Source organism: Rhipicephalus microplus, chromosome 6, assembly GCF_043290135.1.
Source record: "Rhipicephalus microplus isolate Deutch F79 chromosome 6, USDA_Rmic, whole genome shotgun sequence".
Lineage (NCBI taxonomy): Eukaryota > Metazoa > Arthropoda > Arachnida > Ixodida > Ixodidae > Rhipicephalus > Rhipicephalus microplus.
In genome coordinates, this window is record NC_134705.1 from 192522740 (window position 1) to 192594828 (window position 72089).

Sequence of the window (72089 nt, forward strand, 5' to 3'; positions counted from 1 at the left end):
AAACGAATTGAATTGTGAGGTTATGTAAGTGAAACTTGTTCAACGAAATTACGCTTTTTTCGTAAATTAAGCTAATTAGTTATTTAGAAAATGATCTATTGCTAAAGACGTTGAGAGCTCTAATTAAAATCATTTATATAACAAGGCACCACCCATTTCACGGCCGACCTCCCATGATGCCTTGTGCCACATTAATAAGGACCAACCAACCAACTTATGAACTAGCTTGATCCTATCGAGTGCGCATACGCTGCTTGGTGGCTACTTGTGTTTACGATAAAATGCTACGTAGCTAAGTTCGCCCCTTCACTGATGGACAAATCAACTCAGTAAGGCACTAATTGACCTCGCATTGCATTCCTCAAAACTGCAAACGGTACGCGGCAAGGCAGTAATTATTAAGGTCCATTAAAACGCCCCATCAGCTTTGATCTGAAATAAAATTTCTTGCATGCGTTTCTTTTCTCACCAGCTTTATGGCAGCAAGAACATCACGCAAGATCATCGCACCTGCAGAAGGTTTCTAAGACCAATTCAAGCACGCATTGGCAGAATGCGAGACGGCAGACAAAATAGGAACTAAACACTTTTTGCAGCCCACAGTCGTGATCCACTTATTCCGCTGCCCAATAAAGCAGAGACAAGTCGAGAAACTCTGAAACTTCGTTCCCGCTGGACACGGCGTGTACCTGTTGGTACAATCAACTACGCAGCAGTTCATGATTCAGATAAACTACGTGCTAGCAAACGTTGGGGGAGTGTTTGGTTCTGCTCGGGCTCTCAACGTTTGTCTTCTCTGACGGCCGCGTGGCAACGCACCAGTCTCAGTGCACGGTGTCTCTCCCGCCTTGAACAAGGTCAAAATGCTGTACTGGTGGAGCTAACTCTTAATTGTGCTCATAACTAAAACATAAAAAGTATGATTAGCAAGCTCACCACTCGATATGATGCACTGCAAAGAGTGGCTCAGACCAGTGAGCCTTTATCTAATCATTGAACTTGCCTTTAAAATAAGGGAACTAGCCGTAGAGTGTGGCAACTAGGAACATCGCCAGTGTCGTTGTAACCTAATTTTATTTGGAATACCAGATTGAGAAGGTGAAACATGGGCCGAGTATGAATTGCGAGTAGTAGCTTTTTGCTCAGAAAGGTTACGTGTAACGCTTGACAGTAACACAATCGAAAGGGCTCACCGACTGGGCCATTTTCAAAACACTAAAAACCGTCCGGTCATCGTACAACTTGGGCATTTTGAAGATAAAACTAGTATACTTACAGCTAGATCCAAACTTAAAGGTTCCAATTTTTAAATTTGTAAAGACTATTATTCTTGTGCTCGTCAACCCCGAAAGCATCTTTACTTGTTTGCTCTAGAAAAAAAAAAACACCCATTCAAAATTAGGGTTGAGAAGCTTTACATTGAAAATAAACCGTTCCCGTAGAATGCTGATACAGCATTCATTGTCGAAGTAAAGTCGTAACAATAGCCGCATGCTTCCACGAATTCAGTATATAATAAAGCTGTACATGTGCCTTTTCCGTGGCTAAACGAAAACATACAATGCGACAAATTTCTACGCGATTTTGGGTCCAAAATTTTTACAGATGAGATAGTGTTGAGAGAATGGGGGAGGGGGGGGGGAAATCCTGGTTCTAATTAAATCCCGCTTGCACTCCTATAATAGATATTACCAGCAGCTACGAAATTCTCTGCATTAATCTGCCTGTTGCCTCGAGTAATCGCATACTGTTCACCTGTTATCGACCTTCCGACTGTGACAATGGTTTCATGAATGACCTGCACTTGGTGCTGGCCGATTTGAAGCCTCAATTTTCTCGCACAAAATTCTTTTTGTTTGGGAACTTTAATCTTCCCGATATAGACTAAGCCAACCTTACGGCCCGTTCCCAGCTATCAAATGAGTTTATTCAGCTTTCTCTCTTATTCAACTTCACGCAGAGAATTAATACCCCGACTCGTGGCGACAACATACTCGATCCTGTCTTCATTTACTCGCTTACATGTATAGAAGGTCTCAGTGATCACCCTACCATATTATTCAACCTTTCTATACCGGTACCTAGGGAAAACCCTCGGAAGAAGCTCATACGCGACTACAACAAAGCCAACGTCCATGCAATCATTACCTGATCGGAAGGCTTATAGAGTTTCTTCTTTCAAACGGCCATCTCCGGAAATGTAGAACAGAACTGGCTTATGTATAAGCAAAAGGTGTTGACACTAATCGAAGAATATGTTTCGCTTGTGTCTGTTAGCTCCGACAATGATAGTCCTTCGTATAAAAAACTCACGAAATAAGAAATGCCTTTTTCATAATGCAGAACGTAGCGTTTCTCCATTGAAATGGGACAAATATTTCACTTGCCTTTGAGAATACACTAGTGCACCAAAAAAAAAAAAGCTAAAAAGAAGTATTCCTATGAAGATCTCAAAATCAATCGCAACAAACCTAAACAAATTTAGAACAGTATCAACCACAACAATTTATCGCACATCATTTCAATGTCCAATCCTCATGGCTAATGGGTACCAGCTCAGCAGCGCTTCGACTTCATGAATTTCTAATTTTCCTCAGTCTTTACTAATGAGCCGCCAAGCAATATTCCGTCTGCCTCCGGGTATAAATTTCCCCAGATGCCACCTGTCCGTCACCATAAATGCTGAAAGTATCCTAAAAATTATAAACCAACTGAAAACATTGAGTGCACCTGGTGCTGAAAACATACCAGCAAAGATACTAAAATCCACTGTAGCTATTACAAGCCACATTCTGCTAATCATATTCTTTAAGTCCCTTTTCAAAGGTGCTATACCTATTGACTGGAAGGTAGCTAAAGTAACCCCAGCGTTCAAATCAGGTGACCGTTTTAACCCATTCAATCATTGTCCTATTTCACTGACATGTATTCCCTGCGAAATTCTCGAGCACATTACTATTCGCATGTTTACTACCGCCTCGATAATAATGGATTCTTCTTCAAAAATCAGAATGGTTTCCAACCTGGCTTGTCCTGCGAAACTCAGCTCTTGAATTCACTACTCACCACCAACATAACCTAGATTTTCTATTTCAAACTGAGGTTGTATACATTGAGTTTTCTAAAGCCTTTGATCGTGTTGCTCATCAACGACTATTAAAAAAAAATGCTGTCTGAACTTGGACCCTTTAACCCTGCCGTGGATACGATGCTTCCTATCCCACCGATCTCAGCTCACTAAAATTGCCGGTTTTCACTCCGCTGATGCTCTTGTCAAATCCGGTGTCCCTCAGGGCTCAGTGCTCGGCCCCTTACTGTTCCCTACAATAGTGAACGATCTACCGTCAGGAATATCATCATCCATTCAATTATTTTCGAATGACTGCGTTCTTTACCACTGGATAGCCACTCCTGACGATTACAAAATTCTAAAAAATGACCTATCTTAGGTCGAAAACTGTTGGTCAATGTGGTTGATGTAAACCAATGTTTCCAAATGTGAACTCGGAACACGTCTCCAGTTTAAACACGACCTTGGCTTATGTCGACAATTACAGATACCTTGGCGTGCTGATTTCTAGCACTCTCACATGGCTGAATCACATTACACACTTAGTACCCAATGCATCAAAAAAGCTTCGTTACATCCGAAGAACTTTATGCCTACCACCTCCTACACTCCGTAAAATTGTGTACAAAACCTTCGTTCGTACGATGCTCGAATACACATCTCCCATTTGGAGCTCTCACCAAACCTATCTAATTTATCAGCTGGAATTCTTTCAGAATAGGGCTGCCTGGTCTATCCCGTCCAATTACAATCCCTCATCAAGCATCACTTTTATTAAGGGGTCTTTAGACTTGCAGAATCTAGCTGACAGATGCACCTTTTAGACTTTCTTCATTTCATAAGTTATACCACTCTTTTCTTCACTTGCATGGCTCTCTTTTACTTTCTACCACCGGCTACTCTCGGCAGCTGAATGCAACAGTCCTTTCGGTAGGACCATTACACTCAACAATTCATTTCTTCCTGTCGCCATCAAGGAATGGAAGAACTTACCAGAAGCCATCGTCTCGGAGCATGACTCGTGCACATTCACACCGCTACTAACTGCTCACTTAAGCTTCAAAGCCAATTCAAACTCTAACACAGTCACTGTATTTTCTGCTCCTGTATGTGTAAATTTTGTGCATACAAGTTTTTATATTTGCATAAGCACATTTCTTACGTCTGTTCTCAGATCCTGCAAAAGTATTGCTAGTGTATTTGTACTACTTTCTTATTTTCTTTGTTTTTCCTGTATTTAGTAAAATGTTCTACCCCTTATGTAATGTTATTATTGTTATACTTGTTCTTATACATGACGTTATACCATCATCACTTGATGGTAATGTGATGTCCCTAAGGGACCCTTAAGGACATTACATCATAATAATTTCAAGTATAACTGGCAACTGGAATTGCTAAAGGTAAACATGTTACTATAAATGAGGTGATTAAAGATCATGCTGGATCTGGTGTTAGTATACGATGCAAGGTTACGCTGATGTGACAAAAACTGAACATAATAGAAGACAAACCATGTCGACTAGGACGCCATTAAAGGGCCATGAGCAAGTGCGCTGCATTTATGATGTTGATCTACATGTAAAATTTTTCATAACTGTGCATTTGCATGCCGTGAACATGCCACTTCACGATGCTTTTAAATAAGTAATGCAATAATAAAGTTACGGAGGATAAACAAGCCACACTGGCGGGTTTCAGTCTCTCCCTCCTCTGACACACAAATGGGTTAGCATAGCCTGTCGTCGTGACTACAGCCACATTGGCAACGTATGACGACGTCGGCGATTTCGTCATAGGCATGGAGCCAATGAATGAGCAGAAATTAGTGGCTGCTATGAATTAGAGTCATTGATAAAGGATGACTTCTTGCAACAGTCGCAAGCACATCCGTAGCACCTAATTTCTCTTCGTGACAGTGTTTTACAGGATAATTCAATTTGTCAAATGGTGATTATGGACCTCTGAGTGCCACATAGTCCTATGGGCGATGAAGTCAAGTAACAATACAAATTGCATTAGTGTTCAAAATGATTTTGGCTTGAAAGCTGTCATGCTTGCAGCTTGTGTGCCATAGAAAAAAATTGTCGAAAGCTAACTTGCCGTGGGCAGGAACCGAACCCGCGACCTTCGAATAAAGCAGGTTTGGGTGCTTGTTAGTTTTCACCCACTTTTCTTTCTTCGCACTTACATTACGATTACGTCCAATAACTTCCCCTATACTTTTCTTGGCATTATTGTCTCTTAAATCTCATTAATAAATAAATAAATAAATATATATATAAATAAATATATATATATATATATATATATATATATATATATATATATATATATATATATATATATATATATATATATATATATATATATATATATATATATAGTTATAAACTTCGAGAATAGTGCAGTATAGGAAACAAAACAATAAAATATTTATTTAATCCTAACAGTTTCGGCTGGTGGACCAGCCTTCTTCGGAGGATGTAAGTGAAATGATACAAGTTCCCGTAGCAGAGGGTCACCCTCACAGTTTAAAGACCCTCCAAAAAAAAAGAGAGAGAGAAAAAGACAAGCGGGGGAACGAGGTAGCAACAGACAACAAGAAGCAGAAGAAGGAGAGGAACTAGAAAGGAGCGACGGAGAGCCGCCGGAAACGAGCGGGTAATTCTGGCATTGTTACTGCGTATAGGTAAGACGCGCCGCCAGCAGAGGCGACCAAGAAAAACGGAAAAATGTGGAACATGTTGCCGCTTACTCGCATCCCACACATGGATCGAGTTTAAGTTCACGTGGTTCGGCGGCTGGCCCGTGGCATCGGGCCCCACACACACACACAAGAAGCATACGACCCGCTCCAGCTTTCGGAATATAATGGCCACGTTGGAAAGCTAATGTGCCCTCTCCCCCTCCCCCCACCTGCCCTCTCTTGCAGAAAAATGTACAACAAGTCATACTGAAAATAAATAAATGAGTATTCTTGTAAAGGATGAAAATATATAAAAATAAAATAAATAATACTAAAAAAGTACTCAGAAATGAAAATAAAGTCTAATAATACTAACACAATCCGTTTGGTTCACGTAGCATCGAATTCGTTTAGTTTCGCTATATTGACCAACTTGCGTGTGCGACTTCACGTATGTATAAATAAATTAATTGAGTAATTCAATTTCTGTGTTTCACGAAACGTCGCGGAGACACGTCAGTCGCCCGGGGCTCTCGTTGATTCCGTGGGTAAGTGATCTGAATTTTTTTATAAAGTATGACTCCCGCTGTTCGCGCTCCCGTGTGTTCTGGAAGCCGGATTGTAGGAGTATGACACTTACGCGTTCGAAAGAGTGACCAGGAAGATTGATATGTTTGGAGAACGGCAAATTGGGGAGGCCCTTTACGTGTGCCCTGTGGTTGTTGAAACGCAAACGGAACGCGGTTTCCGTGTGTCCAATATATTCCTGTTTGCACACCTCACAGCGAATTTTGTATACCACATTGGCTGAGTCACAGTTAAGGTCGTCTTTAATTTTGTACACATAGTCTGAACAGGAGGCTTCGGCCATATCTGTGGTCACCATGTGTGTGCACACCCTGCAGCGAGGTTTCCCGCACGGTCTACAGCCCTGATGGTGGTCGGATTTGTGTGTTTTCGCCCTGACCAGTAAGTCTCTCAGGTTTTTATTTCTTCGGTAAACCACCTTGGGCGGAGTCTGAAAAATGGCAGAGAGGCGACTACTCTGTTTAAGTATGTTGAAGTGGCGGTTTAGTATAGAATTCACCCGAGGGGCGGCGGCGCAGTATGTGAGGAATAAATTTGCCCCTGAAGTTATATCATCTTTATTCCCACCTTTTTCTCCCATTGTTGATTCTCGGTCCAAAGAGCGAGCGCGCTCAATTGCATTGTCAATTATTTTTTCGGGGTACTTTTGACGCAAGAAGGCTGTTCTCAATTCCTGTGCGTGGGTGTCAAATTGCGTGATTTCAGAGCAAATTCTTCTGTATCTGTGGGCTTGAGAGTAAGGAACACCTGTTTTGCAGTGATGGGGGTGACTGCTATGAAAATTCAGATACTGTTGGCGGTCTGTTGGTTTTTTATACAGGGAAGTAGATATGGTGGTGCCACTGAGTGATACAGTGACATCCAGAAAGTGAACACTCTTCTGCGAATACGTGTGCGTGAATGTTATCGAAGGATGCACGGAGTTGAAACCGGAAATGAATTTGGAAAGATTATGTTCACTATCGGCCCACACGAAGAATATATCATCGAGGAAGCGTCGGTAAAATATAGGTTTGAATGGAGAATTTTCGAGGAAAGGAATCTCTAAAGAGGCCATGAAAATATTTGCGTAATTTGGGGCCATTTTGGTTCCCATGGCAGTTCCGTTTACTTGCAGATAATGATTTTGGTCGAATTCAAAGTTATTATGTTTAAGTACCAGATTTAGGAGCACCTCTAAAGCGCTTTCGTCGAATTCACTCGTCGATTTACTTTTTCCATAGGCGGCGACTGTGGCGGCACACGTATTCGCAGAAGAGTGTTCACTTTCTGGATGTCACTGTATCACTCAGTGGCACCACCATATCTACTTCCCTGTATAAAAAACCAACAGACCGCCAACAGTATCTGAATTTCCATAGCAGTCACCCCCATCACTGCAAAACAGGTGTTCCTTACTCTCAAGCCCACAGATACAGAAGAATTTGCTCTGAAATCACGCAATTTGACACCCACGCACAGGAATTGAGAACAGCCTTCTTGCGTCAAAAGTACCCCGAAAAAATAATTGACAATGCAATTGAGCGCGCTCGCTCTTTGGACCGAGAATCAACAATGGGAGAAAAAGGTGGGAATAAAGATGATATAACTTCAGGGGCAAATTTAATCCTCACATACTGCGCCGCCGCCCCTCGGGTGAATTCTATACTAAACCGCCACTTCAACATACTTAAACAGAGTAGTCGCCTCTCTGCCATTTTTCAGACTCCGCCCAAGGTGGTTTACCGAAGAAATAAAAACCTGAGAGACTTACTGGTCAGGGCGAAAACACACAAATCCGACCACCATCAGGGCTGTAGACCGTGCGGGAAACCTCGCTGCAGGGTGTGCACACACATGGTGACCACAGATATGGCCGAAGCCTCCTGTTCAGACTATGTGTACAAAATTAAAGACGACCTTAACTGTGACTCAGCCAATGTGGTATACAAAATTCGCTGTGAGGTGTGCAAACAGGAATATATTGGACACACGGAAACCGCGTTCCGTTTGCGTTTCAACAACCACAGGGCACACGTAAAGGGCCTCCCCAATTTGCCGTTCTCCAAACATATCAATCTTCCTGGTCACTCTTTCGAACGCGTAAGTGTCATACTCCTACAATCCGGCTTCCAGAACACACGGGAGCGCGAACAGCGGGAGTCATACTTTATAAAAAAATTCAGATCACTTACCCACGGAATCAACGAGAGCCCCGGGCGACTGACGTGTCTCCGCGACGTTTCGTGAAACACAGAAATTGAATTACTCAATTAATTTATTTATACATACGTGAAGTCGCACACGCAAGTTGGTCAATATAGAGAAACTAAACGAATTCGATGCTACGTGAACCAAACGGATTGTGTTAGTATTATTAGACTTTATTTTCATTTCTGAGTACTTTTTTAGTATTATTTATTTTATTTTTATATATTTTCATCCTTTACAAGAATACTCATTTATTTATTTTCAGTATGACTTGTTGTACATTTTTCTGCAAGAGAGGGCAGGTGGGGGGAGGGGGAGAGGGCACATTAGCTTTCCAACGTGGCCATTATATTCCGAAAGCTGGAGCGGGTCGTATGCTTCTTGTGTGTGTGTGTGGGGCCCGATGCCACGGGCCAGCCGCCGAACCACGTGAACTTAAACTCGATCCATGTGTGGGATGCGAGTAAGCGGCAACATGTTCCACATTTTTCCGTTTTTCTTGGTCGCCTCCGCTGGCGGCGCGTCTTACCTATACGCAGTAACAATGCCAGAATTACCCGCTCGTTTCCGGCGGCTCTCCGTCGCTCCTTTCTAGTTCCTCTCCTTCTTCTGCTTCTTGTCTGTTGCTACCTCGTTCGCCCGCTTGTATTTTTCTCTCTCTCTTTTTTTTGGAGGGTCTTTAAACTGTGAGGGTGACCCTCTGCTACGGGAACTTGTATCATTTCACTTACATCCTCCGAAGAAGGCTGGTCCACCAGCCGAAACTGTTAGGATTAAATAAATATTTTATTGTTTTGTTTCCTATACTGCACTATTCTCGAAGTTTATAACTTTTATTACGGTAGCCGGAAGAAACTCTGATCATCTATTTCATCTATATATATATATATATATATATATATATATGAGATTTTTTTACAGGTTTAGGGGGTTAAGGAAAAGGTTGCCAGTCTCAAAAAACCAACAACCAGGAGGCAGTGATAGCACTTGCTTCAAGCAGGAACTCCAAGAGAAAAAAATATCCATTGAAATTTTGTGAAAAGAAAAAAAGAAGGAATGGCAACCGGAGCTGTTAGTATTAATACAAGTGGACCTCAGTATGCCAACATAAAAGGGGCTCTGTCAGCAATGAAGTTTGTTTCATCAGAACAGCGGTCTTGAATATCGGAGGCTACTCTTAATAACAAGCTACATCTAAAACCATGCTCACTCCTTAGACAAAAAAGCATTCAGCCTGCACAGAGAACTTGTGGGCCAATAACGAAAAAAACTTGCATTCTTATCTGCTCTATTTTGTCGTTAGCCGAATTTCATTTTTTACCCAGATAAAAACTGTTACAAACTGCTCTGGAACATTTTCTTTTTCTGTTAAAGAGCACAAACTGAATTTCTATACGTGGAAGGAAGCTAAAACAAAAACAAAATAATTCATTTTGAATTCACGCTGCCATTCATGGACAGGCATGCTAGGCAACAACGCCCCTCCAGACACCATCACCATTCCGGAGTTCTCATTGTCATTTCTGAATAAGGACCTCTATAGCGTGCTTCAGTGGCAACATCGACTTCTCATCACAACATGCAAGAGAACATCCCGTACCAACCCTAGTGGCAGCTTCTAACAGTACAGCTAGTCTGCATCATTGAAATCAGCCAGCTCACGATTGTGGTAAAACTTGTAGCTGAATGCACTGCACTGAAGACATATATCAGCCACCACTGTCGCCTTAAGGCACCCTTGCGTGACCTTAGTGATTGCCCGTTGGTGCTCTCAACCTGCATGCCTAAACCGAAGCTGGGAGCATATTTCTTGCTCGCTTTCCAGTCTTCGAGGTCCTACCCATTGATATGACCCCTAGGAACTGACTACCTTCTCTTTGGTGGAGTTCACGGTAAATCACAAAGGAGTCGACCTTCACTTCTCGACTATGAGCAACACATCTGCCCAGAGATCCAAAGTCGACTAAAGCACAATCCACTGATACAAAAAGGACCTTTCGCGACTAGTCTGGTACACATCTACTGGCTGCATGGTAGTCACTAGCCATGCCAACGCCGACTACATTTTTCGCCATGACACCCTGGTTTTTGAGGACCTCCAATAATGTGGTAGCAAAGTTATACCCTCAAGTTCCTTGCGTTTTTCGTGCCTGGGCCGTGCTCGTAGTATTTGATCGCGTAAATTCAAGCAGTGACTTATCTTCTTTGGCCTTGGCCATTACGGCAGCCTCTTGTGCGAGGCTGCTGACGATGGCAAGCACAACGCAAAGCAGATCACCACAAGCTGCTCTGGATGCATTGGGATCCGCCACCAGACAGTGTGACCGAAGCAACAATGTGCCATCGGAAAACTACCCGATTCCAGCATAGGGAGCACCTACGATGGCATATCAACGCGGCACAACTCTGTGATGTGGGAGGACTGACTCAACCCACTGTGGTCTTGCAGAGCAATATGGGCGAAGTTCGCTGTCGTCGTAACAAAGGTAAGCTTTACATAATTCACCGTACGTTCTTTTCCAGCTATTTGTAAAGTTAGCAATAGGGCAAGTAATCAATCGACTAGTCCGCAATTTTTCGCAGTTACATGTTGAGCAGATAGGTAGCAAAGTTATACCGACAAACAAGTTCCTTGTGTTTTTCATGCCTGGGGTTGTGCTCGTAGTATTTGATCGCGTAATTTTCAAGCAGTGAATTATTTCCCCATCGATGTGCAGGTTTGCCACTCACAAGCATTCGCAGAAAAGTCACTGCTGCATCTTCCGATGAAGGCTGACGGAGAAGTTGTGTGTGCGCACTGCACGTCATAGCTGACCTGGGCGAGACGTGCCTGCAGGTTGGAGCCGTGGGTCCCTCAAACTCGGTAAAGGCTGACTCACACCTGCGACACACACCGGTCACGCGACCAAGTTAGTCTCTTTGCGACTGGTTTCAAATGGTTGCAAAGGGACTACTTCGGCTAATCGCTTCCTTACCGATCTAGTAGACGCGCGACTGAAGTCGCAAATCAGCGAAACCAATCAGCAAAGCCAATCAGCAAAGCCCAGAAGTAACAACGGATTTTTTTTTTTTTTACATCCACTCATTTTCTTTTCCATTACACTAGCCCACTATAGCCATATATAAATTTTCTCTGTGCCTTCTCTGTTTCTCTGTGCCTTCATGGTCACCACAGAATACTCGGTTTAGAGATGGCGGGGTGCAACAGCTTGATGAAAGTGTCGAATTTCGTGGCAGCATTCACAAGAAAGTAAACACCATCAAAAGAAAAAGAAAATGAATTATGCACTATCTTCCCCATATTCAGAATCGTTCCTTGTCTTGAATTTGACTTGCCACCACATTCAATGCAGTGCGTCCAGAACAAGTTTGTGCTGCCTTCATAGGCACCGCTTACAAACCGCCTAAAGACAGCACATTCGAGACGTGTTTGTGCTGCATTGGAGGCGGTGACAAGTCAAGTTACTTTCAAGGGGCGTTTTTGAATATGTTACTCTCGGAAATACTCCTTATTATGTGAGTGCAGCCGGAGAGGCAGGCTGCTTGCGTGGATGGCCAACTCTTGCGAAGGAAGAAACGGTCATACCCACCACCGGCTTTTTTTTTTTTTTCTTTGCAGGCTGTCATGGGCACGTTACCAGTAAAAAGTAACAGTGTTACAGTTACCCAAGTGAAAAAAGCAGCTCTGTTACAGTTACTCAGAAAAACTGACGGCGCTACTTTCTCGTTACCGTACAAAATATGTAATAGAACACAAACCAAATGATGGGATTTATTAAATGAAAAGATACGAAGGCATGCACGGGTAGTCAAAATTGCACGTGGTTAAATCCTAGACGAAGGAAACCTAGAAGATGACTCAACACCAGCCTTCTTTGTGTATGCCTCATTTTGTTGCAACAATTTATTTGTTCATGCACAGTTGGTGAAAATGGACTTGATTTGCAAATAGTAATAATAAACGTCCTTCGACACTAGAAGTGAAAAGCGTAGTTGATGCACTGGAACGACAGCATTATCCTAGGACGTTTAATAGGGATACCCAGAAGCGCATGAAGAGGAATGGGGAATGTGTCACGAGTGAAGACAATGTATGATGTGTCTATTTCCGATGTTCAAGGTGTATCAGACCCTGTTTGGAGGGCTTTACGTCCGCGGGGCGCAAAGCTCTCCTTGAAACGTGTTCGTGAAAATCTACAAGCACGATGTGGAGATCGCGACGTGACTTAACATCGGCGGAATAGGCAGGAAAGAATTGGATATTGTTAAAGCAACGCAAAGTGTTCTGGGGCGGAGTTCGCAAAGTGCAAAGTGTTCTGGGACGGAGTTCGTTGAACACTGCTGGACAACTGGACATAGCTTTGACCTAAGCGATGCGATGACGAAGTTGGGGGGGGGGGGGGGAGAAAAAACTGCGAGTTGAGAGTTAAACTTTTACAATCAGTTCCAAAGAGGTTTCAAAGAATGATTCGAGAGTTCACAATATTCATTGTTCTCAACCGTATTGCACTCTACTACTTTTTAGCTGCCTGTCAAACAAGATTAGCTCTGACGAAGGAGACTAAACTTGGTGTTCTAATGATTCACCGGTACACCAAGAGCAGAGCTAGCAGCTCAAGTGACTAAAACGATATAAGAGGAAAAAAAATGGACGTGAACTTAGTCTTAGCGATCTTCACTCCCAAGCTGCGAGGGGAGCGGTGTTGTGGGCAGGTGGAGAGGAAATGGGAAAGTAACTGTAACGCTATTTCTCGTTATAGTTACTGTGTAAAAAAGTAACAGTTACAGTTAGTAGTTCCTCTAACTTAAAGGTACCTAGTTACAGTTACAAGTTACTGAAATAAAGTAACTAGTTACCAGCAATGCATTACTACTGCCCAAGACTGTTTGGAGGCTTCTGTTCTGCAAGCGCTGACACTATGGCATACCGTATCAGCGCCATGACAATCTCTTCTCCTTCGCTCGAATCACACTACATGACGCTTCTGGGAATGCTGCGCGAGAGCGGACAAAAACAATTGATGCAACGCGCTCAGTTCGCTCCGCTCACTCGGCTGGCGGCGATACCTGATAAGCTGATCGGCGCCAGTCTCCAGAGTCCTTGTTGAAAAACAAGATCCAGACGTAACTTTCCGGCATTGCGACTTACGGTTGCTCGCATGCAGCCTCTGCCGGTGTGAACAACAGCCGCTTTTCTGTCGCCAGTCGCAAACGGTCACGCGACCGGTGCTAGTCGCCGTTGTGAACCAACCGCAATGTGACCCTTATTCGTCTATCTGCTTTAAATATGAACTACTGTCAACACGAACAAGCAAGTGTTCAGAAGCACACGACCTTATTCATTAGAAACTTAAAACGTGGATCGCGTACGAAAATAAAGGAGCACTCTTATCAAAATTGAAACTACGACTTGCCTTATCTCAAGATTCACTGGCCCAAGAATATCTCCTTCCTGTAATCATGTGAAAAGCATGCACATTCAGCTATTGACGGTACAACGGAACTCAATGGGATACATGCAATAGACAGCACGAGCAGCCGCGTAGTTACCTCAAAAACTGCCTGTAGCTGGAACACAGCGCAAAAGTGCTAGCACCTTTCGGAGAGGCCCGCTACACATGAGCAGTTGCCTTTTTCAACCTCCGGTTCGCTAGACAGGTGCTTCAACTTGAAGTACATCTGACGCGGTTCAGGAAAGAGACTCGATGTTTGCGCACACAGCGCCACTATTTTCGCTGTTTGAAAGTAAAATCCGTTATGCCAATGCAAATGAGGCACTCCGCAGCCAGGTAACTTTCGCGATGGGTGGATGGATGGATTGATATGGCTGTACCCTTTAGATCGGGCGGCGTCTAATGCCACCTAGCCATAATACTTAGTGAACAAAACCTAGATTCATCTTTTTTTTCTTTTAAATGGTGAAGTTAAACACTGGCACTTTGCAGTGAAGAATTTAATTTTCACTGATGGCTTGATTGTAGCCCCCAATCAGATAATCTCCTTCTAGTTATTGCTACCCGCTTAAAGTCTATTTTGCCCTCCTTGTCTTTAAACCCCAGTGCTTTGAAAAGCTATGCACCATCATCCTGAACTATAGGGTGAAGCCCTTTAAAGAACATTATCAAGTGTTCGGCAGTTTCCTATCCTCACGCACTGCATACCGTGTCCACCTCTTCGTATTTAATCCGATAAGTCTTGGTTCGCAATACTCCCGTCCTGGCCTCAAACAGTAGGGAACTACCCCGAGAATTATCATAGATCCTCTCCTTGGCAATTTCTTGCTTGAAAGCTCGACAGATATCTAGTGCCATCTTCTTAAACATGCCTATTCTCTACATTTCTCCAATTCTTTCACCTTCTTCCTAACTGATAGTTCTCTTTAGTTTGGCCCCCTGCCGTTTTCTAAATGTTTACCCGTCAATTTTCTGGTTCGCTTCCATTTTGTACCTATATTCCTTATGTAAAAATAGCTGACAACCTTCCTAGCACAAAGCTCCTCCCCCATCTTTCTCAATCGCTCCTAAAATTTCATCTTGCTGCTAGCTTCCCCGCCCTCGAATGATGTACATCCCATATCACCTTGTACTCCCTGATTTGGTGTATTCCCATGAGCACCTAAAGCAAGCCTACCTATTCCATGTTGATTCATTTCTAATCTTGCATAGATAGATATGTGGGGTTTAACGTCCCAAAACCACCATATGATTATGAGAGACACCGTAGTGGAGGGCTCCGGAAATTTCTACCACCTGGGGTTCTTTAACGTGCACCCAAATCTGAGCACACGAGCCTACAACATTTCCGCCTCCATCGGAAATGCAGCCGCCGCAGCCGGGATTTGAACCCGCGACCTGCGGGTCAGCAGCCGAGTACCTTAGCCACTAGACCACCGCGGCGGGGCTTCTAATCTTGCATGAACCTCTCTCAAGCACAGGACCGCATTGCCGGAAGTCGGACCAGGAACCATGACACCATTCCTAATTCCTCTCACAACATCGGTATCGAATGTAATTCCACAATGGGCAAGGTTCTATTTGGCGTTGCATAAGTGGTTGCCAGACTGGAAGAGTGGTTGTTGCCAAACTGCCGCTAAATTTGGCTGAAAAATTTTCTCCTGTAGTTGTGGCTTCTCCGTAAGAGTTTGGTGCTATCCGCGGTGAATTTCGCGAGTGCATGAGCGACGCTGGCCGTTTTAATTAACGACCACAACTACAGGAAAAAAATTTTCTGCCAAATTTAGCGGCAGTTTGGCAACAACCACCTTTCCAGTCTGGCAACCAATTATGCAACGCCAAATGGAACATTGCCCCACAGGGTCATATTTGTCATCGCCACTGCATTCCCTAGCGCGATGCGAAGCCACAATGAAGAAACTTCCGCACGGCGCCAAGCCACGGCGGAAGGAAAGGTGGCGCTAAGCGAAAATGCCGCGTTAACTCCGTTAGGCGCCGCCATCTTTGTTTTTATCCATCAGTGTCGCCAGCACACGGAGCATTTTCTGTAGCAGCAGGTTTTCGTACATTCATAATCGCATTTCGGTTCTGCTAACTTTGCTGGGCGAATAATTTCTTACAGTCGATGTTTGTGACTGCATGTCTATGGGAATAGTTTTTATGTTAAGCTGTATATGTCAAGCAGCCCTGGCGCAGTGATAGCTGTTAGTCAACATTTTTATATCTTACTGCGCGCACACAAGCATGCTTACGATACGCAATAAGTAATCTTCTTTTGTAAATTATGCTTAACGTTGCCAAAACGACTTTGCACGCGTTATTTTTCAGGCAAACTTTCTCGCAACCTTCATTGACATTACACTTGCACTGTGACCCTTAATAATCGCAGAAGTTTTATCGTGCAATCTGTGAGGGCAAGGTGATCATTGATGAGAAACGTTCACTCTGTCTCGATCGAAAATGCAGAAATAGCTTGTTCGCCGCGTATATGCGCTAAAAAACTCGAATACGCGCAAGACGCGTAATGTTCTCATCTTCGTTCTGTTTTCGTAGATTCCGCTGCTCTGCTTCCTGAGAGAATGGCGTTGCGGCAAGGTGTCTTCCGTTGTTTGCAAACGTGCAGCCGTCATTTCTCTTTACGTCAACAGATCCAGAACTGTACAGAATATTTCACCGTGCTGTCAGAGAACACCTATGGCGCAGCATAGATATGCCATGTATGCACTGTTATAACTAGTACGTGCATTCGTGCTTGCAGCACTTGCGCCGGCGCGAACAGGTGCAGCCTCGTACCACACAAAATCACGAGTGATCGGTTCACTGGTGATGAAGGAATGAACACCGGTCTTGTTCAGAGTATAGTGAGCCACATACAATTTCTCTGAACACGTGCATTCCGACGACAACTGCCAGCGCAGGCAACACGAGCTTACTTACGTTGTACTGTGCACCATCCGTGCCTGTCGGTTGTCTGTTGGGGGCATTTTGATGCGAGTCACTGGAATTTCACTGCTGGCGTCAACTCCTTTTTCATAAGCTTTCGGGTTACGGCATCGCAACACAACAGACACTACTCGCCTTCCGAGTTCCTTCCTTCTTCCATGCAGCCTTCCGCAGGGGCACAATTACAAACTATGGTGACGAGTTGGCGCCAAATACTGTGGCGCCATCTGCCGAAATCCTTCAGTGACGTATAAAACAGCATCACGTGGTACCGGCTGTTCGTTCGAAACACAGAACACCTACCAGTGTTCGAACCTCAAACTACGCAATAATGATCTAAAAATTTAGAGCCAGCCCTCCCCGGGCCATCTGCACGCTTGATGCTGACTGTATCCGCGGTGGCGTCTGCTATGCCGTCTGCTCCCTCCATAGCTGAAACACAGGCAACAACGCTGACTCATTTGCAACCTAAACAGCAGTTAGGTAGTGAATTGTACCTATTTGTGTTGTGATGCAACTTACTGTAAGTGAACTACTCGAGCGCGTGCGCATCGTAGACCGGCGCGGTCGTTCCACCGCTGTTTCTCCTAGCGAGCATAACGCGCGTTTGCCCGACCTTCGGTAATACGCACATGCTCGACGTGGCTCACGAACTGAGTGCACTAGAACTGAGTGCGCTAACAATTCGAAATCCAGAAACATGCGAGAAGTGGACAGAAAAGCAAGAAGAGAACAAGAGCGCATCGAAAATCTCCCGTGTCTAACTTAAGATGGCCGCACAGCATGCGCACCGCGCTGTCGTCTGCTAGCGGCCCGAAATAAATATTTCGGGCGGTCCCGGGCCGCCCGCAGGCCGCCAGGCACGCGAAAAACGAACATGCGTCCGAGTGATCCCGGACCAGTGGGCAGACCTTCTAGTTGGTCCCCGAGAAAAACGAATGCGGCGCCGGCGTCCGGGACGTGTAAATCGATGAAGCTCAGTGAGCCAAGATCATTTAGGCGACGAACAAACAAATAAACTTCTGTGACTCAGGCTGTTCTGCAGTGGATGTTCTCGCTTCACAAGCGGCAGTGTGTTTGCCAGCAAAGATTTTTAGCGAGCCAACGTGTGGCCTCACCGTGCGCTTTCGATGGTGTGCGTACGTGAAGAGGCACTCTCGTGAAATGGGTCTAGGAATCTGTATATCGAAGCACTATCACATTTTGCGAACATTTATGTTTGCAAAGCTAAGATCTTTTGCAGCTACAGCGTTACTCTTCATAACAACCGTGGTTTATGCGGCCTGCTACTTTCATTAGAATTATTGCTGCACGACCATTTTATAAGGCATACATTTCATTAAGTGGAAAGTGCACCCGCATAGTCTCCATAATCCTCGGCTTCACTGCCCGCGCGTCTCTGCGGGGTGTGGTGACTGATGTATGTGGTGCGCAACGATACCTGCTCGCATCATTTGCTCGACTATTCCAATTACCGTGTCTTGTTTTCAGTGACTCCACCGGTCCCTGGAATCTGCCAATTTGCTTACCAGGAGCTCAAGCACATCACGGCTGCTAACAGAAGAAATGTCCAAATATGCAACGCAAAATGACAGCATCAGGACAAAATCATTCTCGCCGCCCTGAGCTGCAGTCAGCAGACAAAAGTCTGTCGGCCTCGCGTGAATACATAAACTACGCCAATTCCTATCTGTCCATTCCCTCAGAGTCGCACGCTGTACTCGCCAGGTATCAATCCCAATGCAATACACAAAATATTTTCGCGAAAATGTTTGCAGCACACGCGATAATAAATTCCGGGTTGTTTCCCCATTCTCAGCTTTATTAAACATGCATAGCAAAATCTTTGCGGGTTCACGAATGATTAAAAAAAAAAAAGTGGCCACTGAGTGAGCTGCACACCTGAGCATCAATGCTGAGTTGTTTTTGCTAAATTCAGTTTTATTAGTCGAGTGCAGGGGCCTAGCCTGGGAGTGGCACAACGGGCACGCACCTCCTGGCAGATGTGTCACGTCTGGTCACAGAAATCGCCATAAAATGTCGGTCTAGTCTATAAGCCATCAGGTTTCTCCGTTGACATAAAATTAGAATAGAATTTGGTTTTGGCATTGCCACTCGCACAGGGATACAGCTGAACCCCTTTATAAGAGGCCCGTTCCAGGTAGCAGGCTTGCCTTATATGAGATGTGTCTTATAAGCAGGGTACCTAATATACCTTTTCTTATCAACCTGTATTTTACTGTAGGTACACTGGTGTCTCTCTTATCAGTGTCTCTTTTAACAGGGTTCAGCTGTGTTAGTGCAATCCAAAGTTTGGGAAGAACCGATGAAAACTACATGTTGCAGGGCTTTTGTTATTGTACCTTGACCTCCTTTTAGACATAAGCATGCCTTGAACGACAGCATACTGGAATGTATTCTACTAAACAACATAAATTAGGACAACGAAAAAACAGCACCATAGTATCTCTTCAGCACCAAAGGCGAAAACAAGAAAGGATGCCTACACTTAGATAAATCAGCGACAACAACAAAAAAACTAGACTTAATTTTCAAAATTATATTGTGTTATCACAGACCATTTTTCAGTGATTAGTATTGATGAAAATACATCAATAAAACTGCATTTCCCGACTATAATGAATGATTTAGTCTATTATGCCACTCACCTTCAAGCGTAACACTACATGTAATATGCTAATGACTTAACATATCTTCAATGCAAGCACTGGAATATCGCGAGTTCGAAATATTCCTATTTGGTGCTATAAAACTTACTTGCAAAACTAATCATGCAACGAAATATTGAATGCTTGATATGTGCAAACTGTTTGTGTGTGAAAACGCAACGAACAAGTGGTGCCATAATAACAGGAAATAAAAAAAAAACGAGCTCCAAGAAAGCTTGCATACACAAAACATAAGGGTAAGAAAAGTGTGAGAGTCAAATGAGAAAAGATTACATATCATCTGGCAAGCAACAAACAAAAGGCACCAGGTGCAAATTTAGGGGTAAGAAAGACAGAAAAAAAACCTAAATTCTACAAATAAAGGAAGTATCTGCATAAATATTTACCAGATAGTAAATTGAACTTTGAGAGTGAGACATAAAACAAGCATTGAGTGAACCTGAAAATACATGACAGCAGTCCAACCTGCTCGTTGGCAAAAGGAAATCTGCTGTTTACAAAATGAAAGAAACAACAGGATTGGAGGAATTTTTTTGAATAACAGGTTCAAACCAAATAGTTGAGGCAGATGAAAAATATTCCATTAACATAAGAAAATTAAGAGTTCACATCCGTATATGCACAGTGTTAATGTTCTTAAAAACTTCGTAGTAATGCTTGGCTCCAGCACAATTACCAAGGTATACGTGTTGGAATTCCAATCACTAAACAACTTCCTTACAAAAAAAGACCTGAATTGCCACAGAAAAAAGATATGACATGCAATCACGCTTTTTTCGTGAACATGTACGCTGAACCCTTCGCATTTTAACACTTTACTTCAAGAATGTTAACAGAGCCCAAAAAATGTTTCACTAAAAATCTGACACTGTAGTATTTATTGTAATATATTACTGTGACATAAGTGCTCAAAGGGTATGGTTAAAGAATTATTGCTCTTACAAGTGCTACAAACTCAAAGGAATATCACATGGTTCCAAATACGTCTTGCAGCTATCTTAGTAAAAAAAAAAAAACCTGCAGGATTGAATTTAAGTGGCTGCACACACATTAAAAAAAATCACAGCATATCCACTGAGTGAATGACGATAAGTGGGGCGAAGTGCTGAATATCGCCCACTACATAGTCAAAGATGTGACAAATACTGCATATAGTTATACAATAAATTTGATTATTTGTAAGCGGTAGCTATACGTTGCATCCGTTCCCCCTTCATTATTCGCCCTTCATTATAAGGGCTTTATGGTTGGCAAAGTGATGGATGGGTGATGGGGCGTCGTGGGATGTTTGCAAGGACGAAGTAGTGGGCAGTCTGCAAAGATGGAACTGTAGGCGGTCACGAACAAACAAAGTATGGACACAGTGGATAATATATAGTTCTTTAAGGCACGCCTGCAAACAAGTACATGACCATCTCGCATTTCATATTGGCTACTTCTCAACAGTATTCGCTTTATGGTCGGTGAAGTGGTGGATCGGCGATGGGGTGTAGTGGGATGTTTGCAAGAATGAAGTAGTTGGCAAAGGTGAAACTATGGACGGTCAAGTACATACATACAAGGGATGGACAGACCCACGCCCTTAGGAGCTTCACCCCCAATATAAACGACAGCAATATTTGTTCGGTTGCACTGGAACATTTTATGAAGCTATTCAGATGACTATGTTCAAACAGAAAGTTGAGATGTTTACAAACCCAGAACCCAACTATGTCAATGCCAGGTAAATTAAATCCTCCTTCTTGTCAAACTACTTTCGAACACAAGAATGCCATAATGTCAATTTATAAAAAAAAATCTAAAGATACATTTAACAAAGAAATGCAGTACACTTCGTATGCCAAACATGAAACACCCTAAGAAGTTGGCTTCCTCATATAAATTATTGGCTTCCCAGTCAGAAGGGGTTTTGCTGATGCATGTGAAAGCATGAACACAGCTCACATAGATACCGTACTTTCTTGCGTATAACTTGCCTCTGCATATATTCTGCACCTTTTGACAAATCGTGGTAAAAAGAAATCCCACATATATCTGTGGCCCTGCGTCTCTTGCTTCACTGTTTCGTATCCAACTATACAATATATCGAACTCCTCACCCCCTCCCCCTTTTTGAGCATTCAGGATGCGCGGGTATCACTGCGCCACAATTCTTAACGTCACATACAAAGTACGTTCTGGAGGTTTACTGGCACTGGTTACTGTAAAAACCATCCCGATACTGGTCAAATTAATGAGCTTGGCTGATCCTTGTACAAGAGAAGAAAAAACAACCTCTCATGACTGTGAAAAGTGGCTTTCACAATGCTCGTAAGATGAGCATGGCACACCGAAGTGAGCGAACACACGACATAGCCACGATTAAAGTTTGGCAATTGGTATTGATTCATGGCTAAAACTTGCACAACAAAAGACACAGACGAGAAGAGACGTTCATGTTTTTTGTTGGGCAAGTTTTAGCCATGAATAGCCACGATGTCGCAAGCTGCATACAGAGATCAGACTGCTTGTGTGAAGGACACGTGAACACAGCAAACTTCACTTTTGCAGCCCATACTATGGCCACAAACTATTTACAAAATGAATAAACAGATGCTTGATTATGGTCAACCTCATCGTCACATGCATTAGAATTTGCCTTCATCTGTGCCAGGGCAGCCAGTAGCATAACCTTCTTTTTTTCGTACAGCACACACCGTTAAAACGCTAGCCCCAACTTCTCAGGAGTGTGAAGGTGGTGGGAAACTCCTGAAAGGTCTTCTTGAAGGTCCTACAGTGTGCCGAGTGTGATCGCATCTTATCGCACTTGCAGACTATTTGAACCATTATATCCATGGTGAGGCTGCACTTCCAGGGTCCCTATAATTGTAGTAGCAGTAATGCTTGTTTGCAGATTAATAGAAGGCCATAAATCATTAATGCTATGTATGTATATTCACTATTCAAACTGCCTAACTTAGCACTACAAAATGTGTATATGAACAGCCTAACAATCGCTCTTCTTCGTTGTTTTCATAGTGTCTCGTCAATAGAGATACATGGGTGTTTGACTGACCTTATAACACAGAGAATATATTCCAATAGGAAGTGACAATGTCTGTAATTAAGCAATGACAAATAATGACACATTCTAGCTGCATTCTATTACATAAATTTGGTGCTCAGTGACAATCAACTGGAATGTTGCGCTACATTAATCCAGCGTTACCCATCAATGCCAGAGCACTGTAAGACAACCTTTGAATGTGCATTTGCCAACAAAGAGAAGCCTCGTTCAGTAGACATTTCTCTGTAAAGGTCAGTGCGCACGCAGGTGTGCTGTGAGGTGTGCTAGTTGCTTAAATTTCTGGGCACATGAAAGGCAATCATAGGGTCGTTCAGCAGTGTGGATACGCAGATGCTTGTTCAGTGTTGACTTGAGTGAGAAGCTTTGGGGGCACAGGTGGCACTTATGCGGACGTTCCCCTCAGTGGATAAGCAGATGACCGTTCAATGTGGCCTTTTGAGAGAAGCTTTGGAGGAATAAATGGCACTGCAATGATGATGATTTGTGTTTACCCAACCATTTGATTATGTGGGCACATTGACGCATCCTACTCCGTAAAAAAATTTTTAAAATTACAGCACATCCACGGAGTGAATTATGATGAGTGGGGCGAAGCGTTCGTCAGCCCGTCCATGCTTCCGTCCGTCCGGTCGTTCTTGCTTCCGTTCATCCGTGCGACCATCCGTGCGTGCATTCCAAAAAGGATTAAAAAATTTTTTTTAATCCTCCTTGGTCGATTCATGCATCCGACCGTCTGTCCGTGCGCCCATCCGTGAGTACGTCGATCTATCTGTTTGTCTGTCTGTTCGTGCATCCATCCATCTGCTAGTCTGTCTGTCCGTCCGTCCGTGGGTCCATCTAGTCAACACTCCAAGTACCGCCATCTCCCATCTGGTGCGGTTAGTTTCATGTATCTCTGCCGTTACCACGCCATATATGTTGAAAACATTTTATTAATCAAATTCGAAAAAAACTGGGAGGGTCCCTATTTCAGGACACATATGGCAATCTCTGCGACAGCCCGGGCCCGCAGAACGAGGGCCCAACAGATCTCGGGGGGGCGCCGTCGCGAAGGGTGCTTTTCCATTGCTACCACTGCTCTGGGGTACGGGTGGCCGATGCATTAGGGGAGGAGGCAGCTTGCACTCTAGTACACTCTAATGGGACGTGAAACGTTGTGGGGATAGCGCCGCATCCTGGACAGGCATTGGGTATTAAGTGCAGATTCAGGAAAGTTCGAGTTCGCAGCCGGCGGAGTGTGACAGCCTCCTCTCATGTGAAAGAGCCTGGTGGGAGTTGGTATTGCTGACGTTGGCGTATGTAGCGAGTTTCATATAAATTTTAGGAAACTCTATGCATCATATGGCTCCCATGGGCGCCGCCATAGTCCTTTTTGAGCGCACAAATTGACATGACTCTCAAAAAATGCACAGCCGAAGATGAGCGATTTGTACTCCCAACGACCTCTTTTATAGTACCCCCGAGCGCAGCCCAACATGGCGGCGTTTTTCAGGTGCGAAGCAGCTTATGGCGGAGTTCAATCCAGTGTGCGGCGTGACCATCCTATTGCCCATTTGCGTCCCCTCCCCCTCTTTCACGAGTCGTCGACGAAGGCAACGAAATGCTTCTTCAGCAGTGCGAAATCATTACCCGGCATGAAGGCATGACCAGAAGTCCAGAGCAAGTGGACACGCTGTGGGATGGATGTGTCGATGTTTGTTGCTTTGAGTAGAATGTGGTGGGCCACCTTAATGGAAAAGCCGCGTCTCATCGAAAAGGCTCGGCATGCATGTTGTGAATCAGTTAATATGTAAACCTCCCCAGGAATGTCCTCACGAAGTCGCTCGAGAACTTACTCACTGAGCCGCCCGGCATGGTGAGGCCGAGAGCCCAGATCAAGTGGGTCACATACCGAGACATATTGGCATTTTACACCAGAGTTAAGTGCACCATGCACACGCCCTCGCCGTCGTTCTCCCGAGAGGAAGAGGTGGCACCGTGCCAACTCTGAACGAATACGTTCCCCAGCCTCCTTTCCATGCATAAATTCTACCCCAACCGCTACGCCGACTCTTGTCCAGGCAGTGGCAGCTCCCCAACAGTACACCATGTCACGGTGAAGTGCGCCTTTTGATTGGGCGCCTTTTGAACTATTTTGATTTGTAGCTTTTATCTATACACACATACATATCCACATATGGCACATGGTATATACATATGGCACATGACTAAAGCGATGGAAAAAATCACCGAGAGTTTCTAATAATCGCTATCGCAATAAACTCACAGCGATCCTTGTGCATTCATTTAATATGATCCAAAGGCAGAAGCCATCTTAATTCTTTCTTAATTCAGTTGATGTCTGGAACATGAGTGGCGACACGCCCAACCTCCAAGCGCAGTCTTCATTTTCTTCCCTTGTTGTCCCGCGCCCTACGGTTTTGTTTCCCGCACAAGAGAGGGCACTACAACAGCATGACGTGGCGTACATGACATTACGCCAGAATTTGTGACATCATATTGGGACGACATCAAATAACGATTTTTTGCATCAATCATCCCCTAGGCCACAGGATAGTCACCACTGACAATTTCCCATTTGACGAGGCTTCTAAAGCCTTCGCTTTAGTAATTGCGGAGCGTAATGAAGTGCTGCACTGGACACGAGCATGCGCTTAGCTTGGGCAAAGAGAAGCGTAGCAGAATAAAACAGTCAAGGACGCTCATGAAGACTATTTATTTATTTATTTGAATATACTGCAGCCCAATTAATATAGAACGAAAACAACAGAGCAAAAAAAAAACAACAATATAAAACTGAAATACATTAGAGCAATGGGCAAGAAAACAACACTTTGCATATTACAAACAAGAACTTAAATATGTTTGAAATGGTTAGTAGCGGCATCAATGAAATCTTTAATGATAGTGAGCAAATCCGTATGCGGACAAAAACTGAATTTGAATGTGTTAGTACGAGCAAATAAAGGCTTTACGTTCAAGTTGTGCGAAATGCGTGTGCAAGTTTCGTTCATAAATGCTATGTTGTTACCGCCAAGGATGCCAGTGGAGGAGTAGATCATTGTATATAATAGTTTCAAAAATTCGACACGGTAACAGGAATGCAATGATACAATGTTTAGTGATTGCAGGGCCTGTGATGGCTGGAGCTTGCGGCTGTAGTTACGGCATATGAAACGGATGGCTTTACGTTGGACGCTGTCAAGTATTTTTAGGTCACCGTATTCGTGAAGGTACCAAACAACAGAGGCATATCCTAAAATAGGCCAAATCAACGCTTTATACAGAATTAATTTAGTATCGCAGGGGGAGTCAGCCAAGGTACGGCGCAAATACCATAATTCTGAAGTTATACACGGAGTAAGCAAGTTGTCTTGGTTCCAGCTTTTTATCTCAAGAACTTTTCCGTATCTTTATGTGAAATATCGCAACTCAATAAAAAAGTTTTGGATTTGCACTTTGGCAGTTTTAAATCTGTAGCTTTTGTTAACATCTTGTATTTATGTGGAGATGGGACTCGAAAAATGCAAGGTTTTTTCTAAAATTGTAATTTTTTTTTCTTAATTGCTTTCACAAGTTTGGTTTCTCTACTTTCATGACAAAAAAAATCAAGATAGTAGTTAGTAAGCTAATAATATCATTTTTAAAAAAACACAAGGTGGCTATATAAACTAAGAAGAGCTCATTGTCTACAGTCCCCTGGAAATTGTCCCCTGGCAGCTTGCCATTGCATTTTGCATGAGCAGTTCACCAAAGCCACATGCCCAAAATAACAGTAATTCCCAAGCTCTCATGATAGAAGACATTTAAAAAAAAACACATCATTGCCACACAAATGAGCCTTCATATCTACGTTTCAATTGCATTTCTCTTGAGATGCAATTTTAGACAACATCCCAAGTTTTGGCATCAGACTTTTGGTACTTGATAGCCAGATCAAGATAAAATTTTTTGTCACATATTTCTCAACATGTGAAGAGTGCAATTATCTTTTTTAAAGCATGATATCATTTACACAATTATGAATTTAAAGTAAGCAATTAGCATGGGCTGAGCATTGAACACTTCTTACATTACAATTTTTCTTTTTCATTTAAATGTGTTATACACACTTTTTTGACAGTTATTTACATTCTGCAGTTAATGTGGAGTGTTGCGAGACATCAATGACTCATAGTTATAATAGTTTCAACTTACTAATAACTATTCAACTTACTACAGAACTGAATACATCTTTGAAATCAACATGCAAACTTATGTGAAAATATTTATCTCCTTCAGCTACAGATAAAAGATATATATTTTTTCGAGTCACATCTTCTCTTAAGCATCGGCTTCTGCAAGGTCTCGAGTAGTAACGAGACGTTTACCCCTTATGTCAAGAGTCTCAAACACGCGCCTTGCCAGCTGCATGAAAGAAGCGCGGACTTTTCCAAGCAGCTCGTGGCTTCGCAAAAAAATAAAACGCTAAATGGTGCCCACGTTATTTACTCACCCACGGCAATTAACAACTCTTTGATCTGTTGAGTGACAAAGACGAGACTGAATTCAATAATTTTTTTTTCTGAACCACTCCTTAGGGTCACCAAGCGTTGAAATACAACTGCCAAACAAAATCATGATTTCACAACCTGCGCCCACATTCGAGTGATTCTGGGAATCGGTGTGATTACGTACCTCAAATTCTGATGACGAATACTATACTGCAAAAATGATCCATATATAAAATACAGGATGTGTGATTTTCCAAATGGCAGCGTTAGGCGAGTGAGTGAGTTTGATGAGGTCCAAACAGACACGAGTTAACTCGACGCCACCTGGCTAGGCCCACTCGGCAGAGTTAGGCGATATTTTATTATACCCTCTTCCACCACATCTTCCCTCGCTTCAACCTTGTTCAACTGCAACGTGTGGGCCGCTAACCCAGTTGAGTTTAACAATGAAATACTAACTGGGGTTTCACATCTCAAATCCACAATATGGTTATGAGAGACGCCGTAGTAGAGGGCTCCCGAAATTTCGACTATCTGGAGTTCTTTAACCTGCATCGACATCGCCAGGCCCGTAGCAAAGAATTTATAGGGGCGAAGGGGGCACTTTTTGAAAACTTTAAGAAAATCTAATTTTTATTATTTTTCCTCGGTAAAACACTTTATTCCATCCGGATTTGGGGAAGGTAGTAGTTAGGGCCCTAACCCTTCTGGCTTTACGCAGTACACGGTCCTCCATCATTTTGCCTCCATCGAAATGCGGCCGCCACGGCCGGGGTCAAACCTGTGACCTTCGGGTCAGCAGCGGAGCACCCCAGCCGTGTCCCACGGAGGCGGACAGCCAAGGCGAGTTTGAGACTCCTGATTTATGTGGATTTATGTGATTTATGTGTACAGAAACCGAACAATTTAGGGCTAATTGACACACATACTTCCGCTTCCACAGTTTTCAGTTCGAGTTGTATCGGTGTAACAGACTCAAACGGGTAGGTCAGAGGGAACATCATCTTGAGCAACTAGATTTGCCGCAACATGGCCTGGTTATCTAGAGAAATCCCACATACACTTAAACCTCGATCTAACGAGCCCATATATAACAAAATATAGATTATAACGAAGTAAATAAAAAGTAGCCTTGCAATAGGTTTACCATTGGGAATGTACCTTTATAACAAACTCTCTGATATAACAAACTTTTTTCGTGTAAGGAGCAACTTCGTTATAATTAGGCTTCAGTGCACAAGTTGTTATGCTGAAGTCTTGATGTCGTCTTTGTATCAGAGAGCACTCTGTACAGCATGTCCTCATGGCTGCTCATCAGCAAGAATACACGAGTCTTCATTGACTTTACATCAAACAAAATATTCGATTGGTCAGTGAACACTGTCAAGATGCATGAGAAAACAATGAAACATCCTTGCCACATTACACTGCATGCTAATTGATGATCAACTGAACAAAAAAAAAAAATGAACTACCAGTACTCAATCTGGGGCTTTAGCGTTCCGTGAATGGTCCACCGCCTAGAGCTTGATGCTGCATTTACGCGACGCTTCCTACACAGGATAAAACGTGCGCCTAGTACAGAGTGCTCCTGCGACCACCCTGACCATGATTTACATCACCTCCTTCTGGAGTGTCCGAAATATGAAACACAAAGACAAGTATTACGTGGAAGTTTGCAACTTTTAGATAGGAGGCCTTTCACAGGGACGAAAATACTAGGTTCATCACCAACTGCAGGTCTTCAGAAAAGAGCACTTGTTGCCTTCAAGAAGTTTCTTAAAGAATCAAATATTTTATGAAAATATTGACCTACCGTAAATGATTTCGTCTTCATGCACAAAAAAATATGTAATATTTAGACAGTGTGCTTCATATGTGAAATCACCTGTCTCCGTGTGAACTGACCTTGTATGAGGAAATTGTGTACATACTACCAGGCAAATATGACCTGTCATGTGAGGTGAACTGACCTGGTGTGTGGAACATATAAATCTCTTAGTTGAATGTGAACTGACCTGTGAAGTTCGGCTATTGTGTACTATCACATTGTATGTTGTACAGTCTCGCATTCCATGCCCATATTGTTGATCATACGGCATATCTTGCCTACTAAGAGAAAAGGAGTAGCCGGTGCCACCATAATGGCACCAACCTCTCCTATTTCATCATTTTAATAAAAAAAAGTCAGATATGTAAAGAAAAATTGCAAAGCCGTACACTCAAATTGTCATTGGCGTTAATGCTGATACATGTGTATTCTAAGGCTATCACCGCGTGTAAACGTCTGCAAACATATAGAGCACTGATATGGCCGTTCGCCTGTGTGGGTACGCACATGATTCTTCAGGGTGTACCTATGTGCAGACCTGAATGGGCACAGGTGACATGCATAAGGGCGCTCTCCTGTGTGGGTGCGCACATGATCATTCAATGTGGTCTGTAATGCAAAGCTTCGCTCGCACAGGTGACATTTGAAGGGCCGCTCGCCCGTATGAACCCTGATGTGCCGCTCCATATGAGTCGGAGTCTCGTAGCTGCAGTAGGGGCAACGATGGCGGCTTTCTCGAGGAGGCTTCACAGCAACCGTGGCCTCTGCCTGGGTGATAGACCCTGGGTGTGCACACAGAAAAGGTAACAAGATAGCTCACTCAAGTACCGCTTTCCATTTGAGCAGAAAATGAACTGAAGTGCAAGGGTTTTCCGTGGCAGCAATACACTATTGTTACGAGTCGGGCAGCAGGGGAAAATTTCATCACTTTGAAACTACCTACATAATCTGACCCTTTCTGAAATACAGCTATTGCATCCGTGGCAATAAAATATCAAAAAGTTAAAAAAGAAAATAACACCGACCGGCTCAAACTCTATCGCTGCTATGTGAATGGCTTCATGGCACACTCAGGAACAAAGCACACTGGTAAACATATCCCTTTTGCTGAAAACACACACACACACACACACACACACACACACACACACACACACACACACACACACACACACACACACACACACACACATGCTAGTGTTCAAGGACCAAGTTAATGAAACACATTGCTACTATACTAATAAAGGTTATTTTCTACCCAGTACAGTTGTCTCAATATCTTTATATTTTTAAACATACCTCAGTAGATATATAAAAATACACTGGCTCCTAGTCATGGTGAACGAGCATGGGTGCTAGTCTAAACAACACAATGTGGAACAAGACAGGTACTTATTTCCTCTGAGCTAGGGTTCTATGAGCAACGGGACGCATATTTTAAATATCATAAGAAAAACAATCATAAAAAGGTAGCATTTTAAAAATGACCATTGTGAACCAGGAAAGCATTTCATCAATTTTTTTTAGTCGTGGGTTTGTATTAATCATAAATAATTGTGGCAGTCCTTCAACTTTCAAGAGCAATCAACTCCACTCTCTTAGAAACTGAACAACGTAATTAAGAAGTGGTTCCAGAAATCGACCGTGCTAGAAAAGAGAGATTACAAATACATGAGCATGGCCGAAAAGGATGGAACAATACTGTGCGAACGAAAAGCACTCTAAGTATGAGATACAAAAATGCGACATCACGAAATGTAGATAGAGACAGAAAATAGCACGAAATATTCAAAGAAAGACAGAAAACAGCAATTCATGACGTGATGCAATGAATCCAATTGGCCTCATAGTCGTCTGGTATTTGGTGGCATGCATCTAAGGAGAGAAAGGGGGGAATAAATTGTTAGCAAAAGTGAACAATACGAGACGGAAAGCAGGCTTTGCCACTATATGCTTTAAGCTTATCGCTACAGAAAAAGCAACTATCAAGACAACGAGCAAATATGGCCTTTTGCTGATATTTAAAGAATAGTGGACACATTTCTTGAAACACCCTATATACAATACCTTACGTTCCTAGGGAAATTAAAATGTAGTTATGCTGATTTTTGAATTTTTTTCGTGTGCTACCCACCAGTAAATTCCTATGTCTTGCCATGAATCCAAACGTGTTAGGCCACCATTGTAAATTTTAAAAAAAATCCTTCGAAGAGATTGGCTATGAAAAGCCTTATACCAGTATGCTCAATCTGCCGTAGATAATGCAAGTGACATTGTACAACAATAACGGTTTAACCTTGAAATAGTCTGGCATAAACAGGTCGTATGTTCAGCAGAGATTGAAGTACTGTCATGTGGCCTAAATTCTTCAAAGCAATGCCTCTTAAGCCCTTACAAAAACAGAGATTAAGTCGTCTTTAATTACGGGTGTCAAAAAAAAAAAAAAGAAGCTAGAAAGATCAAAGCATTTCTACAATGACCATTACTCCAAGACATTTCTTCACTAAACTCCATTCAATGGCAATAACAAATCCGCAAATCAGAGCCATCACTGAACTTGCATAGGAACATGTTAAGCACAATGAAATGCTAATAAGGGTTGAAATACCAGGAATGCACGACATTTGCAATATACAATATTTTAGTTGAAGGAAAGAAATGAAAATTTAAGGGCTGGTTTTTCTTTGTTGAATGGCGGTTCCTCACCTACCGTGAAGACGAGCATTAACTTCCCTTATCTTTTGGCTGAAACCCCGCACAAGCTGGCAACCCAGGTAACGAGGCCGGCCAACGGCCAGCTCGAAAATTCGTCAACTGAGCGACGTGCCGTGCCACGGACCCCCGAGGACCGCGGTGAGCCCCGGACCTGCTATCACGAAATAGCTCAGCACTATCGTCTCACGCGTTAAGCCAAGCCACCACCACATACTTGACTAACGAAACCACAAGAGGTCGCATGCCGTCACATCCAGACGAACTCATTCCTGTGCGTGCCCACAGATATGCACACTTATTTAGTGCTCCCCTCTTTTTCGGTTCACATTGCTCTTGGTGTGGCTCCGTCACCTGCCTCTCTAACATATAATGGGACTGCAGTGAGGAACCACAGCTGCCTGATCTCCTGACCAATCCCTCACCCGAGGCGTGGAAAATTGTACTCTGTAAACCGAGCCTTGACATACAGATCCAAGCCACACAAAGGGCCGAGGAGGTGACGGCCAGGTGCGGCTTGACCGCCTTCTCTCTGTGAAAAACTCCTTTTCCACTTCAATAAAGTTGCTTCTCTCTCCCTCATTGTTACACGCAATATTAATGAGAAGTGACGGACAGCGATGTCGAAAAAAGTATAGGGGATGTTATTAGCAGAAATTGTACTGCAAACGTAAACAAAGCAAAGTGGACGAAAAGATGACTTTCCCTTGGCAGGAACCGAACCTGCAACCTTCGAATAACGCGTCCGACGCTCTCATTTTGAACACATTATTTGAACGCCACAGGTTCGGTCCCAGTCAACGGAAAGTTATTGTTTAATCCATTTTCTATTTTTTTTTACATTTACATTAATTAGAATTACTACTGACTTCTGCTATACTTTTTCGGCATCGTTGTGTGTTCTTATTAGTATCTCATTTAATGTGACCAAAAGTAATATTAGAAATAATAATGTGACAAACGGTTAAGCACTTATTTAGTGAAAAGTGCTTGTACCCAAGAGTAAATCAACACAGCTAAAACAACAATAACAGGCTACAACAAAGATAGGCTCAAGATAAAGCTCATGTGTAGTGAACACAGAGGCAACAAAGGTATGAGCTTATTATGTAAAGACCACGCCTCATCATTCACCAAGCAACACTACACAATGCACCAGTCATACAGCTGTACCAGAAGTAAAAGCAGGGTATGTGTAATAATAATTGATATTCCACAGTCATTTAGAGCAATTAATGAGTCGAGTTTTACCGCCTCGTTACAGTTTTCAGACGCCCATGAACAGATTCAGACTGCTTCAATTATCACAAAATTACACGTACACAGCACAGTGGTACGACAGTGAGACATTTTCATGGTTTCTGGCCAGCACAAGTACACAGGTTTCCATTCGCGTCATAACAAAGAGAACATACAACTGGTCTATCAAGAATACTGTGAAGAAACACTAAAAAAGAATAAAACTTTCTCATACCATTTTACTGCGTACATAGACTCTATATTGAGGAGAACGTTGTGCTATAAGTACTAAGACATGCATGTCACGCATAGCGCAACAAATGCACAGGGCTCCAGAACAGTCAAATGCATTTCCACACACAAAAAAATACCTCGCACAGATGAGATTACACTGAAAATTGTCACTGGTGTTACTGCCGATACAGATGTCTCTCAATAGGTCCACTACGCAGAAAGGTGCGGTGGCGTGGAGGTCATTGAAATGGCCGGTGGTGTGTGGGTGCACGCATGGGACTTTAGCGAGCTCTCGTGTCGCAGGCAAAATATGGTTACTTTCCTTTATGTCTGAGTATGTGAGTGTACAATGTGGCCCTTTTTGAGAAGGCCTGAGAGCAAAGAGGGCATTCATGTGAACGCTCGCCTGTGTGGGTGCGCAGGTGGTCATTCAACGTGGACCTTCGTGAGAAGCCTTGGGGACACAGGTGTCATTTAAACGGCCGCTCGCCTGTATGAACCCTCATGTGCTGTTTCAGATGGGACAAAAAATCGTGCTCTAACCCGCACACGTTACAAGGGTAACAGCGTCCCCGATGTGGCTTTTCAGCATCCGCAGTTGCAGGAGAGATAGAAGAACCCGAAGCTGCGCAGAGATAACAAGAGAACAGGCTCAAGTACTGCTTTTCATTTGAATTGAAAATAAACTGTAATTAAAGGGTTCAGAAGGCAACACCACTCAAGGATTAACAGTCGTGCACCAGTGGCATGTATCCAGATCTATTTTTTTTTTTTGTCGGTATTTCAGTGCTCGTACCAAAGATATACAAGATATTTAGCATATAAAACCTAGTGCTATATCAGAAATTGAGCGATATAATGTATTCAGTCATATCTTACTACTATAGAATTTGGATTTATTGGTGTATTATCAATGATGCTCACTGAGAAATTGCGATTCTACTACGTGTCATGAAAATTCCTTTTTAACAGTTTTCTCTCTGTTGCAGCTCTTTAAATGCAGGCATCGCCCCTGTCTTCGACTTCAACGTTAAAGAGATATTATTTTGTTTCTTTTTCAGTAGTCCTGATTGATGTTTAGTTGTACGTAGTATTCTAATATGCTGTAATTGAAGGCATGCTAATATGTGCAAAACAATGACAAGATTACTGATTGCAGCAAGACAGTTGAGTGCAATAGGCTACGTCGAATACATTTTCTTAGGAACAATAAGAGAGTTTCACAAACTTCACCTTTAGCAGTTGCATATATATTAATATCTAGTAAGTGCAAAACAGTTTTTCAGACATGCTTTGTTTATGAAACTCTCTTGAAGCCTTTTCATTGAAGAATTTGTATAAATGAACATTGCTCTCACTTCACATTTTTGGCTGTTCATAACTGTTGCTATAGCGGTGGCATTTTACTGGGGGGGGGAGGGGGGGGTTAAATACCAAAACACCAGTGTACTTGGATTTATGCACACTTGAGAAAAGGCCTGGGTCGCTCAATGTTATCGAGGCAGTGGAAAGACATTCCATTGGCACAAGAAAATCACAGCTCACATTTGTGAATGCACCGTATTAATATTCTTAAAAACTTAATCCAAGCTCCAGCATAGTTAACAAGGCATCCATGTTGGGATTTCGATCAGCACACAACCTTTTGGCGAAAGACTAAATTTCCACTTTTTAAAGAAACACATGCAATCGCGCTTCTTCAGTGTACCAATACGCTGAACCCTCTACAAGCAAAACGAAAATTCACATGTGCAAAGCCTCTGCAGGTAAACAATAACATTAGGCATTTACTATGACTGTGCATACTGATACAAGTCCTCAACAAGAATGGTTATGCTCTTAAATGCTCTGAAACCCCAAAGGAATATCACATAGGTACTACATATCGTAGGGGTTTTTTGTTTAAAAAAAATTTAAAAACCTGTAATATTCAAAACAGGTGCCCTCACCTACATCCTAATATGACCAAAATTTGTGGGTATGCGGTGGCGCATACCCACTGTGCGGTGAGGGTTCGAGGACAACCTTTTGCAATGGGTTGGAGCACTGAACGACCCACTCGTTAAGCAATTCCCGTTGTACTATGCCAGGTTGTTCGTTTGCTGCTCTAAAACGCTTTATTACTCATATTAACACGATTCCTTTCGTGAGATACACCCGCCGCGTTGGTCTAGTGGCTAAGGTACTCGGCTACTGACCCGCGGGTCGTGGATCGAATCCCGGCTGCGGCGGCTGCATTTCCGATGGAGCCGGAAATGATGTAGGATCGTGTGCTTAAATTTGGGTGCAGGTTAAAGAACCCCAGTTGGTCGAAATTTCTGGAGCCCTCCACTACGACGTCTCTCATAATCATATGGTGGTTTTGGGACGTTAAACCCCACATATCAAGCAATCTTTTCGTGAGATAAAGCCTGCCTAAGGCCAGTTTGCAAAAGAGTCTCAAGCAGCGGCATTGCTTAGTGTTTGAACACTGGGCGTACCCGGAGGGGACCCGGATTCGAATCGCATTGTGTCCTTGGTGTTTCTCATTTACCGAGGTTTTTTTTTTTTTTCTATTTTGCGCGTAAGCGGTTACGGACACCGCACGTCTTCATGCTTGGTCGGCAGCATGAATATATGGGTTTTTCCCTGGCCTTTTAGCAGATAATATTCAACTGACCAGCAAAAAACACTATAAAGAGGCACTAGATAATAATAAAGCATTCTTGCCACATTATACAACTTCCACATAGACACTTAACCAGAAGGAAGCCGTTTTAGAAGTACTAATAGCGGGGCTTTAATGTACCACATGACTCAGCAATTCCACAGTGCTCTAGAACAAGTCAAATTTACCTTTACAAAGAAAAAGTTCACACAGTAAAAATCACATTAAACTGGTCAGTGGTGTGCATGCTGACGCATGTGTCATCTGTGATTCGCCCTAAACATAAACCTCTGATGTCATAAAGGGCATTGATATGACCGCTATCCCAGGTGGGTGTGCAGGTGATTCTTCAAAATGGAGTTTAGCGCAAAGCCCTGGAAACACAGGTGGCATTTATACGGTTGCTCTCCTGTGTGAGTGTGCAGGTGATTATTCAATATAAACTGTTAGAGAAGCATTGGGGACATAGGTGGCATTTATACGATCACTTGCCTGTACGGGTGTGCAGGCAATTATTCAATATTGATTTGTGCGAGAAGATTTTGGCACACAGGTGGCATTTACACAGTTGCTCTCCAGTGCGAGTGTGCAGGTGAATATTCAATATGGACTGTTGTGAGAAGCATTGGGGACACAGGTGGCATTGAAACGGCTGCTCGCCTGTATGAGTGTGCAGATGATTATTAAAATGTGAATTTGCGTGAGAAACTTTCGGGCCACAGATGGCATTTATATGGTCGCTCTGCTGTGTGGGTGTACAGGTGATTTTTCAAGCTGAACTTTTCTGAGAAGCCTCGGGGACACAGGTGGCATTAAAACGGCCGCTTGCCTGCATGAACCCTCATGTGTCGTATCAGGTTAGACAACTTGTTAGTCTTGTAGTTGCACACTTTACAGTGGTGACAGCATTCCCGATGTGACTTGTCCAGATCCATGGTGGCAGGAGGAATGAAAGACCCCGAAGCTGCACGAACAAGGCAGATTACTTAAACATTGCTTTTCATTTGAAAAGAAAATGAATTCTAATTTTAAGATGTTGTAAACCAACGTTCTATAACTGCGAGTCATGTTGCAGTTAGAATATCTTAATAAACTTCAAGCCACCAAGAGTTTTTCTAACTTATGCACAAGTACACAAGAATTGTGGTATTTTATCCCTATTACAACACTGCAACAGTAGCCGTGGTTATCAAAAGTAAATGAAATGCAATGATGCGAGTGAAGTTGATTGACACAAAGCCTGTGATAGAGGAAGCTTGAAGACAATCAAATATACAATATAAGAATGCCATATGTTATTGTTAATAAGGCCACCAGAAAGCTTGCTACTGAAGAACATAAACTAGGAAACCTGAAAAGCAACATTGCTCTCCAGCACTGAAGTTGAGAGCAGAGGGGATGCCCAGATTTAAAAATTTTAAAAAATGCTAGGGCAAGTGAAACTGTGAATAAATAATTTTAAAACACCTAGCAGACTCACAAACCATTTTTCAGTGATTATTATTGATGAAAATACACCAATGAAACCACATTCTAAGACAATACCAAATCAGTAAGCATATTATATCACTGAACTTACAATGCAACAATATGAAATAATATGCTAATGATCTCATATAACATTTGTGCAAGCACTGCAGTACCATGAGTGTAAAATATTTACAAAACACAGTAACATAGTTGGCACTACACAATGCACTTATAGAGCTAAACAGGTGATAAATTAGTAAATGCTTAAGTGGCAGAATTCGCCTCTTTGCAACAGGACAATAAAATAAAAGCTATAACATAATGACAGGAAATAAAAAGCGACCTCCAAGAAACCTTGCATGTACAGAATAAAGAGGTAACAAAAGCACAAGTGTAAAATGAGAAAATATTACATGTTATCATTTGGCGGGCAACAGTTACAATTTTAGTGGAAACAAAGACAGTCAGAAAAAATAAAACCTCCATTCCTTGAATAAGAGCGGAAATATATCAAGATGGTAAATTTAACTTAGTGAAATATCGAACAAGCATTATGTGAGCCTGAAGTTATATGACAGAACTACAATGTGTTCATTAATGAAATGCAAAATTTTTATCACAATATGACAAGGCAGGATTAGTGGAATCTATAATATACAAGTTCAAGTGAAACGGCCAAGAAAAAAAAAATTTCCACTGATGGAAGTAAATCAGAGCACACATTTGTGTATGACCACTGCTAGTTTTCTTAAAAACTTTGAAAATGGTGCTTAGCTGTAGCACAATTACCAAGGCAGTCATGTTGCTTCGGATAAGCATACACAACTTTCCTACAATAAACGAAATTCTCGCGTAAAAGGGAAAAAAAAGAACACATTTAATCATGCATATCTAGTGCACGCACGCATACCTTACACATGTGTATGCATACACATCTTTCCTTTTTTTGGGGGGGAGGAGATGGGACGTATCTCAACGTCCGTCTAAGGGAGCATGCTTGCCTCTGACAGATACACCGTCAAGGCATATTTTCCTCTATTGTTGATAGTGCGGTTGCACGGCCGGGCTTAACGAATACCCTGTGGTGATGCGGCACAGGGATCAGAGCACGCGCAAAATCGCTGAAGCATTTGAAATGATAAAAGCAAAAGACCGGTACACGGGCCAGCCTTTAATTGCTCTCAAAAATGCTGAGGGTTCATACCTACAGCATAAGTGATTGGTCGGGGTTGACGAAATTTTTTCAGTACCCTCGCTCATGCTTATATATGCCACATTTTTAACATTAAAATTTCAGTCAGACAGCACTTGTGTCGTGCACTTGTGTCCTTTTTCTTGCGCTGACTGTCATGAGTTCATTTCATCTGTGCTAGAATTTCAAGAGCCAGAGAAGGCATGTTTTCAAGGGCACTGAACATGAATAAAAGTATAAAAAGGTTGACCTTCAGTAACAACTATTGAAATTTAAAACCACCTCCCGGTAATCTTTTTCAGTTATGCACTTATAATAATAGTTTTAAAAATGCCTGCAAATAATTCAGCTTTCAAGAGCTGCTGATCCCACTCTGATGAAGAACCTAAATAACGGGCTAATTAAGAAGTTGTTCCAGAAAGTGGACGTGGCAGCACAGAGAGATCACAAATACGTGAGCATCACAAAAAGAGATGAAATCGTGCTGCGTAAAAGAAAAGCATCTAGACTAACGGACACAATGATGTCAGATAACAAAATAGCGTAAATGCAAAATAACATTTATACAGACACTCTAAATAACAAAAAGATAACAAAATATGGGCACAAATAAAAAAGCAACACAAAATAGTGACAGAAAGCCACAAAGCAGGTGTTCATGGTGTGAGGTATTAAATTCAAGTGGTTTCAGAGTTCGTTGATGTTTGGTGGCATGCATGTCATGGGAGGAAGAAGGGAATAAGATATTAGCAACAGAACACAACCTCAGAAGGAAAAAGTAGCTACCTTTTACAAGAATACAAAATACATGTAAGGAGTGAATTTCATTTATAAGCAAGCCAAGTTAGTCATGAATGATGCTACATCAAATTTCGCGGGCTAATCCGTAGGCACAAAATTTCTCAAGTACTCTTCGGGTTGGCTCAAGCTGTCAATGGACGCTTAGGGCACCTCAGGGTGCCCTTTTGTCCCATGGGAAAAGAAGTCTGGGAACAAATACAATCTAATTGCTTATGTTGAGTGCATCAAATGCTTTTTCTTATGAAGAGCAGCTGCTGAAAGCAAGTATGTTGTGCCTTTGAACCTTGGCGCATACAGAAATAGCCTACATTTTATTACAACATCCGCACTTTGAAGCCCTGCCATTGAGAGGCTGAAGTGGTGTCTGAAAAGACACCAAAGAAGTCCAAGTCAAAGGCAAGTTTGAAGGATTTATCTGTTAGCTTGGACAATGTGCAGCAGCACAAAAGAATGACATAAGGGCGTCTAAGCCCCACATGTTTGGGTCTGTGGTGTGGCAACACACCCCAGTGCATCAAAACTTCAGCCTACACTCCAGGATCTGCCAATACCAACTTCGTTATTTATGGCAGAGGCTTTATACATATATATTTCATTCCTCCTAAGATTAGGATGTAGTTATGCTGGTGCTTGAACTTTTCTTCTGTGGTCATAGTATGTTTACGTGCCCTATGATAAATCCAAACCTGTTATGCCAACATAGTGACTGAGCAAAAAAACAACTTTCGAGGAGTTCAGTTATAAACAGTTTAACACAAGTAGTGCACTGAATGTGCCATAGATAATACAAGTGACCCTGTATCCCAATGACACTTCCAATTCGCATCAGTGCACAATATAATGAATTCTGCAGTAGAGACTACAGTGTTTTCATCGAATCTATCTGCTTCAAGGCAAGCACTCGTATGTCCAGGCAAAAAACAATATAAAGCATCCTTAAAGGGCTGAGCTCCAAAACATCTGAATAAAAAAGTTTATTTTCCCTTAGCGTTTATGGTCTTTTTGACACACTTTGCTACACCAGAAGGGCGATTCAGGTGATGTAATTAAGGCACAAACTGTCAATTAGTTCATATATGTGGAACATCAGTTATTGTCTCGTACCCTGCTTTGCCATGCTGTCAGCTACACGGGCCTGGCGCACCATGCGAAAGGAGGCTTATACACGGCTTACATAAAATTCCTTTGTCACCACCAATGCGACTTTCAATGCTGGTGTTGCCAAATTTGTGCACTCTTACCATATCAATGTTAAGAAACTCTTGTTATCCCATAAACTCATCAGCGATGGCATTTTACCCGATCGCGGCTCTACAAGTTCGAGCTGCTTAGACAAGTGGCGCCATCCGACTGAAATGCGCAACCAGGCAAGAAAATAATTAACCACGTGTTTCCTACTTCAATGAAGTAGGAAACACGTGCTCGATTATTTGCTCTCTATGCACCTGAATCGTAGCTGCCATTTTCCGTCAGTCCTGAGGAGCTTGTGCACATGGCGCAGTCAGTCTGTTGCAATGGATTCCGCTATTCCCCGAGCATTCACTATTCACTGTGTTTGCACCTTCCGTACTTTGCGCTCGCAGTACCAGCATAACTTGCTCGATATCCGATTTTCAGCGACATCTACATTACACTAAAACAGTACTGTTCAGTTGTGTTTTGATTTTAATGTTGCAATTTTATTGCTTATCTAAAATTATTATCAAATTTGCCCTGTATTTTTGGTATCATGCCCAAGAGGAGCGTCTATGCAACATACAAGCAAAATCTCTTTGACGTGATAAACAAAAACACAAAAGTTGGCCTTTAACGAATTGATTGATATGTGGGGTTTAACGTCCCAAAACCACCATATGATTCTGAGAGACGCTGTAGTGGAGGGCTCCGAAATTTCGACCACCTGGGGTTCTTTAACGTGCACCCAAATCTGAGCACACGGGCCTAACATTTCCGCCTCCATCGAAAATGCAGCCGCCGCAGGCCTTTAACTAAAAGTGACGTTACACAGTACTTATGAGTTATTAATGAGTCAGTTTTTACAGTCTGATTGCAACTTTTTAGAAGCTTGAGGCATCTGCATCAGACTCCTGAAATCAATACAAAATGTACACATCCACAGCATGTGTTCATGATGACTCAGCATCACAAATACATGGGCATTTCCCTGACCTTAAAACATACACAATATTTAACTGGTCATGGAAGAACACTGTATAGAGGCACAGAAAGTAAGAAAACATTCTTGCCACACTTTGTAGCATGCACATAGATGTTCTAGTGAGAATGAGGCCACTCTATCAGGATGAATAGAGAGGCTATAATGTTCCACGTAGCTTGGATACTCTACAGCACAATAAATCAAATTTAGCTTTACCTTAAAGAAAAGGCTAATATGGTAGAAATGGCATTAAATAGATCACTAGTGTGCATGCTGACGCCTGTGTCGTGTGAGGTTTAAGTTCGACGTAAACGTCCAGATGCACGAAGGGCACCGACATCGCCGGCCGCCTATGTGGGGGCGCAGGTGTATGGTCAACGCGGACTTCTGTGAGAAGCTTTCAAGACACTGGTAGCATTTATACGGTCGCTCTCCTGTATGAGCGTTCAGGTGATCACTCATTGTGGATTTTCGTGAGAAGCTTTCGGGACACAAGTGGCATTTATACTGCCGCTGGCCTGTATGTGCGTGCAGGTGATCCTTCAAGTTGGACTTTCGTGAGAAGCCTTGGGGACACAGGTGACAATTAAATGGCCGCTCGCCTGTATGAACCCTCAAGTGTCGTATCAGTTTAGATGGTGTAGCAGCCTTGTAGTCACACACATCACAGCGGCGACCTCCCTGATGCGACTTGTCCGTGGCCGCGGTTGCAGGAGAGATGGAAGACTCTAAAGCTGCACAAAGAAAACAGGACAGGTTACTCAAAACAAAAAGAAAACAATTATTTTAGCATTTTACACGGCAACAGCATTCTTCAACTTTCGTGTCACAATAGCGAAACCCCCGTTAATTTCGAGCCAGCTGGGTTTTTCCAAGTTCTGCATAAAACCAAGTACACAGGTGTTTTATTGCCCTTATTAAAATGCTACCATGTAGCCGTCCTATGAACAACACAAGAAATGAAATGAGAGGAAAGATGACTAACACAAAGTCTCCGATAAAAAAAAGGCTTGAAGACAACTACAGTAGATTCTCAGTAAATGAAAATTTACAGAAATGCTGCTTCAATGGAACAGCTGCCCATGATGCGATTGGTTTCATACTTGTACTCTACACAACTGTTCATCTCTCAGTAAACGAAACTCCTGTTAAATAGAACACATTTTCCTAGTCCCTCCAGGTTCTGTTTAGCAACTCTATTGCACATAAATATACTCGTGTGTGTCACACCATTATAGTTACTAAGCAAATGTATTCTTTGCAACCACTTGCTGCAATGTCATAAAATACCTTGACTATCCTACAGTACATATACCGTATTAACTCGCATATAACCCTGCATAACGTGCAGGTTATATGCAATAAAATATAAGCATGCCCCAAATGAAAGCACAGTGGTAAGTATGAGACTGAACAACATCATCATCATCATCAGCCTGACTACGCCCAATACAGGGGCAAAGGCTCCTCTCATGTTCCATCAATCAAACCAGTCCTGTGCTGCCTGCTGCCAGCAAACTTTTTTTATCTCATCTGCCCACCTAGCTTTTCTGTCTTCCTCTCCCACGTTTGCCTTTTCTTGGTATCTGGTCAGTCATTCTTAATGACCAGCGGTCATCCTGCCCAGACGAGTAAACTAAACAACATTAGGACAATTATAAAAGAACAAAACAACACATTGCTTCCTCAGCACTAAAGCTGGAAGCCGAGGCGAATTCCTATACAGTCAAACCTCCTCACAAGAGACACTGCACCGACATAAGAGACAATGGCTATAACATATGACACCAGCATGCATACACAGAAATAAAGGTCGATAAGAAAACGTGCATTATGCCCTGCTTACAAGAGATACCTCGTATAAAAGGCGAGAAGTGCTCACTGGCGCACGTCTCTCATAAAGAGGTTCAACTATATTGAAGAAATGACCCAGCAAATAAAAGCATGAAGACAAAATCCTATAGATGAATAGCACAATTGTAGACCACCTTTCAGTGATTATTATCAAGAGAAGACATTAATAAAATCACATTCTATAGCAGAATAAGAGCATACATTAAATCAGTGGACTTCCAATGACACTCCTCTATATAATACGAGCTAAAGGGCTGATATACCTTTTAGCAAAAGCACTGAATTATGAAGAATGCAAAATAATCGCAAAGCACAGTAACCTGTTTAGTAAAACAAAACACATCTGCAACAACTAATCATCAGAAATTGCTAAATGCTTAATTGGTGCAAAGTGCTTGTGCGCAAGAAAAAAAAACCTATACCATAATAGGAAATAAAAAAAGTTAGCTGAAGAAACATTTGTACAGTACATAGAGGTAACAAAACTCTGAACCTAAAAGATAAAGAAGATTAGATCTTATTGTTTGGCGAGCAACAAAACAGAATGCACTAGTCCCAAATTTAGATAAAGACACAGAAACGAAAGGCACCTTTCTACAAATCACTGCGTAAATATTGACAAGATGGCAAAGTTTGGCATAGCAGCACAAATTGCTAGATTGCACCGGAACATCTGAGAAGGTACCTTGAAGTTGAACAAAGGAGAGCATAGAATCGCTGTTCTACCGAAAAGGCAAGGAATTATTAGATATCATAATTCAATAAAGAGACATATAAAGTAAATTTTCAATGGTTACTGGTGTTATTGCGGGAATTATTTCCACACTATTCAAATAAACAAGCTTGGTTACTTGCAAAAGAAAACAAAGACGATCACTCAATAACTGCGACAACAGGCTTCGACAAATCTGGTATCACGAACGGAAGTGGCAAAATGCACAGCACAGAATCTTGCTTTTTTGAGATCAGGCAGTGCGCACAAAGTGCAGGTGAAGCTGTCCCGGTGTGGCTTCTGAGCATCCATAGACGCTGGCTAAGTGGCAGGCCCTGAAGCTGCAAAGAAGTAAGGTTACAAGTCAGGTTACTAAAGAGCCGCTTTTTATTTGAATGGAAAATGAACTGAAATTCAAGGGTTTTGCATATAGCAACACCACACTTCCATCAATCAGGAAGTAGTGTGGAAATATAGATTAATTTATTCTAACGTGCATGTAAACAAAAGCCCTTTCGTATTTCAGATGACAGAGTTACAGTTTTATGGACATACATACGACAGTGATTTGATGAAAGGAAGACTGAAAACATGGTGGTATTTTGAGCGCATAAATAGACAAGGAACGAAAGACAGTAGTAGACAGCACAAGCACTGTCTACCTCTGCCTTTCGTTCTTTGTCTATTTACGCGCTCAAAATACCACCATGTTCGAGTACAAACACGCCCAAATTTCAGTGCTTTCAAAGACTGAAAACAGACATCATCCTGTAAACGTCAGTACCCTCTCATCTTGATCAAGTTTGCTTATTAATAAAACAAATACCTTAGCGATTGGTTAAGGCACACACAAACTTTTTTGATGTTCTCATGAGCGGCGGCGAACGCTGTTGTCGCGTTTCTCCGCCATTAGCAGGCAGGCATGAAGGCAAGCGAACACACCGCCAGCAGCGCCACCGGATGACTTTTTGAACGGGTGAAAAAACAAAAGCAAAAATTGGTCTCTGGAGCAACCTAAAGCTGCCTCAAGTACAATTTCAAGTTAAACATGTTTGTTTTTAAGCAAAATAAATCTGCCTGTGAGGATTTCTTGTCCTATCAATAGATTGTCAAGATTGAGCACATTTGCTGTTGGGTGATGCTAGTGGTCACTTTTTATCTACTTTCAACATCAAGTTAAAATTACAATTCCTTTTTTCTGGTACGAAAGCATGCTCGTTGCCGCCAATATGGCGAACAATCTTTTCACTTGCGCCGCAATGAGAAAAATTTTTCTGAGAGGTAGACAGTCCCTTTAACCTGCAACTAAATCTAAGCCACGGGCATATTCGCCTGTATTGAAAATGCAACCGCTGCAGTAGGGATTTCATTGCACGACCTGCGGGTCAGCAATCGCACACCGTAAGTCGTGGTGAGTAATCTAGAAAATAACTTTTGCGATCAAGTCCAGTTCACAGTAATTTATTCCTGGGTGATGCCCTTTTAGTCATAATAAAATGCAGTTGCTTTACATCAATTTTTAACAGCAATAATCTCCACTCTCTTGAAGAAACTAATCAACAGGCTGATTATAAAGTTGTTTGAGAAAGTGAACATTCCAGAACTGAGAATTCGCAAATACACAAGCATTACAGAAAAAGATGAAACCATTCTGAGCAGAAAATAACACACACAAATGTATCATTTCCAAAACTGAAGGTTGACAAAAAATTTAAGTTATAAAAAATAACTTTTGGTGTTTTTTATGCAAGAAGCATGATATTTCTACATGGCACACCACTGTGAAGAGCTCCAGAAGTTTACACTACCCGGTGTTCTTTCATGCACACATAAATATAAGTACATGGGCTTCCAGCATTTCGTCTCAATCGAAATGAGACTGTCACAACCTGAATGGAATCCCCGACTTTGAGGACCCCAGTTGAGCACAGTATCACTACTGAACCACAGTGGTGATTCCATCGTTAAAGAAGACACAATATATTCAATGATAAGCAGTCAGTATCAGTTCATTCATGGTAGAACACGTCACATACAATGTCTCAAGGGTTCATTGCTATTCGCTGAATGCCCCTAGGGAAAGAAAAAGAACAAGATATTATCCACAATGAAGCAATTCAAAAGGATTATTATCAAGGCAAAACCTATTGCTGGCACATAAATGTGATGTTTATCTGCTTCATATTTTGGAGCTGGCTGTGCTATCACATCTGTATTTTCAACTTAATTACTTGTCTCCTGAACATTAAATAAAGAGCAGTAAAATATTTCTGCATGCAAAATTTGTATCTGCATGCCCGCACATGCGCAAAATTGAAATTTGGCGGGGATCAAGGGACGGAACTCCACGCACCCCAGGCTGTGCCACAGCATGCTGTATATCTACGCATAATATCTAAGACACAAAGCACAGCTCTATGATAAGATGCTACTGTGGCAATCTTCACGTCCACCTGAATTGTTGGGGCCAACTGGCTTTCACACATACATGTTTGTTAACCGCAAGAGATCTTGTACCTTTACCACATGCATAGCAATGTAATGTAAAATGGAGAAACAGGTGATTGAGCTCAGCGTAAGTACTGTCTTTACATGTTCCCACATAACGCAAAGAACTGCCAACCTTTTCTTTGCACTGTGATTTACTTTGCATAATCGATTGGTAGTGAAATATAGAAATACAGCAGGCATATCCATTCTGCAACGCCTTACAAGAAAGTCAAAATTAGGAACATGGCATTGACATTGCTTGTTTCAGCGCTGAAGCCTTTGACTTCGAAATCGGTGGTCAGTCGTGCAGCCACAAACTCTGGAACAAACAAAGAATCTGGAAGCCAACGACTGTACTGTGTATCAAGTGCTACTTCAAGACACTACCTGGTGGTTTCACTTTTACCGATTCTCATGCAAAATATGCGGTATTGAGGTTACCATATTAACTCGCATGCTCTCGGATTGTACCAAAAATCCCCAAGGTGCTGAATCCAGAACCCTTCAGCCGTAATGGGCCGCTGCCATGTGCAGCCCCAGCCTCGGCGACCAACTCTGGGCCGTCCAGAAGGCCCGCGATGCGGCAGCCAGGCAAGGTCCTGACGACGTCCCGACGAGGGAGACCTAAGGCCCGGTCGGCGAAAGCTCTGCCGGACTACCAATAAAGTTGTTACCAATCAACCGACACTTTCGACAAGTCTAGTTTTCATTAGACCAACACAACATTTGACAAATGTATGCTTTGTTCACATAAAACTCCTACAAGCAGAAATAGCTTACTATAGCAAGCAGAGATAGCTTAGATAGCAGAGATAGCAAGCAGAGATAGCTTACTAAAATTCTGTACATACAAACTTGTCCGCGACCACTACATGCACAATCAGCGTGCCACGGAGGCAGTTAAAATTGTGATGGCGATTGTGGAAATTCGGGTATTGCATTGAAACAAACTGTGAAAATGAATATGAAACAATATTAGTTCTCTTTGAAGTATAGCCGATCGGCTTGAGTTGGGGGGGTCAGGATTTTGAAAAACTGGTAAATTAATTACCTAACATGGTCTCCATCATTTTCAGGGACTCCACTGTACATTAGGATACAAAAAAAAGTAAAATACAAGGTGAAAAAGGTGTCAAAACATACGCGGAAAAAAAAAAGTGATGACCAGCATTACCGCGGCACACACCACCCGAAGTATCTATCTGCCTTGCATAATATTTTCCTCGGCTGTTTCCACAAATTTCAATCCAAGAGGCTCAACATCAGCGCTGTTTAAAAGCCTTGGGAGGGGGGGGGGGGGGGGCTCCTACTTAGGTGGCGTGGGCCGCAGCAATATATCAATATTAATATTATATCTCTTGTAAGGTTGCCTAGCTCTGCACGACTCGTTTTCGATGGGAGCTGCTGCGCTTCACTCATCCACTCTTACAATTGCGCGGCTCGTGAGGCTTTGGGCTTTCACTTGTTCTTGAGCCATGTAATTTGTGCAAGAAGCACAAATTGTAGTTTTTGTAGAAGCAGAATTGTAGAAGCAGAATTTGTAGTTTTTGTAGTGAAAGCTAGATTATGGGCCCTAGTAGGTCGTGGCGGGAAGCCGGTGTACGCGGTGGCTGGTATACGTGTCGCACATTTTGAATTTCTTGTCTTGTATCGAGTGAACAAACGAGGCCTTCCTTATCCGATGTGCTCGTTAAAGTATGTCAACAAAAAACCACAATGCTTCCCTTTCAACATCGTACACAGCAACAGATGACGAGCTCCCAACAAAAGGCGCTCCCTGGGTACATATGCAAACTACCTTAGGTACCCAGCGAGGTACCCGAGCATGGTGGAAGAGGGCAACAACGGCGGAAGTGACATCACATGAACACAGCACACCGCGAGCCCTTTCGGTGTGGTCACTACAACTGCGCACGCGTCGCCATCCGCGTTCGCGGCCCTCACGCAGAAAATCTGAAATGGCGTGCAGCGATCGCGGCCCGCAAAGTGCTGTGAGTAGCTTCCGTGCATTTGGGTTTGCGGTCGGGGCGAAAGTCCCAAGACTTTTTCCTAGAGAGAACAAACGCTATTCTACAAAATGGAAAAAGCGAACCAGAAAATTGACGGGTAAATACTTAGAAAACAGTAGGGGGCGAAACCAAAAAGAACTAATTGTTAAGAAGAAGGTGAAGGAAACGAAGACTGACGTGAGGAGAATTAGCATCATTAAGAAGTCCGCACTAGAGATCTATCGAACTTTTAAGCAGGAAATCGCCAATGAAAGGATCTATGTTAACTCGAGGTAGTTAACTCTCTACTGTGTGAGGCCAGGACAGGAGTATTGCGAACCAAGACATATCGGGCCAAATACGAAGGGGTAGACACAGCAAGCAGTGCATGCAAAGAGGAGGAGAAAACTGCCGAACACTTGATAATGTTCTGTAAAGGGCTTCACCCTATAGTTCAGGATGATGGTGCAGTTTTTTTCAGAGCACTGGAGTTTAGGGACAGGGAGGGCAAAATAGACTTTAAACGGGTAGAATTAACTAGAAGGAGGTTATCTGATTGGTGGCTAAAGTCAAGGCACGAGAAAAAATTAAACCATTCACTGCAAAGTACCAGTCCTGTACTTTGCTATTTAAAAAAAAAAATAATTGGTACCAAATCTGCATGTTACACCGCAAATATCGTCGAAAGACGATAGTCTTGCGTCTAGAGAGAGAGAACAAAACATTTCTTAGATGTTCTGCGCAAGAAAATCGATGAATGGTATTCTAGAGGCGCTAGAGTGCCTCGAGCGTGTAGCGGAGGCAAACAAGCGCATAGAGGATGGATGGATGGATTGATCTCGCTGTACCCTTTAGATCAGGCGGCGGCTAACGCCACCTAGCCGTAATACTTGGTGAACCACCAACTAGATATATCTTTTTTTTTTTCCCTTTAAATAGTGAAGTTGAAGACTGGTACTTTGCAGTGAATGACTTAATTTTCACTTGTGCCTTGACTTTAGCCACGAATCAGATAACCTCCTTCTAATTAATTCTACCCGCATAAAGTCTATGTTGCTCTCCCTGTCTCTAAACCCCAGTGCTTTGAAAAACTCTGCACCACCATCCTGAACTATAGGGCGAAGCCCTTCACAGAACATTACCAAGTGTTCGGCAGTTTCCTCCTCCTCTCCGCATGCACTGCATACCGTGTCTACCCTTCGTATTTGGCCCGATATGTCTTGGTTCACAATACTCTCGTCCTGCGTCACAATACTCTCGGTAGCGAACTACCCTGAGTCTTGTTATAGATCCTTTCCTTGGCAATTTCCTGCTTAACAGTTCGATAGATCTCTAGTACGGACTTCTTAATCATGCCAATTCTCCTCATGTCAGTCTCCATTTCCTTCACCTTCTCTTAACAGGTAGTTCTTTTTGGTTTCGCCCCCTGCTGTTTTCTAAGTATTTACCCGTCAAGGCACGTTAAACACAAGCGCCATCTGGCAGTTATCTTCGAAAACGAAGGCGTGCAGCCCGCGGAGAAAGATGCGCGCCAGACTCGGAGGTGATAAGGTGTTGAACGCAGAGCGACGGGCAGGTGCCACCACCGTGACGTCGTAGCAAAGCATTGGAAACACCTTTCTGAGCATCGCCTTGCACTGTAAGCGCAGTGCGATTAACGCTACACTTCTTAGGGTTACTTGTGTGTCGCCTCTTCTAATATAAAGTCAGACATACAAAACATCGAAGCATTGCTGTGGCGCCTCAAATAGGAGAAATAACTGCTTTTTACAATAGCAGAGCTATGAATGCAAAACCTTGAGCAATATTGGTGGGCGCTGCGGATGGGGTTGGCCGTTTGAGGTATCGTTGGGGCGGACAAACAGACAAATGTACAGACAGACCGAAATTTTACCGTCGAAGGTCCCCAAGAAAGACTATCGTCTTAAAAAAATATAGGTCTGGTGGTTGGTTCACTACGTATTGCTAGAGTGTGCTAGAAGTGTTGAGTGGCGTGACCACGCCTCGCCGTCTGATCCCTTCCGCGTTGCCCGCACAGCGGCGCTGCAGTCGAATAGTACTGAAAGAGCCACGCGTCACATGTAGGTTGCTATGCGCTTCGGCTCCTCCGTCGTGCTTTCTTGATGCAGATTTCTTCATACCTGCGCTTCATTCATGTCTAGCACATGATGCCATAGCCCTTGAAGTATGACATGCAAATCTAGTGAATTTGAGCTCCATAAAAGCCCTTGTGAGAGATCAAAAATAATTCAGAAAAGGTGTGCCTTATACTGAATTTTTCTCTCTTAACTCTTTCTTCATTGGTTAGGTGTCTACCATATTCTCAATAGCTGGGCCGATTTATTGGAAGTTAGCTGTGCTCAGAAAGCTGTGAGATTAAAAAACAGATACTGTGTCACACGCACGCAGAACCAGAAAGCCATAAGTAAAGAGGGGAGAGGAAGGGAATCTGAACCGTCTTCACCACGAAATGTTTTTGTAATTTAACTTTTCAGGATATACTAAAATATTTACACGAATTCACAGCGACCACCAAGTGCCAAAGTTAGGCATTCTGCTGCACACCCCACCCCCTCGGGAAAAAAATTTATCTTCTATGGGTAGCCCTGGGCCAATAAGTTGCAGTTAGCGAAGCTTAATATAGCATGCCTCTAGAAATGCGCGCTGTATATTGTATATTTCAGACCTTTTCGACAGTATGAGGTCTCAAAACTAATTCATGTTTAACGTAGTCGGGCGAGGAATGCACCACCTAAAAATAGTAGCTATACTAATTAAGGGGCACATATATATATATATATATATATATATATATATATATATATATAATTTCTCAAAACAAGATGCACCACTGCCGGCCTACACTTTTGATACTTAATATTAGAACTTCGCTTATAATACAAAACATTGTCATAAATTTGCTCGCTTGCAGTGGCATTACACCAATAAAATATTTGGAAAGCAGCACAATTTAAGCTGTCAATACAAAATGAGAACTGGTTACAATGAATTTACGCAGATTAACAGACAGGCAATATATACAATTGGCCTTTTGTAATACGTTTGTGTGTTGTTTTAATAAGTTTAATATCTATTAAGTCTTTCGGAAAGCAATAAATATTATCTACTGGCATGATAAAACAGAGTCGTCAGCGATATAAATGTTGTGACAACGTTACTTAAACTCGGGTTTCTCGTGAAACAATCGAGCGCATGTAGGCTCATATGAGGAACACTGTTCAAGTTCAAGTTCAAGTTTATTCAACAACAACGATGTCAGTTTACAGAAAAGTGCGTACAGGATTGGTAATACACACAAGGAGCCCCAAAGTTGGAAACTGTCAGGGGGGCTCCCATACATGATGTTAACGGGAGAAGAAACAAAATATACAACATTCAGTTGTTACGGTATCTTCAGTAAGAAAAAAAAAAAAAAAGCACAGTGCGAAAAAACGAAAGTAGAAAATACATATATGTTTAGCAAGGCAAAAAAGAAAACTCTGAAGAACAAACAAGCGCAAGTTATAATACAAAACGTAAGGACAGTATAACATGTAGCAATTGTTATCGCTACATTAAAAAGCAGTTGCTAAGATGAAGACAACTGTTGCAAAAAATATTTCTTTACTTGGTTTTTGAATGCATGTTCTGTGGTTGATGATTTTATTACGTAAGGAAGGGAATTCCACAGCTTGATTCCCGTAAATGTGGTAGTGAACTTGCCGTAGTTTGTGCGAACTTTAGGCAGAAGGCGGTTATCAAGCTCAGAAAACCTAGTAATATTATTATTTACAAGGCCTTCCAAGACAATGCCATCTATATGCACATTACCGCGAAAAAGCCTATACATCACAACTGATAACTTCAGCTGAAAGAGGTGATAAAGAGGATGTATATTTAAATTCTGATAAAGTGGCGTTGCATTGGTTAAGAAATGGCTGAAAGTCATGAGTCGAAGTGCTTGATTCTGTAGGCGTTGTAGTTGGTTGAGGTGGGTCAAATATGTGTTACCCCAGGCTGATATGCAATAAGATAAATGGCTGTGAATATGTGCGTGATAAAGGGAGTGGATTATGTGTGGCTGAAAATATGAACGAGTTTTGATTATGGCGCGTATTCCAAAGGTTATCTTGCGAATGAGTGATTGCGCATGAAGATTGAATTTCATATGCCGGTCAAGAACTACACCGAGAAACGTTGTACTGTCGGACATGGGAATTAAATTATCGTCCAGACGCACAGATATAGATTTTGAAAGTACAGTCGGGAAGGAATGAAAAACTATAAAAACGGTTTTTGATGGATTAATTCTTAACATGTTCATTCGACACCAGGAACTTATATTATGTAGATCCACGTTAATGTTTCGTTGTAGCTCATCGACATTGTTAGCATAAGTAAAAATGGTCGTGTCATCTGCATATAAGATACAATCTGTAGCGGTCAAAACATTAGGTAGATCATTAATAAATAGCAAAAAGAGCAGCGGGCCAAGGATCGAGCCCTGAGGAACACCTTGATTTACTTTCTTAGCTGCTGAAACTTTACCGTCAATCTGAACAACTTGAGTGCGATTGCAGAGATAACTAGATATAAATTGAAGTGCAGGGCCAGTTATGCCATACGATTCAAGTTTATGTATAAGAATTTTGTGATTAATTGTGTCAAAAGCTTTCGTTAAATCTATGAATACGCCACCAACTACGAAGCCTTGGTCGATTGCCCCTTTTATTTTATCGGTGAGGGTTAGAAGCGCAAGCTCAGTGGAATAGCCAGGCCGAAAGCCGTACTGTTTAGATGTCAACAGATTAAACTTTGTCAGGTAGGATATTAATCTTGTATGCATAAGACGCTCGATTATTTTGCTGAAAAATGGAAGAATACAAATGGGCCTATAATTACTCAGAAGTTCGCGATCACCTTTTTTGTGAACAGGTGTTATTCTACCAACTTTTAGGGAATCGGGAAATATGCCTGCTTTAAACATCTTGTTAACAAAATCTGCAATGACAGGAGATAGCTCACTAGAGACTAACTTGATGTGGGATGGATGAACAGAGTCAAGACCAGGTCCCGTGCACCTGAGCGAAGTTATAACACGAAGAACTTCCTCTGCACTCGTTGGTCGCAAGAAGAAAGAATAAGGCTGGCGAGGTAATGTTGGTAATGGGGGATTTCTCAGAGATTCACAGGTACTGCTAAAATACTCACTGAACGCATTGGCGATATCAGTTGGATGGCTGTATGTTTCTGCTTCAGTTCTAATTTTTGTTATCTGCTCACGACATTTATTATTTAAGAATTCGTTTATGACCTGCCAGTTGCGCCTCGTATCATTGCCATTATCCAAAATTTTTTTCTGAAAGTATTCTCGTTTTGCACATTTAAGTGCGGCTGCAAGCGTGTTGGAATATTTCTTGAAACGAATTTTAAGTTCAGAGTTAAATGGCTCACAAGACACTCTTTTGTGAAGTTGGTTTTTCTTCAAGATACAACGAAGTAGCGCCCTTGTAACCCAAGGTTTTCTGGGATTACTGAAATGATGAGCTGTGATGTGTACCGTCGTGCATTCGTTAATGCATTGTGTAACTGTAGTCAAAAATAGCTGATAAGCCTTTTCAGCGCAGGATTCACTTATTACGACGGTCCAGTCAATTGATTGTACCATAGATACGAATTTTTGAGAATTAAAAGATATCCTCTCTTTGTTTTCCTTACACTTGTAATTTTCTGTGCCCAAAGTCAGGAATATAGGGTAATGATCCGTTATGCTGTGCTCAATGACTCCTTCTGTATTGTCTGTAGCAAAATTGGTTAATATGTGGTCAATTAACGTACTAGATCCTGCTATGTCACATCTGGTGGGAGTGGTTATTAAAGATTCAAAACCGTAGCCATGTAAACACCCGAGATAATCAGAACAGGACTGATTAGTAGGGTCGATAATGTTGACGTTGATGTCTCCGCAGATGATGATATTTTTGTTTTCGTTCGTAATAGTGTGCAACAACTTATCGAACTGAAAACAGAACTCAGACTGTGAAGATGCTGGCGAACGATAAATGCACCCTAATACTGTGTTCCGGCCATCGACTGAGAAAACACTCTTGTCAAATTCTATCCATACAGATTCACAGAACATATTAGAAAACGCAAGGTCATTGCGGCGTTTGTATGACAATGACGATTTAATAAAAACGGCGGATCCACCGCCCCGTAGTGTAGCACGATAGCAGTACTCTGCATTGTATCCTGATAGCGCATACAAGTTTCTGTCGTCCGGCGACAACCACGTCTCAGACAAACAAATAAATGAGAAATTGTGATTAATTAAAGAAAGAAATGCAATGAGACTGTTGTGGTTTTTACGTAGGCTGCGAATATTCAAATGTATCAGTGATAGTTTTGGGTTTTTATCACTGAAATGTTTTTTCAGAGCTTGACAAGAAAACATTGTTGCGTAGGTTTAAAATACGAAGCAGTAAATAGCAATACTGGTAGGCTAGGCCAACACAGCAAGGTCACCCGCACTAGAGATACGGTAGACGCGGCTGTCGTCCGTCCTTCTGGCCTTAATCATGCAGTGATCAGTCCAGAGATGTTTCCAGCCTTTAGCTTTTTTCAGTTCAAGTGCCTGTGCGAACAGCCGTTTCCTTTCTTGTGTGAGATGATCATTTGCATATAAGGGCTTCTGATTGTTTTGGGAAAACCCAAGGGCCGCAGTCGTCAAGCGGGCCTTGCGTACTTTTTTCAAGAACTCAGTCTTTTTTTCTCGGGAGCAGAAGCGCGCGATAATGTTCGTGTCTTTTTTGGCTGGCACACGATGCACAGTATCAAGATCCTCAGGTGCAATCTTGCACCCTACAGCATCACCCATGGACTGAACAACTGCCAGACAGCTTTCACCTTTTGTTGCAGGGACGCCTTTTATTTCTACATTATTTAGTCGGGAGTACTGTTCAAGTTCAGAAACCCTTCGTGTCAGTTGCTTATTTTCATCTTTCAAAGCCTTGTTTTCAGTAGCGAGGTCGGAATTCTGCTTCTTAACACTCTCGACAAGCTCGTTGAACATACTAAGGCTGTCACGCATCGCCGCGACCTCAGTGCGTAAACACTCAATTTCTTTTGCCAACTCAGCGTTCGTCGGCATTCTGTACAACAGCACACGATTGGGCAGCAGCGGCAACGGTATTCACGGAACAAAAGAAGTATGGTTGGGTGGAGAAATAAGACCAACCTGTGACGAAAGTAGCAGTAGATTAGCGACTTGTTTGCGACCGCAACCGCTGCTGCCAATTGTGACTCGGCGCCAGCGATGCTTGCTTATATGCGGGAACTTGGCCGGTAGAGGGCAGACGCAGCACACCAATCACTGTCGTGACGAAACGGTCCGCTGGCGATACACGTGCAGAGGCGATATCCTTTCCTTGCTTCGGCTCGTAGACAGTTCCGCATATACTGTCCTGTGACGAAAGTAGCAGTAGATTAGCGACTTGTTTGCGACCGCAACCGCTGCTGCCAATTGTGACTCGGCGCCAGCGATGCTTGCTTATATGCGGGAACTTGGCCGGTAGAGGGCAGACGCAGCACACCAATCACTGTCGTGACGAAACGGTCCGCTGGCGATACACGTGCAGAGGCGATATCCTTTCCTTGCTTCGGCTCGTAGACAGTTCCGCATATACTGTCCTGTGACGAAAGTAGCAGTAGATTAGCGACTTGTTTGCGACCGCAACCGCTGCTGCCAATTGTGACTCGGCGCCAGCGATGCTTGCTTATATGCGGGAACTTGGCCGGTAGAGGGCAGACGCAGCACACCAATCACTGTCGTGACGAAACGGTCCGCTGGCGATACACGTGCAGAGGCGATATCCTTTCCTTGCTTCGGCTCGTAGACAGTTCCGCATATACTGTCCTGTGACGAAAGTAGCAGTAGATTAGCGACTTGTTTGCGACCGCAACCGCTGCTGCCAATTGTGCTCTGGATATCATAGAGACTGCCGACAAAACGAGTGTATGACTTAATCACGGTTTTGATACTTCTCCTCTCTTTGTAGTTCGCCAGTAGCACAGCTCAAAGGGCTGATTGAGTAAGAAGCTAGGCAGATCCGTGCAAATTCCGATTGACATTTTTTGTATGTGTGTGTGTGTGTGGGGGGGGGGGGGGTCGGCAGGCTCTTGAAACAGTGAATGTATCCACGCAATTCTGGCATGCCTGCATATTCACTCGTGTACCATGGCACGTAGCACGTGCGTCCTCTGATAAAGGCTCAGAAAGGCATTAAACGGGCTAAAAACGAGCAATTACACGCTTTCGCAGGCTCGGGCGCTCCCAATGCAGATGCTCCCGAGATCTTCAGTACCATGAAACTACAGCGCCGCCGCTACTGTCACACGCCGGAGAATCAGCCGAGGTAGGTGTTCTGTGGGGCGCCTCGTTCACTCCACTGTCCCCTTCTAGTACACTGTAGTATTGTGGCTGCACTCTAAAAACGTATAGAGTAAAAAGGGTGTCTTTTTGTCCCACAACAATAATCGTCATCAGGCTTGCGTGCGCTTCCTTGAAAACTCAGCGCTGGCCACTTTCTTATCGAAAATGCAATGTAACCCTAATAATGGGCATGTCGATCGTGACCTGAATGTACCGGGCGCGGGGCGATAGCGCAAGGATGGAACGCAATATAGATGACGATTATTGTTCTGGGACAAAAAAGAACACCCTTTGTTTGTTTGTATCCTCTAATCCATGGCTCATACCCACTCTGGGGGATTGGCCAAGAGAACATATAGTCTCATATGGACGATAACTGCATTATTGCTTACAACGAAAAAAAAAGGGGGGGGGGGGGGGAGTTGTATAGTGAAGACAGTATGTTAAAAAAAAGAAAGAAACCAAAGATTTAGATAGCGAAAAAAAAGAATCAACAACAAAGTAGACACTAATAGCTACAACTTGATTTTAGGAGCCGACCAGACAGCTGGTTTTGCCAAACCCGATTAATTTGGTATGTCACGGATTTATCCAGAATTGAAAATTACTTTTCGACACGTTTTTTTTTTTTTGGGGGGGGGGGGGGTATCTGTTAACGTGGGCTTTATGTTGAAAAACGTTTAGAGTCTTGAATAAAATTACACACCGCATCGAATGCATCTCTGTGGCAATTTCCCAAAACAGAGACACCAAAACTTAACTTTATTACTCGCTCTTTTTTTTTTTTTTAGTGTGGGTGGCGTTAGCCGCCGCCCGATCTAAGGGGTACAGCCACATCAATCCATCCATTCATCCAACTCATATGGCGCACGCTATGCACGCAGCCCCTGCACACCTTCTTCTAAAATTCCCTATTCACAAACGCTCTTCGACTCGAAACCACGACCTCAAGGGACTTTTGAGGACTGTTTGGCGTTGCGATTTCCGGTCCTTGAGTTTCAAGTCGAGAAGCGTTCGTGGGCTGTTTAAAGCCACGATCCTCAAGACTGTTTTACATACCGCGATTGCAGAAAAAAAAAAAAAATCAACCACCGCTAATGGCGGTTTCGTTTCACAAGGACTGTAGATGCTCCGCGATTTTCACTCAACTGCGACTGGAGCGGCGAGTTCTTGCCACCGTTCTTTGTGGCAGACGCGAATGTAATGTAATGATCTGTGCATTACGATATCATTAAGTTTTTATGAACGGTAACGACGGGCCCGCTTCGATATGCTCAATGCGAGGATGAGCGTAAAAATGATAACCACAACAGTGCACTTTAGCCTTGAAACATCAATACCCTAGTAGACTACGAGAATAAACATTCTATTTTGCATTTTACTCTCTCACTGACAACGGCCGATTCCAACGTGATTGTGTTCTGGTAACAGCGCGACAACTACAGGGGGAGACACAAAGTTGTCGCCATGTTACTACAACACAACCACGAAGAACCAACTGGCCCAAATTAAGCTCTTGTTGCGGTTTTTAACGTTTCCAACCACCGCGTGCCTCTTACAAAGACGCACATGGGAACACCTATGACATACTGGATGACTTGCCTCTACGACGTCGTAAAGTAAGGTCCCCAGATGAATTCATCGAGGGTTAGACGCACGAATCATGAAACTGCGTGCACGGTTTCATAAGCACGTAGAAGTTGCTGAATACTTGCTCAGAGAACACGAGCACGAGATCGATGGACAGATGAATAAGACTACCCTTTAGATCGGGCGGCGGCTACCGCCATGTAGCCGGATACTTGTTGTTGTTGTTGTTGTTGTTTCCCTGTAGAAATGGCTCGTACCCAAAGAAGGGGATTGGCTGATTTTAAGGTGAATTTGCCCTAAACTTTCAGCATTGTGTCATTCCTACAATTTTTTTTTGTAACTTAATTTTGATTTGAAATACCGATATCAAGTTTCCAGAAAAAAATAAGAAAAATTTTGAGACAGCAATTTAGCAAGAAAATCGTTTAGTCGCAGTGATGTATTCTTGAACGGCGAATAAAACATCCCTGTGGCTGAAACCCAGTGTAGAGGCTCCAAATGAAAGAAGATCAGGCTGTGATAGTTGCAAGCCCAGTCTTTGAAGAGGTGGTGCTAGTATGCTTTGCCTGAATAAATCGAAACGGCGACAATGTAATAAAAAATGACTGATCGTTTCCTCTTGATTACAATAAATGCACATAGGGGAATTCAATATGCCTGATCTATGCAAGTAAAAATTGAGGGAGGTAACGCGGCAACGAAATTTCGTGATGACAACTTCCATCATCCTTGATTTAGTCAGTTCACTGCGCCAGGGAAATAACAAGTGTTTGTACTCTGGAGAAGCCGTCAGTGCAGGGTCAGATAAATTTTGCCTGATTTTAAGTGTGCGAAATCGCGCCACCGTAATGTATACTGTATGGGGGAAAATAGGAATAATTGGTGTCGAAAGGGATGCCTTCGCAAGAGAATCAGCTATTTCGTTTAACAACAAACCTTTGTGCCCTGGTGTCCAGATTAAATGAATACTTCGGAGATGACAGGGGATCAACGATTTAAAAAGTTTCACTATAGGTGAATGACCAGATGCAGACAGAGAAGAGCACACTGATAATGAATCAGTTATGACTGCTACAACTGGAATGGAAATATTTACCTTTCGCAAAGCTAACATTATTGCCATGAATTCAGCCAGAAAGACAGGAAGAAAGTCCGGTAAGCGAAGTGAAAATGACCAATCAAGTACGGGGCAATATATTCCAACGCCTGATTTTTCATGTGATTGAGATGCGTCCGTTGCTATAATGACATTTGTTGGCAGAGTACCTAAATGGTCCTGCAATAAACCATTTAAAATGCCTGTAGGTAATAGCTTTGCGTGAGTTGGAAAGATATCATGGTAAACAATTTCTGGAGAATTTTGTTGCTCAGTTAAAGGAATCAGATCACGAACGTGTACATTTAGGGGCTCAAGTAACGATTGAACAAATACTATTTGTGGTTTGGTAAACCTGGGCCAATGCACGGAGAAGAATAGGTCAGGATTGGAAATAAAAATAATTTGTTCAGGGTTAAATGGTGCTTCATATAGTCGTAAAAAGGTCTGCACAGTAAGAATGTTAAAGCGACATAATAAGGTTGGTATTCGTGCTTCAAGGTATAACACTGCATTTGCAGTATACTTTGGAAGTCCTAAGCAGAGCCGTAAAGCCTCTCTTTCCAACAGAACGAGCGGCCGAAGTTTGTAGGCTGGCGCACCAGAAAAAAGAATGCAGCCAAACTCCAACACAGGTCGGACATACATTTTATATATAATCAAAAGTGCCTTTCTTCTCATACCTGATCTGCAATTGCTCAACCTCCGCAATACCCCCATCGCGCGTACTGCTTTTGTCGCGATGTATTCAATGTGAGGGCGCCAATTTAGATGCTCATTATACATAACTCCAAGATATTTAAATGATTGTACTTGTGGGATATCTTGAAGCTTGTAATTTATAGATATGTGCACGGGATCTTTGATTGGAAAAACGCGAATAGCACATTTACCGGTATTGAGGTTCAACATCAATCCATCCAACCAATGTTCTATTTTATTAAGATATGTTTGCAAGATAGTGTAGAGACAGTGGAAGTCATGTGACATAGCAAAGAAAGCAATGTCATCGGCATAAACATAGGTTTTCACTTCTGGATGAACGGGGATGGTACTAAGCAATATGTTGAATAAAACCGGGCAGAGTACTGACCCCTGAGGTACACCTCGAGTTTGCTTGTGCTTACAGGAAGAGAAACCGCCTTGATAACAATAGAATTCTCTTCTACTTAAAAATTCCGTCACCCATGCTACTATATAAGGTGGAAGTCCATGACTCCATAACTGATTAGTCAAGATAGAATACTCTACACTATCATATGCTTTACATATGTCTAACGTTACTAAAGCCGCAAAGTGCTTTTTGTGACGGGCAATATGAATACGACTTTCCAGATCTACATGTGCATGCCATATAGAATATCCAGATCTAAAGCCAATTTGGGAAGAACTCAACAGTTGTTTCTCGTTAATAAACCTAATTATACGACCATGAAGTACCCTTTCAATAAGTTTTACTACATTAGATGTTAAGGCTATCGGTCGTATGTTGTCTAAATTATAGCCTGCCCCCTGTTTCTTAAGCAATGGTATAATTTTCGCAATCTTCCATTCAGAAGGGATCCATGCTCTTCTAAGGGAATAATTGACGAGACCTAACAGATCATTCGGATATTCCCTGTGAAGTATTTTTAGCATTGTATTTGTTATTCCATCGGGGCCTGGTGCTGCATTTGGCAATCTTTCCATAGCCTGATTTAATTCGGAAGTCGATATTTCTGTGTAGTCATAGATGGTTGTTGTGTAAGCCGAATTAGGAAGATGCGTTGAGAACCTGTTTTCTAATTCTTTAGCCAACTGATTCAAAGATTCCTGTAGTTCCTGTGAGGTGTAAACTACTGAGTATAGGTGTAAACTACTGAGGTGTAAACTACTGAGTTTCCTGGTATAGGGGTCTTCTTCCTACCACGAAGGAAGTTGAATAAAGCACGTTTGTTATTTGATTTAGACAGGTACTCGAAATGTTCTTGGTCATATTGCTCTTTCGCTCGCGATACAGTGCGTTTAAATGTTGCCGCAATGAACTGATAATCCTTCCAATTTTTTGGACTCTGATTACATATAAGTCTTTTCCATGCGGCTTTTCTTCTTCTATAATCTCGTGTGCACTCATCATTCCACCATCTACTAGGTTGGGCACTTTTGGATGACGACGAAGCAATCACAAATTCTGAAGTGTTCTTGGAGATTTTTAAAGCAGAACAGAGATTTCTGCCGAGGTCTTCATTTTGACCACTGGACACTGCCCTAATGTTGGAACGCAAGCAGTCTTTAAATTTTTTGTAATTGATCAATGTTTTCTTTGTCCTTTCAATAGATTTCACAGCACATGAGATTTCAAAGTATACAGGAAGATGGTCACTGTTTGAAGAGAAATCAATTGTTTTCCAAGACTTTATTGAAACACTTGGACTGCAAAACGTGAGATCTAATACCGATCGTGTCCGTCCGCGAATAAAAGTAGGCTGTCTATCATTTAGGCAGGTAAGATTTTTATTAATCATCCAATCCCACAGAAGAGTACCAGAATGGTCTGTTCGAAATCCCCATGAAACATGATGTGAGTTGAAATCACCAGTCAGAAGGAAATCATTCTTGCAATTAGCTAAGGCAGTATCTAATTGTTGAGTATTATGCAAACCCGTTGGAAAATATGCGTTTATAAGTGAAAAAGGGTGGTGCCCGGGCAGACTGAGGTCTATTGCCAAAATTTCACAGTCTGTGGACATAAGCTGAAAAGCTATGCTCGCTGTGCGGCAAAATTTATTCGAGACTAGTATAATTAGACCACCTCCTAGTGATGGACGGTCTAACCGAAATGCTCTAAAATTGTTTAAATGATAATTCTTAGCAGGGTTAAGCCAGGTTTCTTCTAATAAGATTATATCCGGATCTAACTGATTAATTAAGCAAAGTAAGTCAGTAGAAGCAGAAATCAAAGACCTACAATTCCACAGTAGTACTTTCAAGGTATCTATGTTGACGAGCGAAACACTTCAGCAACGGCAGCTTCTAAAATACTCTCCTTAAAAAGTGCACTGGCATTTTCGCTGCCCTTTTTGGGTTTTGTGTTTGGGCAAGGAGATTTTAATGGAGATGCAGTGCGCTTCTGACGCCTGAAATCTTGGCATACGTCCATTTCATTCTGATCCTCCACGTGGGTCGACGTAGAAGGTACGGACGAAATTGGGGTTTTCTCCTCGCGGGATTGTCGCTGTGGGGCTAAATTCGGTATAACTTCCACTGCACAAGGTGCCGACTTGGCCATCGGTACTGCTATCGCAGAAGCCAGCTGTGTCATCTGTGAGCAAAACACTTGAGAGATGCACTCACTCACGCTCGTAACTATGTGTTCCAGCGCTTTCGACATCGCCTTTTCTACTGCAGCCTCAATAAGATTAAGAATCTTCGTCTCACTTAGTTGTTCGTGCCTCGACGCGACTCCGGCATATCCAAAGGCTCTATCCTTCACAACTGTTATTGCTTCTCGCCGCGAGCAACGACGTCTGTCCATGATTTCTAGAAGTTGCGTTTCATTAGACCTTGCGGTGCAGTTCAGATAATCGGCCGCGTGATTTCCTGCACAGAGGCAGCATTTTTCAATTTCGGCGATGCACTCCTTCGATGGGTGGGTATCGCCACAGATGCGGCAACGTGAATTTGATTTACAGCCCCCTGCACTGTGACCAAAACGCCAACAGTTTTGACATTGGAGAGGACGAGAAGCGAGACGTTCGACTCTGAAAATGAGCGGCCATATTTTCAACTCGGATGGACAGGAAGTGCCGGCAAAGGTAGCAATAACCGACTCAGTGGGGACTTTCTCACCGTTAACTAATCGGTTGCATCGGTACACAGCTATGACCCCAGCATCAGACAGCTTTTCCAGAGTCTCAGCGGGCGTTAATGTAGAGTCAACTCCTCGTACAATTCCCTTAGTGCACGCTAAATGAGGCGGGATAAATGCACTTACCGGGACCGAAGCAAATGTCTTGCATTTTAGGATGTCAGAAACGCACGAAGGATCTGACGATCTGCATACCAAACCACCTCTTCCGAACTGACGAACATCACTTATCAGCTGAAAGTGCGGCGTCATGGCCTGCAACCCCACCTGGATCGCTTTCGGGTTGTTGAGCCTAATAAATCCACCACTCGAGGGCACCAGCGCAACAGGGATGCTTCCAACACCACTGCGGAAAAAATATTCCAATGGCAATTCATCATTAGGCAAGGAGGCTGACCAAGGGCTATGCCCTTGGCCAGGAGATGAATTAGACATTAGCACTAATTAGATTGCTTAAAGAAGTAATATGCCACGTCAGCTAGTTTCAACAGGTCAAATTCACCCAAAACTCAGCCAAACCACCGTCCGAAAGAGTCCGAAGGGACAAGCCCGGTTCAGAACGAAGCCCGGTTCAGCGGAAGATCAGCGGTGATGGCGTCCGACAGCCTGTGGTCTTTGTGAACTAACCACTAGACTTATCTTTTTTTTTCTTTCTTTAAATAGTGAAGTTGAGGACTGGTACTTCGCAGTGAAGGGTTTATTTTCATTCGTGCCTTGACTTTGGCCACCAATCAGATAACCTCCTTCTAATTAATTCTACCCGCTTAAAGTCTATTTTGCTCTCCCTGTCCCTAAACCCAGTGCTTTGAAAAACTCTGCGCAATCATAATGAACTATAGGGTGGTGGTGGTGGTGGTAGTGGTTAGAAGGAAGAAGAAAAGGGCACCTAATTTCTGTCTGCCTTCAGGCGACACGGCGCAGTGCCTTATAGGGGTGGGGGGAAGGAGGGATAAAAAGAATAGAAGGAAAATAGACGGAGAAGTAGACAGGCAAGCGACGGAAAAAGAAGGAGATAGGAAAGTGGGGATCCGGTCGAAGCAGTCCAAGGGCGGGGTGCCACAATGCGAGAGCTGCACGGCGTCAGGAGACCGCGGAGGGTGAACCAATCGGCGGGAGCTACGCGAATATGAGAAAAGGCACCTAATTTCTGCAACCCGGTCGGGAGCATGGCGCAGTGCCTAAACTATAAGGTGAAGCCCTTTACAGAACATTATCAAGTGTTCGGCAGTTTCCTCCTCCTCTCCACATGCACTGCATACCGTGTCTACCCCTTCTTGTTTGGCCAGATATGTCTTGGTTCGCAATACTTCCATCCTGGCCTCAAACAGTAGAGAACTACCCCGAATATTATCATAGATCATTTCCTTGGCAATTTCCTGCTTAAATGTTCGATAGATCTCTAGTGCGCACTTTTTAATCATGCCAATTCTCCACATATCGGTCTCCGTTTCCTGCACTTTCTTCTTAACCAATAGTTCTGTTTGGTTTGGCCCCCTGCTGTTTTCTAAAGTATTTACCAGTCAATTTTCTGGTTTGCTTCCTCCATTATGTATCGACATTCTTCATGCACACGGAGGAAGGCCTTCCTTCCTCCGTGTTCATGCACAAGTAGCAGAAAACCTTCCTAGCCCAATGCTCCTCCCCCATTTCTCTCAGTCACTTCTCAAGTTTTATCTTGCTGCTAGCTTCCCTGCCCTCAAATGATGTCCATCCCATACCACCTTGTACTCCCTGATTTGGTGTATTCCCGTGAGCTCCTAAGGCTAGCCTGCCTATTCCACGTTGCTTAATTTTTAATCTTGCTTGAACTTCTGATCTCATGCACAAGGCTGCATTGCCGAACGTCGGACCAGGAACCATGACCCCTTTCCATATTCCTCTCACAACATCATACCTATTGTAATTCCACAGTGCCCTGTTTTTCTTTACCGCTGCATTCCTGTTACCTTTAGTCGTCACGTATGTTTCGTGTTCCCTTAGGTACTCGGCCCCATTGCTTATCCATACGCCCAGATATTTGTATTTATCTGTTATCTCTAGCGTGACCACCTGTATTCTAAGCTCACTACCTTCATTGTCATTAAAAATCACGACTGCTGATTTTTCCTTACTGAATCTGAAATCTAACCAATCTCCCTCATTACCGCAGATGTCCACCAATCTGCAAGTCTTCCTTGTTGTTGGCCATTAGCACTATATCATCTGCGTACATCAATGCTGGTACGTAGTGCCTGTTCAATGAGTTTTCCTTGTTTGACGAAAGAGAGGTTGAAGCCCAGTCCACTTTTCTCTATTTTGGCCTCTAATCCTTGTAGGTACATCATGAATAATAAGAGTGACAGAGGACACCCCTGCCTAAGTCCCCGTTTTACTTCTGCAGGCTTGGATACCTGTTTTTCCCACTCTATAATTACCTTGTTACCTTTATTGATATCCTTTAAAAAATTAGTGACTACATCTTCCACGCCTAGCGTGTCCAGTATTCCCCACAATTCCTCTTGAACCACGCTATCGTACACTCCCTTGATACCCAAAAATGCTAGCTACAGGGGCCTGTGTTCCTTTTCCGCTATTTCGATGCACTGCGTCAGTGAGAACATATTGTCTTCCAAACTCCTGTGTTTCCGAAACCCATTCTTCAGTTCCCCAGCACCCCCTCGTCCTCTATCTATGCCTGCAGTCTTTCCTTTATAATCTGCATCGCCAGCCTGTAGACCACTGATGTCACTGTTATAGGACGGTAGTTGTTTATGTCAGCTTTGTCCCCCTTTCCTTTATAGATCATGCTCATCCTGCTAAGTTTCCATCCATCGGGAACTTCTCCATCGATTATTATTTTGCACACTGCCTCTCTCAAAGTCTGCTTAGACTTCGGACCTAATGTCTTTATCAGCATAATTGGAATGCCATCTGGGCCTGTTGATGTACTACTAGGAACCCTTTTCTCAGCCCTTTCCCACTCTTGTCGTCAAAATGGAGCCATCGCTCGACTTGATTCACCCTTGTCTATTGTGGTGCTTAAAGCACTTCTGTGTTGAAATTTTTCTGTCACCCTTGTTCTTATATATTCAATAGCTTCGTCCCCTTCTAGCCTAGCGCCTTGAGCTGTAGTTATAAACCCCCGCTCTAGACTCGTCTCATTTCTTAAGCTACAACCAGCGCCATCTAGACAGCGCCAGTCGAGGCATCGGTGGAGAGCGTCAGCGCAGGCGGCGCCGTCTTCACACTTCCACTATTCTAGCCACTGTAGTAGTAAACACATTTGAGGCACTGCGCCGTGCTCCCGATCGGGTTGCAGAAATGAGGTGCCTTTTCTCATCTTCTAACCACTACCACCGCCACACACATTCGCCTAGTCTTCGTACTTGCGGGCGGTGAATCGTACTTTCGGCTTTGTTTATTGCTGTGTTTCAGTTTTGTTTTGAAAGAAAGAACAAACCATTTTCAACTTAGTGACTTGATTCGAAATGGTAAGCCTAAAATAATAAAGTTGTGAAGCGCAAACGGTGAAAACTCACTAATTTATGTTTTCGTGAAAAAAAAAGCTCCAAGCCACACGAACACACACGGAGCCAGAAGCAGGCCAGAATTACCAAAATTAGACAAATGTGTGTACTACCATCATTCCCCTGCTTGCTGAAGCGCCATGTGTTGAGCTCCCATGAACAAAAGCGCCAGAGTTCCCTCTAGTGTATATTGAGAAACTCCATGGGCAGCACCACACTGCTAACGCAGGCCTATAAGTACAATTTTTAATATAAAGAAGCAAATAGTATTTTAATACTAACAGAAAAATTATTGACCACGTGCACTAGTGTATGGTCACTTGAGTGTGCAGCTCGGATAGTTGAAGTTTTTGCCACCAAGTGGCGCCACGAGCTATTTTCGCATAGAGTCACTAGAAAAAAGTTACTCCATTTTTGAAATTTTTATTTAAGGAATACAATAACTCCACTTGGTCACGAGAAAAATAGTGTTGGTTTGAGTGATTATTAGGGCCAATCTGCCCATCTGTGCAGTCATCTCATTTCATGTTCGGGGCAGTTGTCGGTCCCATTATTATTGGGTGTCTCTCACCGATAAATTTCAATGCCTTATCATGAATCCAATGCCGTGTGCCTGCCACTGTCAAAAAGAACTGTAAAAACTTTCAAAGATGTTGATAAAAGCTTGACCCAAGTAATATCCTGAATGTTCTATAGATAATACAAGAAAAGAAGTACATGTTCAAGGGCTCATTATCTTTGTTCGGCACAATATTAATGTGATCCATCAGACAATCATGCCAAGGAATGTATAGGAAATGTTATCAGAACTAATTGCAATGTAAATGTGAATAAAGAAGAGTTGACGAAAATATAATGTGCTGTAGACAGGATAATGTCCCTGTCCACAGCACGTTATCTTTTCGTCCAATCTTCTTTTTCCACATTTACAGTACAATTAGTTCTAATAACATCCCCTATACATTCCTTGGCATGATTGTCAGTTAGATGTCATTATTATAGGTAATACAAGTTACATTGTATTTATATCAGCAGGATTAAACAGCAGGATTAGTGGCACCGATTCTAATTACAAACTCAAATGAAATGGTCAAAGTAGTGATAGAAAACCTGTTTAGCAAAAGGAAATCAGAGCTCTTATCTGTGTATGCACACTGTTAGTGTTCGTAAGAACCTAAAGTATTTACTGTGCCAAAGTATACTGACACAAGCTCTCAAAAGCCAGGATTAAAAAAGTAGTGCTCTTGAATGCACTGAAAACAAAGTAATATCAGATGGTCATAATTACAACATCTTGTAGCAATTTCCATGAAGAAAAAGAAGTTCCAGCAGCATTACATACTGGTGGCCTAAGCAACATTTCAATATGAAACCATATTTTGTGAGGTTGCATTGGAACATTCTGTAAAGCTACGTTAAAGTTCAGCATACGAGAACATAGGAAGACATACCGTTCGAACATGGCAAAAAAATTGATCATAGATACAGAAACAAAGTAAGTAGCATACAAAGTAAGGTTGAGAGAGTTTAGGTCTTATATATTGCGGAAATAGTTTGCGTACTATCTAAATTAAAGAGCTTGGCTTATGCTTACACTATAAAACAACAGGATGATCACACAATAACTCTGAAAACTTGCTTCCACAATGGTATACATGATGAACAAAACAAACAGAAAAGTTGAAGATGTACACAATAGAAACTCAGTCTCCGAGATTTCACAAGCCACACACAGAGAACACGTGGTGTGTGTGTGAAGTGCGCTTGAAGCAACCAGAAATCTTCACTTGGGCAGCCCTTAGAATGCCTACTAATTGTAGGCATTGTTCGGAAAGTTTGGGTGCACATGCTCCCTTGAATGAGCTTTGCTCTGGTGGAAAAAAACAGCTTTAAGACGACACTTACTTATAATCTACCTCATCATCACGTGCTGCTCATTCATTTTCCCTTATTCCATTTTGCGCACCCACAATTATAGCTTTCCTCTGCTCATACATCCAACAACCTTCCATTCACCACTCCTCGTCGTTGGGAACTCTGGTAAGCTTTTTTTCGAGATCTCGCCGCGTACTCGGTGCAAAGCATGGTAGGATCTTACTGCACTGTCACATTACATGAACCACTACATCAGTGATGAGGCTGTGTATAATAGACTATAGCTGCAATTTCAGTACTGCTTTTACCCCGTTCTCTGGGTTACAGCTAAGCAATAAGCACTCCCAAAATACCAACAAAAAATGTACCCTTACACAGCTTGGTGATTTAACAGTGCTATGCCTTCATCGTCACTCATGAGCACAAACAAATAGGTTTTCACTGGCCTAATAATATACAAAGTATTCTAATCATAAATGAAGAGTGTGAATAAGCACCGAAAAGTAACGATACATTATCACTGCACTTTCCTACACGCATCCAATGTTTTAGGATTAATCACAAATGAGTGTGGTCACTACAAAAGCGACAGCTTGGTAATGTCCTACACAACTACAAGTTCCATCGTACCACAATTGCACTTCTAACTAGACATAGTGCACGATATAACAAATTATACGGTAGAGATTAAAATGATTTGTGCTACAAAGCATTTCTACAACAATGCTTACTGCTCATGGAAATACCTCACTGTAACAATATTCATTGGCAATAATAAATAACCAAATCAGAGCCATCAAACAGCTAGCTTGCATTGGAATGTATTAAATTTAATAAAATGCTAGCAAACCCCGAAATAACAGGATTGCACGACACTCAGAACACACAATATATTATTTGGTGTAACTAAACGGATTATAAGAAGTGTTCGTTAGACAAATTGCTAAATGTTAATTTGGTGAAAAGTGCTTGTATGCAAGAGCACAATCAGAAAGCTATAAATTATTACTAGACAGCGGAAAAAAAAAAGCTCTGAATAACATTTACATGTACAGGACACAGAAGCATCAACGAAATGAACATAAAATTAAATGACCACATGTTACCATTACCAACTGAAACTACAGAAGGCACCATCATACAGCTGTAGCACAAGTGAATGTAGTGTATGTAATGAGAAGTGATATTCCAGTGGCCTTTCGGCAAAATAAAGAGTATATTTTTACAGTCGGACTAAAATTTTAAAAAGCACATGTATGCAGATTCCCAATTCAGACTTCCGAAATCATTACAAAATTTTAACGTACACAGCATGTTTCTCTGGTTGCTCATTAGCACAAATGCATAGGTTTTTCCGCAGCCTTGTAGCATACATATATTTTACTTGCAATCAAAGATGGTGAAGCGAGGCACACCACAAAGAAATGTCCCTAGCTTCAGAGCAAGCCAGACAGTCACCTGCTAAAGAGAGCGAATAGGTCTCAGATTGTAGGGCCACTATTTAATCTTAATACTGTAATATGTATACTAAAGATGACTGGAGAGTTTTATTCGTACAATTTCTACCCACTCAGAAAGACCTCTGCCAAAAATGTTTACGTTTAAAACATTCTCCCCTTATTTTACGGCATATGTATTGATGCTCTAATGGGAATAAAGCCTACTATCACTGCTAACAGTGGGGCTATAATGTGCCACATAAAAGAGCAATTCTATAGTTCTGCACAAAAAATAAAAAGTCTCTTTACGAAGACAAAGCTCGTACAGTAAAAATTGCACTCAAATGTCATTTGTGGTGACTCATGTGTCACCTTAGACCTGATCTAAACTTAAACCTCCGGGGGCATGAAGGGCACTTAAACTGTCTCTCTTCTGTGTGGCTGCAGAGGTGGTCGTTCAGTTTTTCCTGTCGTGAGAAGCTCTGGGGACACAGGTGGCATTTATATGGTCGCTCTCCTGTATGACTGCGCAGGTGATGATTCAATGTGGATTGAGTCGAGAAGCCTTGGGGACACAGGTGGCATTTAAATGGCCGCTCTCCTGTGTGGGTGCGCAGGTGATATTTCAATGTGGACCTTTGTGAGAAGCCTTGGGGACATAGGTGGCATTTATGCGGTCGTTCTCCTGTATGAGTGCACAGGTGATCATTCAATGTGCTTTTTTGTGAGAAGCCTTCGGGACACAGGTGGCATTTAAAAGGCCGCTCGCCTGTGTGAACCCTCATGTGTCGTATCAGGTCAAACTGCCTACTAGTCTTATAGTCGCACAAGTCACATTGGTGATGGCATTCCCGACGTAGCTTGTCCGCATCAGTGGCTGCAGGAGAGATCAAAGAACCCGAAGCTGCACATAGAAAAAAATCAAGGCAGGTTACTCAGGCATTGCTGTTCATATGAAAAGAAAATAAAGTTTAGTTTTAGGGTGTTACAAGACTGTCATGTCATTATAGCGACATATATGTTAATTTTCAGCCAGTTAGGGTTTGTGAAATTTCAGCATTATGTTCACAGCTGTTTTATTATATTGTCCCTATCCAAATGCTGCAACTCCAGCTCTATTATGAACAGTTGGAGAAATGAAATGAGAGTGAAGTTGACTCCCAAAAAGTCTAAGGAAAAATGTGTCAAGACTAGGCTTCTGCGAAGAATGATTTGGGTTGAATGATTTCGAATTGAACTCGCATAGTATGTATAACATATTAAAAAAAAAGGCATACTGTTTTACGAGACAGCTAACCGCACAATATATTTTTTATAAATTGAAACAAGGCCTGTCCAAATACAATTTTTTTTTATGGGAAACAGAAATAACTAAGTCTAATAGCAGGATTTCACTTTTGGTAAACGTAAATTATCACCTGTAAAATATGTTACATTTTAAAATTCATTATGCTTAGAACATATAAACCGGTATAACAAGCTTTTAAACAAAAAATGATGTGTGGGTAACATGTTCATTTATGCTTGTAGTTGGGTTCTAGCCGTGAAAACGACTTAGCAAACATTTTTGCAGTAAAGCCACTTTTACAGGGATTCACTTACAGACTTTTATGCACCTTATTCGTTCATATTGTTTTCAAAAACTTAATTTTGCACCGAAATGAATTAAACTACAGTAATATTCGTTCAAATATTAGCACGACCCTATTAAAGATGAGCACGTTTATATACAAGCGTGCATCATACTGTTATCATTAATAAACAAATGTATTATACTCAATCTCCTCACTGCAA

At 42.4% G+C, this 72089-nt stretch overlaps 1 protein-coding gene across 2 annotated transcripts; it reads right to left on the minus strand.

The window, feature by feature from the left end:
* Positions 1–25387: 25387 nt before the first annotated feature.
* LOC119168150 (uncharacterized) lies at positions 25388–44956 on the minus strand. Of its 2 annotated transcripts, XM_075867383.1 has the most exons (4): positions 44860–44956; positions 36676–44374; positions 33743–33824; positions 25388–29796 (listed from the first exon to the last, which is right to left on the minus strand). In XM_075867383.1, exons 2-4 carry the CDS (start codon positions 36679–36681, stop codon positions 29423–29425), a joined length of 462 nt encoding a protein of 153 aa, XP_075723498.1. In that variant the 5' UTR covers positions 36682–44374; positions 44860–44956; the 3' UTR covers positions 25388–29422. The 2 variants fall into 2 exon arrangements, with proteins under 2 accessions (XP_075723498.1, XP_075723499.1); XM_075867384.1 differs by lacking the exon at positions 44860–44956 and having other exon boundaries at positions 36676–44616.
* Positions 44957–72089: the final 27133 nt, after the last annotated feature.

What these genes read in the sequence shown, in the direction of transcription:
- LOC119168150 (XM_075867383.1), bottom strand. An exon ending in TACCCTTGTAACGTGTGCGG is followed by an intron (nt 29,797 to 33,742) that starts GTTAGAGCACGA and finishes GTGCACACCCAG; the next exon opens with GGTCTATCACCCAGGCAGAG.